Consider the following 57,956-nt stretch of genomic DNA (forward strand, 5'->3'; position numbering starts at 1 on the left):
AATATACACTTTTTGTTAAGTTGAATTAAAGTGTATCCATTTCTTATTCACATAAGAGGCAGCCATGTTGTAGCCTAAGCATGATAATGCAGCCTTACTAAAAAGAATTGCCAGGAACTAGTGGTAGCCCTGAGCGCTTTGTGTAGATGGCATTGTGGAACGACTGCAGGGACAGTTGACTGCACATTGTTTTATTATCATTTTTTTAAAAAATCGTTATGTCTGCTAGCCTAGAAAATAATTTCAATTGCTGCAGATACATTTATTTGCTTAATTAATGGTCTGTGGGATTTAGTGGTGTTGGGCATGGACCTTGCTGCAATGAAGAATGGACTAGAGGGATGACAAAACAAATATGGATCTGGAAGCACAATGCAATACTGGAAAACAACTCAACACAAACACAAGAACACAACAAAATGACAAGAATTTGAGACAGCAGTTAGTTAACCACATTAACCAAGATGAACAACCCACAATTGTATTCCTCCATGTGTGCGCTACTTAAAAGAATTATTTAGATTTACATATTTCAATATGTTCTGGCGTTTCCTCTGGTAATCAGTAAGCCTCATTTACAATGTGTAAACACTCACACCTCGATTTATGGTGGTGCATATAGATTTCTACCAAAGCACACTGGATGGTGGCATTTGGAAAGGTGTAGAATTTTGCATGGGCCAATGGGAAGAGCGAGGGTGTTCCTTACTAAGTAGAATAGATGCACATGTATAGCCAAATTTGCAGAACAGTGTAAGAACCGGGTTATTGAAATGAGATAAAGGGGTGGATTTCGGACATTTTAGAGGGGTTCCTTGTGCGGATCGATGCACAGCCATTTTCACTCCGCAAAAGGATTTTACTTTTGCACCAGCTCAGAGCCGCCACGAAAGTCTTGTCTATAATCTTAGAATGGGCTGCGAACTGTACCTCCATTTTGCATTTCTGTGGAGGAGAGCATTTCTAGGGTCACTCCTAGTAATATAATAAAAAACAAGATGCACTGTTAGTGGAAGCATTTCCCAATAGTGGAGAATTGGCGCAGACCTTATAGCTCACTGGTGCAAAACCAAAGCAATTTGCTGCACACATTGTAAATTAGGTTTTTGGAGTGTGTATTCTCCCCATGCATACATGGGTGTTAGGAACCCCTCCAGTTGGTACAACACAACCCGGAATCTACTCTGCCAGTCAGGTGTTCACTGGAGCCCCTATTGGTGGGGACAGACTGAGCTGCAGACTGACAGAGGGTCGTGGAGTGTGTACCGGCTGGGGAGAACCCAGGTAAACGAAGTGAAGTCCAAGCCAAGGTCAAGGGCCGGCAGCAGATAGCAATTTCAATAAACAGGCCGAAGTCAAGGGTCACGGTCACGGGCACTAGGAGTTTCTACCCAGGATTCACCAGGTGTGATTATGCTTACCAGAGGGGCGGAGTTTATCACAGCGATCCTCTGGGCAGTATGGTGAATGGTTGGAACAGTACAACAACTTAGGATAAGGAATGTCAATGGAGAGTCAGCGACTTGCAGCTATGCAGCAGGAGAGTCAGCGACTTGCAGCTATGCAGCAGGAGAGTCAGCGACTTGCAGCTATGCAGCAGGAGAGTCAGCGACTTGCAGCTATGCAGCAGGAGAGTCAGCGACTTGCAACTATAATGCGGAGGTAGGTATAGTGGTCTGCGGATAGCAAGTTGTACCACTGCTGTGATGGGGAGAGTTGTCCAGGTGCAGGTAGGTAGCGGGAGCGTCAGTGGTCTGCGGATAGCAAGTTGTACAACTGCGGTGATGGGAAGACTTGTCCAGGTGCAGGTAGGTAGCGGGAGCGTCAGTGGTCTGCGGATAGCAAGTTGTACCACTGCGGTGATGGGAAGACTTGTCCAGGTGCAGGTAGGTAGCGGGAGCGTCAGTGGTCAGCGGATAGCAAGTTGTACCACTGCGGTGATGGGAAGAGTTGTCCAGGTGCAGGTAGGTAGCGGGAGCGTCAGTGGTCTGCGGATAGCAAGTTGTACCACTGCGGTGATGGGAAGACTTGTCCAGGTGCAGGTAGGTGGCGGAATAGCGGGTAGTCTGTAGCGGCAAGTATACCACTGATGAGCAAGGGAGACTTGTCCAAATGCAGGCAAGCAGCTGAATAGCAAATAGTCTGTGACGGGTACGTTACCACTGATGAGCAGAGCAGGCTTGTCCAGGTGTAGGCATGCAGCGGAGTAGAGGTAGTCTGTAGCGGGCAAGTTTACCACGGATGAGCAGAGAGGACTTGTCCACAGCAAAACCGATCACACGAGCAGAACACAGGAAACACCTAGGAGTCTCAAAGGAATGAGAACCAAGAACAGGCAACGATACTTAGGACACAGGTGCCTTAAATAGTGAGTGGTGATTGATTCACCAATAGGATTAAAAGCAAGGTTTTAAGTTCAAGAGTACTGCACATGCGCAATCCAGTCAAGATGGCGGACGGCCGAGGCTTAGGACAGGCGCCGGCAGGAATGAGAGAGAGACACGTACCAGACCAGAGGCACTAACCGTCCGGTGAGTGACAGTCACGAGCAGACAGGAGGGTCGGTTAACACGCCAGAGGTCAGGGTCACGAGATACACAGGCAAGGTCCAAATCCAGGCAAAGGGTCATACACGGGTAATCAGTAGAATGTTCAACAGGCAGGAACAAGGCACAGAGCAGGTCAGCAGACTGGCAACAGAAGCTATAACCGGCAATGAGGCAGCAGACCTCATTGCCTTAAATACAGACATAGACCAATCAGGACTTGTATACACACCTGCAGAGAAATTGCTGGTACAGAGCAGGACCAATCAGGGCTTGTCCCTGAAACACACAGTTGCAGGCTAATGTCCTGTAATTCAGCCCCCTTCATTCAATCAGCCCACAGGCTGTCTATTGCGCGCATGCGCCCGGCTTCTAGCACTGCCGGGACGCAGCGCTACTGAAGAGGCGTCCAGCCGTTGCCTTGGTGACGGCCGGGCAGGAAGAGGAAATGTCGTCCTGGTCGTCAAGGTGACGGCCGGGACGCCAGGAGGAACCAGAAGGAGCAGCCGCCGCGGCTCGTGACAATGGGGAGAATATATAAACTCCTGACAGATAAGGCCTTGGTTGGGAATTGAACTCATGACCCCCGTGCTGTGAGGCAGCAATGCTAACCACTAAGACACCATGCTGCTAGCAGCACATTTTATATTGTAAGCCCTTACAGCCTACACGATGTTATAACCACATATCATGATGCTATATAAATTACTATTTATTCCTGTCCACCCAGGATAGCTCAATACGTTATGCATTAGTTACATTCTGTACATTGCTATAACAGTGGGGATACCACTTTGTCACCATCCTCTGATTACCAAAACTAGTGATGGTGACAATAAGCAGATTTTGGGAAAGTGCCAAAAAAAGAAGGAAAGTCCTCCTGGACTCTTGTAGTAAAATCACCACTCATTCAGTTAGAGGAATTGCTGAGAGCTTTTCTGTATAAATATGAGTAAAATGTGTCTCACACATAACAGACAATCCCCCTTCCTGGGAGTGACAGACTTATTGAGAAAAATGGTTATCTCTCTGTGTTACAAGAAAGAGGAACTTTAGTTGGTATTTAGTCATTATTCAGAAACATTACTGAATTTTTAAACAATATGTTTGCTTCCTCCAACTCTTAGCAATGCTGCTCTAACGTGCAAATCTGCATTAAACCACAGCAACCTATCAGAAATTGGCTTTCATCAGTCTAGTCTAGTCTAGACAATGAAACAAATGTCTGTTTGGCTGCTATGGTTTTATTATAGATTTGCACCTTGCTAATAAATACAAATATTATTATTTATTAATTATGAGCCATCACAAAATTCTGCAGCGTTGTATAGTCCCTGTAAACTTTTGTCCCTGGAAATGCTCTGGTTTTTAGTATTTATATTATACTATAGTGACAAGCTGCGTGAGAGAGAGGGAGAATGCTGGGTTCCGGCGCCGCGCGGATTGGTAAGTTTATGTTTTCTTTGTTTTTTTTCTGGCTGGCCGCGGCAGAGGGTACAGAGTGAGAGGGAGCGTGACAGAGGCCAGAGGAGAGGGGACAGCGTGACAGAGGAGGGGACAGCGTGACAGAGGGCAGAGGAGAGGGGACAGCGTGACAGAGGCCAGAGGAGGGGGACAGAGGCCAGAGGAGGGGACAGCGTGACAGAGGCCAGAGGAGGGGACAGCGTGACAGAGGGCAGATGAGAGGGGACAGCGTGACAGAGGGCAGAGGAGGGGACAGCGTGACAGAGGGCAGATGAGAGGGGACAGCGTGACAGAGGCCAGAGGAGGGGACAGCGTGACAGAGGGCAGATGAGAGGGGACAGCGTGACAGAGGGCAGAGGAGGGGACAGCGTGACAGAGGCCAGAGGAGGGGACAGAGGGCAGAGAAAAGGACAGCATGACAGGGGGCAGAGGAGGGGCACAGAGGAGGGGGACAGCGTGACTGAAGGCAGAAGAGGGGGACAGAGGCCAAAGGAGGGGGCAGCGTGACAGAGGGCAGAGGAGGGGGACAGCGTGAGAGGGGGCAGCGTGACAGAGGACAGAGGAGGGGGATAGCGTGATAGGGGGCAGCGTGACAGAGGGCAGAGGAGGGGGACAGCGTGAGAGGGGGCAGCGTGACAGAGGGCAGAGGAGGGGGACAGCGTGAGAGGGGGCAGCGTGACAGAGGGCAGAGGAGGGGGACAGCGTGAGAGGGGGCAGCGTGACAGAGGGCAGAGGAGGGGGACAGTGTGAGGGGGCAGCATGAGAGGGTAGAGGGGGCAGCGTAAGAGGGGGCAGCGTGAGAGAGGCAGAGGGGGCAGCGTGAGAGGGGGCAGAGTGACTGGATGCAGAGGGGGCAGTGTGGATGCAGAGGGGGCATTTTTGCATACAACTAAATAAGTATTTCTGTCCTGACCTAAATACTTATTACATTTTTTTGACCCAACTACTTCTAAAACAGGACTGCTCAGTAATTATTTTGGAGGGGTGCCTTGAAAAAATTATGGAGACTCTAAGGGTGCGGCGAACTGCGAAAAGTTTGGGAACCACTGCTTTAGACTTTAAGGGGTATATTTACTAAGCTGCGGGTTTGAAAAAGTGGAGATGTTGCCTATAGCAACCAATCAGATTCTAGCTGTCATTTTGTAGAATGCACTAAATAAACGAAAGCTAGAATCTGATTGGTTGCCATAGGCAACATCTCCACTTTTTCAAACCCGCAGTTTAGTAAATCTATCCCTAAAAGTTAATATATATTGAAAATTGGTATCACATGTATCAGTAGTACAAGATACTAGTACAAACGAAAAGGCAGTTTATTTCTAACCATGATATAATTCTCTTTCATAACCTTTGTCTTGCTATACTGCACTGTGAGCTGCCTAGGGCCATCTTAACAACATTATGGGCCCCCGGGCAAAGCAGTGCACTAGGGCCTATATATTTAGATATATATATAAATGTATAGAGATACAGATATAGATATAGATATATAGAGATAGAGATAGATAGATGTACTTGCTCAGTGACCTTTGAAGGTTTTTTCTGCAGGTTTTTTCTTTTGCAGGATTATTTATTCTAATTAAGAGCCCTGCCTATGGGGCCCCCTTGCCCATGGGGCCCCCGCCCATCGTGCCCAATGGAAAAGATGGCCCTGGAGCTGCCCATGAAATGTGATGTGCTACTAGTTACATATCTTTTCAATGTATAAACAATGGGTCTTATCTGTTATGTAGCAAACCCACTCTGTGGCATAGTTCCACAATTCTAATATACAGGAAAAAGGGGAGCCAGGGCATTTAGGAGAGGAATTACCTCAGTGTTTCAGTGGCGCCTGCACCAGGAATGTGAGGCTTCCTCAGTACGCTAACGTCATGTCAATGTTTTTCTGCATCGAATATTTTTTTCCTCTTGCTAATATAAAGTTTATTTGAGGCCGTGCGAGCTGCCCCCGTGTGAGCACACTGAGCTCTATTCACTTTTCTCCAACTGACTGCCTAGGGCATAGATTCTTTTACTTTTATTCTCTGCGTTAAATTTTCTCTCCTGTTCCACAAAGTGTTGCCAAGTGTGAGCTTAGGCCCTGCTGCTTGGATGCCTCCAGCATACGGTTTGCATTTCATCTCAAGAGGCAGCAGCTGTGTTTTCAGAGCCCAGTTTCCCAGAAGTGCAGAGTATGTGTGTAGTTACAGGACGGAGGGAGACAGAACTACACACACACACACACACACACACACACACAGAAGATGGATGTACATCCTGCAAATCAGATACAACAATAATTCAGTAGTGAACAACCTTGTGACTGCAACACTGTGTCATTATTAATCCTGTCAGCATCACAACAAACTTCAAGTATTTTGCTGAGAACACAACCATTTCTACTCCGCAAAAAGGACTTGAATTTTGCACAAGCTCAGAGCTAGCCAAGATCAGGTATACTTTTAATGGGATGCATTTTGCACCTTACAGTTGCACTTTGACGTTGAAGTTCATTTCTAGTCGCACTTTGCCCACTTTACGTTCTAAAGTAATAGGAGGTTGGACTTGGACTGATGTAATGTTTGTGCGTTTGCACAGTGCACCTCTTCAGAGAAGAAAGTAGGCATGCAGCTTACAGGGCGCTGGCTGGGACCATCTAGGCGCTCTGCTACAAAACCAGAGCATATATGCATCCAGTGTTCTTCAGAAATGAAGCCCAAAAATTGTAAAAAAAACCCTTTACATTCAAATAGAAAAAAAGACTGATGTTTACAATTATACAGCAAATGTAGAACCTGAAACTTTATTAAAGTGAGATAACTGATCACATACAGATTATGTAGTAGAAGGCATTCCTACAACCTTAAAATCTTTAACCACTGCTGCTGATTATGTATATCTGCAGCAACAATTTATTGTGATTTGTTAGCAGCAGTAAAAAAAAATAATCAAATGAAAATGTGGTTTCCAGAAATAATTGAAAAGCCCTAGTAATAGTTTGTGTATGTGTGTCCTAGTGATTCTTGGAAGGAAATAGTGCTAGAGAATGGAAGAAGCCATAGCTCTGAGCTCTGCCAGGAATAGGGAGGCAGGATTTGGAACCCTGCCGTCACTAAGCTGTGTGTATGATACACAGCTTTAACATTACAGGAAGAGGCTCTTCCAGGAATAGACCAGCAGAAGGAGGCGGTAGTGGAGGGGGGTGGGAGGAGTAGCAGCTCACTGTATAAGAGATGTGTATGTGAGCTCATGGTGTTACAGACTGATTTGTAACTTGAAGTAAGTACAACAGTGGATTATAGCGTCTCCCTGAATCGGAATATTCAACATCAAGCACAGAACTTGCATTGCCTGAAACATCTAAGGACATACAAGTTGTGACTGGCGCTGTATTTGTGACCCTTAAACATAGGCTGCTGATAATTTACAAGGTAAGGAATGTGAGATTCAACAATAGCTGTTTTGGATCATCTGTGTCTCTAATGTAATTTATTTTTAAAACACTGAAAACGTGTTTAATTTATAAAGGCACTTTTGACAGTATAAAGTTTACCACCAATTAATATACTCATATACAAGAAAAAAATAAAAGCCATGTGGCAGAGCTGGGTACGAAAGGTGGGTAAAGCCACAAATGGGTAACCCTTTCTGGCATACATTGAGGTTTGAGATCCATATGCGATTTGGTCAACCTAAACAGTTAAGCTATTAAATGACATGTAACAAATACACAGTCATGTATCACATCAATTACAATTTACGTTTTAGGCCAATGGGTGGTTTAAATAGTTTTTTTGCATTACCATAAAGTAATAGTTTTTTATGTCCTGTACAAAGCCCTAATATATTGTCTTGTCTTTCTTCAGAGTACTGCAACTGAAAGCTTCCTTATATACACCAGCAGCGTACAGATTGGAACCTAACTTTCAGCAACGCTGGCTCCCACCGTCATGGTCACTCAGAGCAAATTCCCGAGCATGAGCCGGGTTCTGGACTCCAGCCTTCGGCTCAAGACCTTCTCTTCTCGCAGCGAGTACAACCTGGTGCTGAGTGCAGTGCACAAACTTCAAGAGAGTGGATTTTACTGGAGCACCGTGACAGGTACCCAGGCCAACCTGCTCCTAAGCACAGAACCAGCGGGAACCTTCCTTATCCGGGACAGCTCTGACCACAGACACTTCTTCACCCTTAGTGTCAAAACTGAATCAGGCACCAAGAACCTACGCATCCAGTGTGAACCATGTGGCTTTTCTTTGCAGACTGACCCACGCAGCTCACAGCCAGTGCCCCGGTTTGACTGCGTGCTAAAACTTCTTAGGCATTATATGCCAACTAAGGACTCTAGCAGCAACACAAAGCGATCTTATTATATCTATTCTGGGGGTGAGCGTGTCCCATTGCTGCTGTCCAAGCCTCTTTCCTCTAGTGTGTCATCTCTACAGCATCTCTGTAGGAAAGCTGTGAATGGCCAACTAGAAGGATACGGGGCCAGAGAGCAGCTACCCCTGCCCCTTAAGGACTTTCTACAACAATATGACTCTCCTGTTTAATAAAGAAGCATCAACATTGAGGAAAGTAAAAAGGCATCTTGTAGCCAAATGCATCAGTATCAAAGATGGGCTAAGAGAAGACACAGAGAAATGTACAATGCAGACCAGAAGGGGATATGAACAGTGCTCATGGAGAAAAGAGTGCTGTGCACAGATGTGTTCTGAGAGCGTGCTTTATATTCACCAAGTGCCCAGAGAGAGAGCAAGATACTCAGGCATAGACTCAAAACAGAAACTGTCAAATTAAACACAGCATTGCTGACAGACTGTCCCAAGTCTCCCAGTTTACACTGCATGCCGGGTGCAGGACAAAGGAGAGGGGGAAGTGGAGTGTCAGCTGCTGCTCAACAGGCTTCAGTTCTGGTTTCCCTCCCTGGCAAAATACCAGAACTGGACATCAGCCTCGCACTGAATGGTTTAATGGAAGAAATATTTATTACAATGTCGCCTACGTAGCCTTAATCTGCTGGATGGGCAATGGTTAAATGCACACACTGAAGGGCATTACCTGTATATGTAGAGTATACAAATAGCAGTGTGGGCATAAAACATGGGGGAGGTATGAGTACAGGACTCCAGCAGACTTAACTTTTGCACAAACTTTCATCATATGACTTGATCCATTATATTTGAAAGGGTTTGTTTAAAGCTTGAATCATTTGGTTCTAGACTAAAGATGGGCAAAATGGCAAGATGAAAGACATCAAGTTAATGTAATGTTAAATATGTATGTACCTTGGCTGATCAATACAGCCAACTGACTTTGACTGCAGAATTCTATTTTGCACACTTTGGACCAAAATAACCCCCTGTCCTAGGGCAGAATTTGTGATCCTGACCTCACTTATGTTTACATGGCGCCCCCTAAAGGTGCCAACTGCCCAGGACATTTGCACTTATTTATATTTTACACATGTTGGTAATTTATAATAAAAATGACTATTTTTTTGAAACAAAAGGACATGTCTGCTTGCTATTTCAATGTGTGTGACAGATTTCTGACTATACAGCTAATGGCCTCATCCTAGGGCAGCTGTGATGCACGAACATAAGAGGTATGTGTTATGCAGTTCTATAAGGGCAAATGCTACAGCAACACTATCCATGTTAGTACAGTTTGCTATACTATCCAGAATTCCCTAAAAGGTTACGTGAATTCTATGGAGTATTAGAGGTAACAATAACAAAGTACCTTTCTGTCACAGATTCATAGTATCTCCTCACACCGATGTAAGATAACTACCACAGTTTACTGTCCCACATAGGGTTAACTACTTGTGCTCAATCCCACATAAGGTAAACATAGGTACCACAGAATGTAAACGCCACCTTTCAGATGTGCCACAGAATGCCACAAACAGGTTCAACTGTTGTACTACCAAATCCTGTCTAGATTGTGGTTATTAGAAGTGCCAAATATTGTGATACACAAAGTTAATCCAGGTGCCAGAGCAGATTGCCATAGACAGGTTCTATTTAGAATCCACAGAATCTTGACACAAACATATTTAATAAAGGTTTCACAGAACATAGTGTCACGCAGTGTTAAATGGTTTGTCATGTATTCCTGTAACAGGGCTAGTGGAGTATTGCATAATCCTTACACCATATATGATAGGGAACTCACAGGGTTAATAGGAGTGCCGTAAACTACGGCCTCAGGGTTAATAGTGTGTCTGTATCCTTCGGGGAAGTCATCCCTTCCTCTGTCAAAGTTAGGAATGTTGCCTGTGCGTCATAATCAAGATAATTATATTCCTGTTAGCACAGCATCAAGCGCACTTCCTTGTTTCCAGGACAACATGATCATTGAAGAAACACACAGATTCCTATCAGTGTGCCAGGAAAGTTAGGAGGGGTGTTAGTGGTTGGGAACCCTGACACCTGTAAGAACACGTCCAATAAAACTAAAAGTGCTGTTCCAGACACTACTCAGACTTCTCTGGCTGGGGGAAAGGGTAATTTGAACACTGCAGCCATACACATAAGCTCATGCCGTCACACACAATCACATCATTGCCACAGTACACAATGAACATACATATATACAATCGCTCACACATACAAGTGTCATGTTCTGGATTGTCACCTGCAAGAATCAGCACACAAAGCTTTGTAAAACACTCATTCCTAATGTACTTTAATAAACTAACACTTATAGAATCACTGTACTACTATTGTCTATCTTTTTCCGTTTAATAAAAAATAAAGGTGCTCCCATATATGAGAGATGTTTCCTTAAGAGGTTATGTGTGGTAAATCCAAGCAACCATTCTACTATTTTCGATGCAGGATCTGAAAGAAATGTAATTTTACCTCAATGGCAAACACATATATGCTTGGTGTGTCTGTGACTTACACAAAGTGTGGGCTGCCATTTTGGGGACTGTGTCAACATTCAGCTTATGAATTCATTAGGAATGAGTACCTCATGCCTCTGTATATCACAGTGTGCTCCAGGGATGTCACTAAGTCGTGAATAATGCTTCGGGCACAAAATGGCTGCCTGTGTGTAAGTGACAAGTATACTTTATTTAAAGCAAATATGTAGGAACAAGTATGTACGACTTCTATTCAAGGTGCTGAGTTAGATTTCACTGGCAATCTGCAATTCTCTCTCTACATGCATGTCTAGTTCTAGCACTGACCTATGGAACATCCCAGTCGTAAAGCTGTATCTCGTTCTTGTATATTGCTCATGCTACTATTTTACTGGAATCATTTCCTCAACACTTCACGTTATAGAAACAAAGTTCCCCTCCAGACTTTAGAACTTTTTTAGTGCATCAATTTCCCAGAAGGCTCTATAGGAGCAGGAAAAGAAGTTGGGTGGGAGGTTACGGAGAGGATGATTACAACACATCTCCACTCATTACTTAGTTCACGTTTATGTTGTCATTGCCATGGTTACTGGCTATTCCTGCCCAGTTTCCAAACTCTTACAGAAACATTTCCACACTGAATTCCTAAACTCTGTGCTCACAAGAGAAATCAGCTGCAGGGTGTGTTCAGTGTGGGGAACACTGAGAGAGGGGACAGTTTTAGTAGTGGGTGAGTGCAGGAAAAGACAAGGGGGAATCCCTGTCCTATAGTCAAAGAAGCCACCCACAAAGCTAAGTAGTTGTATGCAGATTACTCTGCATATTTCACCACATTATTATATGGGGTTATACACGGGTGTCAAGCGTTTTTAGTAATTGTTTTCAGATCAGTGATGTCGGTATATCCCAATTTTATTTTTATTTTTTTTAAATCAACGTTTTTTATTGAAGAAGTTCAGTATAAATAACAAACAGGTTGAGTTGGTACAGAGACGAGAACAGAAACATCATGATGAGGATGAATAAAAACATTGAGGGGGAATCGGGGATGGCAGTCAGTGTTTGGATGTGTATGGCATGGCTAGCTTACCCTCCCAACTGGAGGCCAGGTACTCACAGTAATCAGAATCCCATGACCGGAGGCAGTAATCAACGTAGAGGGGAACATCTCCGTAAGGTTTCTGGTTTCCTCTACGCCTCGGTTGTGGTCTACACAGCACATATATGATGCATAACAAAGAGAAAAACATTTTTATTATCTGAACTCTCTGCAATCGCCATTTTCTAACTACCTTTATCAAAAGTGACACTAGGTAGGTCCCAGGGAAATGACTAGGACGTACCAGGGAGAACTTAAATATTACAGTATGTCAGTGATACATCATCATCATCATTTATTTATATAGCGCCACTGATTCCGCAGCGCTGTACAGAGAACTCATTCACTTCAGTCCCTGCCCCATTGGAGCTTACAGTCTAAATTCCCTAACACACACACACACACACACACACACAGACTAGGGTCAATTTGTCAGCAGCCAATTAACCTACCAATATGTTTGTGGAGTGTGGGAGGATTCAAAACAAAAACCTGAGAGGTGATGCAACTTTTATAAATATTAGTACAACCTAGGTATAAACAATGAACTCATTGAGGACCTTCATTCCCACCCCTTTGGCACTATATGAGATATAAATGTGAGTATAGCAATTGTGTATCTCAGCGGTGTGGGGATAATCTGTCCCGCGTCGGGGTCCCCTGCGAAGAAGAGGATTGGAGGAAGTAGCGTTTGCCCTCTACATTTTTGGTCACCCTGAGCTTGGCCGGGAAAAGTAAAGCAAAACGTCTATTATTATTAATTAGGTGTCTGTCACGAGCCGCGGCGGTACGCCGCATCCTGGCATGAACTAGCAGCCGGGCGCGTGCTTTAGTTTCTATGCTCTGTTATTATTCTTGTGGCATAGATGTAGAAGACTGTAGGGACATCCTTTAACTCCAGGGGGAGCTCTCATATGATTTAAACTGGTTCATTTATATTTTTATACATGCTTCCTGGTTATGTTATTACCTATGCCAGTTCTAGCTAGTAATTAATTAGCAGCCTCCTGAGGCTGATTGTCAGCCCTGTCCTGCTTGGCTCTTAGTACTATTTAAGGCAGTGATGTCTGAGCCTCACTGCCGGTTATAACTTTCTGTTCCAGTACTGCTGCCTGCTCCTGTTTGTGTTTGGTGTTAAAACCTTGGATTGATTACCTGTGTATGACCCTTTGCCTGTACCAGGACTCTGAACCACTGCCTGTGACCTTGACCTTTTTGCCTGTAGCTGACATCCTCTCTGGTGCTCTGTCCAGTCTGCTGATCTCTGGTCTGCCGCTACACCGTGTGCTACCTCCTGTATCTGTGCGCTGCTGTGTTAGCATAAACTCATACTACTCTGAGCATAAGACCTGGGGGCATCCGAGTACCTGTGAGCATAACCAGTCTCTACGGGAAAGGCGGCTGCTAAAGGTGAAGAACTCGTCTACCTGTTCTATGAGTTTATGCCGCATTGGTGGCCATAACAGTGTCTACATACATCTGAGAACTCTTTCCGTTTCTGGGAGATGAGCAAGGAGTAGTCCTGTAATATGAGGATATTAGGGCCCTCTACAACCAGGGACCTCTGTTTCTTGTAAGCACCCAGTATTGCTTCTTTAGCCCTGAAATCAAGAAAGCAGGCTATGACTGGCCTAGGACGAGGTTTGTCACCTTCCCTCTCCTGGCCAATTTGATGTGCCCGCTCAATCTGGGGTTTGTCCATTAATTGCTCGAGGTTTAGAGCCAGGGGGATTAAGACACTTAGGTAGGGGGTCAGCTGGGGGCCTTTGACCGTTTCTGGGATACCTATGAAACGGAGGTTGTTTCTCCGGTTCCTGTTTTCCAGATCGTCATATTTGTCAGTAATCTGTGGTACAGTTTCAGAGTGACAATCTAGGGGTAAATGTATTAACCTGCGGGTTCTTCAACACCTGCGAGTTCAGCGTCTTCAGGGACTAAATTTAAAGCGGCGCTGCATTGTAAAGGGAAGTTTCCCTTTACAATACAGCGACACTTTAAATTTCCTAATTTCCTAATAGTGCGTCCCACTTACTGTACGTGACACGGATACTCTAAGAGAGATACAGAATTTTGACTTTTGCAAGTAAGGTGTTCCTTTATTGTAAACTTTTCAAATGTCTGATTAGACTGGAAAGAGCAAGTAGGTTGGCTCGAATGGTAACCTAAAGTCTTACAATTACCGCAATAGTAGAAACCCCCATTTGATGATGTCTCCGATAGGCAGGTACTGGGGGCTTTTCTAATTGGTATATAGCTCCGAGTAATTCTGAAGCTTAAATTCGGCGCATTGCGATAAACAAGTTTGGGTCTGGAAGGTAAAATACTCTGTAGTACATAGTCTTTCAACAATATATACCAATGTCGATTTAGAATTTTCCTTAACGGAGAGGCTGATTGAGAATATTGTGTAATAAACAGCAGCTCCTGATCCCACTTGTTATCCTGTTCTTTATTGAGCTTAGATTTATATTGAAGTAAACTCGTCCAATCGACATCTCTATTTGTTTCAAAGGCTTTAACCACCAGACTGGAATCATACTGTTTCTCCAAAAACTATTCTTTCAATTGTTCACCCTGTGTATTGTACACACTAAGGTCACTACAATTTCTGCAAATCTACGAAATTGCCCTAGTGGAATATTGGTCAACCAGTTGTAATGATAATGACTAAATTAATGAATAAATTTGCATAGCTTGGGGCAAACCTAGTGCTCATTGCTGTGCCTTGGATCTGTAGATAGTACATGCCATCGCACCACAAATAATTATGTTGAAGTTTGAACCGTATACAAAATCCACTTGGGTCTGGGGGTAATATATATCCTGTTTTAAGAAAAAACCTGGAGCTCCCTAAACCCTGCTGGTGATTGATAACAGTATATAATTGTCACGGGCACTAGGAGTCTTTACCCAGGGATCACCAGGTGATAGGCTTACCAGAGCAGTATAGGTGGTAATATGGTACTCTGGTAGCAGGGTGATCACGGAACAGGAAATAGCAGATGATGAGATGCTCAGGAAAGTCTATGACTAGCAGCACTGGCAATATGGAGGTAGTAATACACGAGGAACTGTATGGACAAAGGACACGTGAAGGTAGTCAGTGGTCTGCGGTAGCAAGTTGTACCACTGCTATAGTGAGGAGGAATGTCCAACAGAAACGAGGGGGTGATGAGAGTCGGCGGTCTGCGGATAGCAAGTTGTACCGCTGTCTGAGTGAAGGAATAGAATCCAAGTGGAGGTATCCGGGGAGTCAGTGGTCTGCGTTAGCAAGTTGTACCACTGCTATGTGAGAGGATACTGGAACAGGTGAAACTGGAAACAGGGGTCAGTGGTCTGCCACTAGCAAGTTGTACCACTGAATATATATGTGTGGAGGTGCACGGGGAGAGACTGCAACACAAGATATACACGGGCACCTTGACTTTGATCCACAGTAATATGCACAATATAAATGTATAGATGACTGAACAACACTGCCAATATAGAAAGTCTCTTGAAGTAATCCAGCACGAGATAACACAGTCAATGATGGCAATAGACTCAGCGGATAGCACACTCCAGAGGAGAACCAACACAGTCCAGCAAGGTATGCAATACACAGCACAGTCAATGAGAAGTATGCATACCGTGGTTCAGGAGAAGGCAGTCAGACAGGAGTGCAGAGATACCTGAACGGCAGGAGGCCGGCAGGATGCGAAGTCCCTGGATGGGTGAAGCGGTGGTCTAGTAGGTGCAGCGCACAGGTAGGTAGACCAGCAGAGAACACAGGAAAACGTGGAGAGCGGATCAGCAGTAGATGGATGAGTAGCGCTGAGGAGTAGCAGCAGCGGGTCTCTGCGGGAACACGGAGGTAGCCAATAGCAACCAGCAGGTGCAGTAACGATGGGACACGGGAGAGCAGAGTTGAACTGGAACTGTTGATCACGGAGAGTAGCGGGTAGCAATAGTAGCAGCAGACTCAAGGAAACACGGGAGAGTTGACAAGGACTGAAGACTGAAGCGCACAGAGGCAGCGGATAGGAATCAGCCAAACAGTCACGATGAAACACAGACGGGTTGCAGGTTGAAGACTGTAGTGCACGGAGGCAGCGGATAGGAATCAGCTAGCAGTCACGATGATGAAACACAGACGAGTTGCAGGTTGAAGACTGTAGTGCACGGAGGCAGCGGATAGGAATCAGCTAGCAGTCACGATGATGAAACACAGACGAGTTGCAGGTTGAAGACTGTAGTGCACGGAGGCAGCGGATAGGAATCAGCTAGCAGTCACAATCATGAACAGGTGAGTGGATGTGAATGAAAGACTGTAGTGCACGGAGGCAGCGGATAGGCATCAGCTAACAGTCCCAATAATACATGGTAGAGTTGAAGTGGTTAGAAGACTGTAGTGCACGGAGGCAGCGGATAGGAATCAGCTCACAGTCACGATGATACAGTAGATGGTAGAAGTGGTATGGGAACCACAGTAGTAGAAGTGGTTTGGAAACCACAAAGGTAGAAGTGGTTTGGAAACCACAGGAATCAGCTGGGCTGAATAAACGAGGAAACACAGGAACACCTTCAGAGACTCATGGGGAATGAGACTCCAAGATCAGGCAACGTGGTGTTGACCACAGGTGCTTAATATAGGGAGGTTGCCTGATCTGCCAATTAAGTTAAAGGAACATACACTGAAGGTTTAGAAAGGGCTGCGCATGCGCAGTCCCTCAGGATGGAGGACGGCCACGGTTCCTAAATGTCCGGGAAGAAGCACTCACAGTCCGGTGAGTGACAGTACCCCCCCTTTTAAAGGTGGGCACAGAACGCCTGGAACCGGGCTTGTCCGGATTTTTGGAATAAAACTTCTTCAGAAGGGCAGGAGCATTAAGATCTTCAGCTTTGATCCATGAACGCTCTTCAGGACCAAAGCCCTTCCAATGAACGAGGAAACGGAGGACTCCTCGCGAAATTTTTGCATCCAATACCTCAGTAATCTCGAAATCCTCCTTCTGATGAACTTGAACTGGCTGCGGTGCTGAGGGAGGAGTCGAGAAACGGTTGATGATGAGAGGTTTGAGCAAGGACACATGGAAGGCATTGGAAATCCGAAGATTCTTAGGAAGAAGAAGTTTAACACATACTGGATTGATAACTTGAATGATCCTATATGGACCAATAAAACGAGGGGCGAATTTCATAGATGGAACCTTCAAACGAATATTTTTGGTAGATAACCAGACACGATCTCCAATTTTTAGTGGTGGAATAGCCCGCCTCTTCTTATCTGCGAAAGACTTATATTTGTTAGATGTCTTCTTTAAACAGGTTTTGACCTGAGACCAGATATTTTTGAAGGTCTGACAAGCAGTCTCCACAGCAGGAACTTGGGTGGGCGGGAGGGCAGGAAATTCCGGAAAAGACGGATGGTGACCGTAGACCACAAAGAATGGAGTTTTGGATGATGACTCATGGTACATGTTGTTATGGGCGAATTCAGCCCAAGGGAGCAATTCTACCCAGTTGTCTTGGTTGGCTGAAGAGAACATCCTAATAAAAGTCTCAAGATCTTGATTGACTCGTTCCGTTTGTCCGTTAGATTGCGGATGGTAAGACGATGAGAGTGCTAATCGTATGCCCAAGGTTTTACAAAGGGCCCGCCAGAATCTGGAAACGAATTGTACTCCTCTATCTGACACAATCTCAGACGGACATCCATGGATGCGGAAGATTTCTTTAATGAAATGTTCAGCCAGAGTAGACGAGGAAGGTAAACCGGACAGAGGGACGAAATGAGCCATCTTCGAAAATCTGTCTACCACTACCCAAATAGTATTGTGATTCTTACTTGGTGGCAAATCAGTAACGAAATCCATACTAATATGGGTCCACGGTTTGGACGGAATGGGTAGTGGTCGCAGCAACCCTGCTGGAGTTCTGCGGGAGGATTTGAACTGAGAACATAAATCACAGGAAGCAATAAACTCTTTGACGTCTCTCCTCATTGAAGGCCACCAGTAACTTCGAGAGAGAATCTCAAAGGTCTTGTGTTCACCGGCGTGTCCAGAAAAACGAGAGGCATGGAACCACGAAAGGATTTTCCTCCTCAGAGTAGGAGGCACGAGGGTCTTCCCAAATGGTAGCATTTTGGTGGATGAAGCAGCCAGAGAAATACATTTGGGGTCTAGAATAGCATGGTTGAGAACCTCTTCTACATCAGAGGACGTCACAAAAGCTCGAGATAGAGCGTCAGCTTTCTTGTTCTTAGCGGCTGGTTTGAAGGTTATAATTAATTCAAAACGGGAAAAGAAAAGAGACCATCTTGCTTGACGAGGGTTCAAGCATTGAGCAGATTGCAAATATGACAAGTTCTTATGATCCGTGAAGATCGTCACCGGATGGCGAGCTCCTTCCAACAAGTATCTCCATTCCTCTAATGCAGCTTTGATGGCCAGCAACTCCTTGTCCCCGATAGTATAATTTTCCTCTGCGGGCAGAAGACCCCGAGAGTAGAAGGCACAAGGATGTAATTTTTGTTGCTCCGAGCGTTGGGAGAGAATGGCTCCTAAGCCCACATTAGAGGCATCTACTTCTAGGAAGAAGGGGAGTGTCACATCAGGCTGTCGAAGAATGGGAGCAGATGAGAAGGACTCTTTGAGAATTTGAAAGGCTTGGAGAGCCTCAGATGACCATTGCTTAGTATTAGCCCCTTTCCGAGTTAGGGCCACAATAGGAGATGCAATGGATGAAAAGTCTTGAATGAAGCGTCTATAGTAATTGGCAAAACCTAAAAAACGCTGGATGGCACGAAGAGTAGTTGGCTGAGGCCAATGTAGTACAGCATTTACTTTGTCTGGATCCATCTTCAGGCCAACTCCGGAAACTATATACCCCAAGAATGGAATCTGGGGTAACTCGAATGAACATTTTTCCAATTTACAGAACAATGAGTTTTTCCGTAGTCTGGAGAGGACCTCTGCCACATGTTGGTGATGAGAAGGCAGGTCCTGTGAGAAGATCAATATGTCGTCCAAGTAGACAACGACACATACATATAATAAGTCCCGAAAGATCTCATTGATGAAACCCTGGAAAACAGCGGGGGCATTACACAGCCCGAAGGGCATTACTAAATATTCGTAATGCCCATCTCTGGTGTTGAACGCGGTCTTCCATTCGTCACCGGAACGGATTCTAATTAAATTGTAGGCACCACGAAGATCCAACTTAGTAAATATCCGAGCTCCCTTGATGCGATCAAATAGCTCAGTGATCAGCGGAATGGGATACCGATTCTTGATAGTAATGGCGTTGAGTCCACGAAAATCTATACAAGGGCGTAATGATCCATCCTTCTTTTTGACGAAGAAGAACCCAGCTCCAGCGGGAGAGGTGGAAGGTCGAATGAACCCACGCTGGAGATTCTCCTGTATGTACTCAGATGTGGCTTGAGTTTCAGGTAACGAGAGAGGATAGACCCGACCCCTGGGAGGAGTCTTGCCAGGTAGAAGGTCGATCGGACAATCCCAAGAACGATGAGGAGGAAGACGTTCAGACTGAGCTTTATCAAACACATCGGCAAATGAAGCATACTGAGGAGGGAGTCCCGGGGAGGAAGATGAGATGGAAGATTGCTGTACTTTAAGAGGAATAACTTGAGAAAGACAACGATGGTGACATTCAGACCCCCAAGACGTAACTTGAGGGATGCGCCAGTCAATCTGGGGAGAGTGACACTGAAGCCATGGAAGGCCTAAGACAATCGGACTTGTCGTAACTGGAAGAATTAAAAACGAAATTTCTTCATGGTGTAGTACACCAATCTGAAGGGTTACTGGAGACGTACTCTGGGTGATGAGACCATTGATGAGACGTGATCCATCTATAGCCGTCACAGTAATGGGTGTTTTTAAAGTGATCACTGGTAGGGACCATTGATTCACTAGTGATTTAGAAATGAAATTTCCTGCTGCTCCGGAATCAATCAATGCCTGTGACTCAAAGGATTTGGTAGCAAAGGAAATCGTAACATCAAAAGCGCAGACTTTAGATTTCATAGACAATGGAGAGGACTCCAGGGACCCTAACTTCACCTCTCCAGAACTAGTTAGGGCCTGGCATTTCCCGATCTCTTAGGGCAAGAGCTGAGCATATGCGTGGAATCAGCACAATAGATACAGAGTCTATTCTTTACTCTTCGTTTCCTCTCCTCTGAAGATTATTTGGAACGTCCTATCTCCATGGGAATCACAGAGGATGGAGCCGGACGAAATTGAGGGTTTGAACGAAGAGGTGCTTTGACAGCCGTTGTTTTCTCAGACTCTCTTTCACGAAATCTCATATCTACACGATGGCAAAGAGAGATCAAATCTTCTAGTGACGAAGGAAGCTCTTGGGTAGTCAGTGCATCTTTAATTTTATCGGAGAGCCCCTGCCAGAAGGCGGCAACTAATGCTTCAGTGTTCCACTGAAGTTCAGAGGCTAAGATCCTAAATTGAATGACATACTGTCCTACTGTATGGGAGCCTTGTCGCAAACGAAGAATGCTGGAAGCAGCGGAGGTCACACGACCTGGTTCATCGAACACACTTCGGAACGTGGAAATGAATTTGGCACTATCTTGTAGAATTGGATCGTTTCTTTCCCACAGAGGGGAGGCCCAAGCCAGGGCTTGTCCAGAAAACAATGAGATAAGATAGGCCACTCTGGAACGATGGGTAGAAAAATTTTGAGGTTGGAGTTCAAAATGGACTGAACATTGGTTAAGGAAACCTCTACAAGTTTTGGGGTCCCCGTCATATTTTGACGGAGTAGGCAGGTGAAGCGTAGGAGCTGTAGACACCTGGGATGGCACTGGGGAAACGGAGGAAAGCACAGGAGCTTCAATATTAGCTGTAACAGTCTGTCCAGATGTTCCTTGGGAGGTTAACGATTGGTAACATTGAAGTAACAGCTGTTGGCGAGCATCCTGTTGCTCCACACGGCTGACCAGATGCTGCAGCATCTCTTTAGCGGTAGGTTCCGTATCTGGGTCTGTCATGGCCTGATCTTACTGTCACGGGCACTAGGAGTCTTTACCCAGGGATCACCAAGTGATAGGCTTACCAGAGCAGTATAGGTGGTAATATGGTACTCTGGTAGCAGGGTGATCACGGAACAGGAAATAGCAGATGATGAGATGCTCAGGAAAGTCTATGACTAGCAGCACTGGCAATATGGAGGTAGTAATACACGAGGAACTGTATGGACAAAGGACACGTGAAGGTAGTCAGTGGTCTGCGGTAGCAAGTTGTACCACTGCTATAGTGAGGAGGAATGTCCAACAGAAACGAGGGGGTGATGAGAGTCGGCGGTCTGCGGATAGCAAGTTGTACCGCTGTCTGAGTGAAGGAATAGAATCCAAGTGGAGGTATCCGGGGAGTCAGTGGTCTGCGTTAGCAAGTTGTACCACTGCTATGTGAGAGGATACTGGAACAGGTGAAACTGGAAACAGGGGTCAGTGGTCTGCCACTAGCAAGTTGTACCACTGAATATATATGTGTGGAGGTGCACGGGGAGAGACTGCAACACAAGATATACACGGGCACCTTGACTTTGATCCACAGTAATATGCACAATATAAATGTATAGATGACTGAACAACACTGCCAATATAGAAAGTCTCTTGAAGTAATCCAGCACGAGATAACACAGTCAATGATGGCAATAGACTCAGCGGATAGCACACTCCAGAGGAGAACCAACACAGTCCAGCAAGGTATGCAATACACAGCACAGTCAATGAGAAGTATGCATACCGTGGTTCAGGAGAAGGCAGTCAGACAGGAGTGCAGAGATACCTGAACGGCAGGAGGCCGGCAGGATGCGAAGTCCCTGGATGGGTGAAGCGGTGGTCTAGTAGGTGCAGCGCACAGGTAGGTAGACCAGCAGAGAACACAGGAAAACGTGGAGAGCGGATCAGCAGTAGATGGATGAGTAGCGCTGAGGAGTAGCAGCAGCGGGTCTCTGCGGGAACACGGAGGTAGCCAATAGCAACCAGCAGGTGCAGTAACGATGGGACACGGGAGAGCAGAGTTGAACTGGAACTGTTGATCACGGAGAGTAGCGGGTAGCAATAGTAGCAGCAGACTCAAGGAAACACGGGAGAGTTGACAAGGACTGAAGACTGAAGCGCACAGAGGCAGCGGATAGGAATCAGCCAAACAGTCACGATGAAACACAGACGGGTTGCAGGTTGAAGACTGTAGTGCACGGAGGCAGCGGATAGGAATCAGCTAGCAGTCACGATGATGAAACACAGACGAGTTGCAGGTTGAAGACTGTAGTGCACGGAGGCAGCGGATAGGAATCAGCTAGCAGTCACGATGATGAAACACAGACGAGTTGCAGGTTGAAGACTGTAGTGCACGGAGGCAGCGGATAGGAATCAGCTAGCAGTCACAATCATGAACAGGTGAGTGGATGTGAATGAAAGACTGTAGTGCACGGAGGCAGCGGATAGGCATCAGCTAACAGTCCCAATAATACATGGTAGAGTTGAAGTGGTTAGAAGACTGTAGTGCACGGAGGCAGCGGATAGGAATCAGCTCACAGTCACGATGATACAGTAGATGGTAGAAGTGGTATGGGAACCACAGTAGTAGAAGTGGTTTGGAAACCACAAAGGTAGAAGTGGTTTGGAAACCACAGGAATCAGCTGGGCTGAATAAACGAGGAAACACAGGAACACCTTCAGAGACTCATGGGGAATGAGACTCCAAGATCAGGCAACGTGGTGTTGACCACAGGTGCTTAATATAGGGAGGTTGCCTGATCTGCCAATTAAGTTAAAGGAACATACACTGAAGGTTTAGAAAGGGCTGCGCATGCGCAGTCCCTCAGGATGGAGGACGGCCACGGTTCCTAAATGTCCGGGAAGAAGCACTCACAGTCCGGTGAGTGACAATAATGAAGCTACATCACAGGTGACCAACTAGTAGTCATCCTGCCATTGCAGATCTCCCAATATGTTGATCACCTGAGTGGTATCCTGGATGTATGATTTTTGGATCTTAACATACTCCTGAAGAAAAAAATCAACATAATGTGATAAGTTCGCTGTCAAAGATTCAATCCCAGACACAATAGATCTCCCTGGTGGTTTGGTGACATCCTTATTGTCACAAAACAACGTAGAAATACCGCTAAGGAGCCATGAATAGGTGAAAAAAAACAAACGATGTTTATTGCTGGCAAATATAAACAGGTGATGAAATACCAGATATTCAGCAGTTGCAGGTAAATCTAAGGTGAGGGAAGATTCCAGGCAGCATATACAGGGAAATGCACAGGTAAGTCCCAGGTTCACTTATGAAACAGATCAGCAGAATGAATGATGAGATCCTAATGCAGTATAAACACAGGAACAATGCAGGAGGAAGAATCACAGGGTGAAACCCCAGGATATGACATCAATGACCAGCAATGTGTGCTGGGAGAGACAGGTATATATAGGGGAAATGAGAACACCCAGGTGCATGAAAAAATTGGTGAACAGGAATTTAGACTGTAAGCTCCAATGGGGCAGGGACTGATGTGAGTGAGTTCTCTATACAGCGCTGCGGAATCAGTGGTGCTATATAAATAAATGGTGATGATGATGAGATTAGCATTGATCGTGCAGGTGAAGATGCGCAAGTTATTTTATCCCATTTCCTAACATTACAGAAGTATGAGGAGGGGCAGATTTTTGGGATTTGTGCAACATGGCTGCTCTGTAGGAATTGCAAATTCTCATGAGTTATAAACAGAGAGTCAAATAGAGACAGGCATAGGGCTGGGGGAGAGCAAGATCCACATCTGGGACAGACCTAAAGGTAGGTTAGTGCAATCACACACAGTGTGGCCAATGACCCTAACCGCGTTCGTAAAGGAAAGCAGTTTGCATAGGCGACAGTATTAATATACAAGGAGGTTGCCAAGGAGTGATTCTACTAAAAGTTTTATCGGTAGCTCTAAGTTAGGATTGAATCTGCAGCACTCTCTCTTCAGAAACAGTTATAAACTTTAAAGCTGTATTCTCGCAGGGGGCCACACGAGGGCAGTAAAGTGACAGAGTACAATAACGCTAGATGTTGTTACCTTGGACAGGATAAATGTACCAGGTTTCAAATCAGAAATATAATATAATATTATGGCAATTTAGATGCAGAAGGGAAATTTACATTTGAGGAAGTGTTATCTGTGGTAGGGAGCAAGGTATAGTCACTTACTATGTGGGATTAGATATCCACAAAACAGTCACACTTTTGGAGGACTTCAATTATGTGTGGAGTGTCTCTGGAACAGTCACAAAGGCACTCTGCATTACCGCAACATCGCGGATTTCTCTTTGCACCCCCATAGGGGTATGAGGAGAAATACGTAATGTTGCAGTACCGTAGTACCAGAAAAAATGTGCAGCTGCGATGTTCAGATCAACATCGCAGCTAATTGAATCCACCCTCTTGTCTCTTAGTGAGCTTTTCCCCCAAATCCAAGTTGGAGACATGTCCGCTATATGGTGGGAAGCCAGAAGCAGAGTCCAGAAACAATATCTGGGGATAATAACCCAAACACCAAGTGCAAATGATGAGCTGGGCAATATATACAATGACCAGGGAGGACTAAGCCAAGAGTGACCTGAGGCGCTCATTCTTCAGGTGGTGAAGGGAGACCACCTGTCGCAGCTGCTTAGTGGATGATGGAGGAGCCAAGAACTCCCCAATCAATACAGTGAGCATGTCCCTGGGGGTGAGAGTCCGAATGATTGCCACAGTGAACAGACAGGGTGTAAAGTTGGGTTGCCAGATATGCAGGAATGGTGGAGGAAACAGGTGTAATTGTCACGGAGTCTGAGTTTGGAGTAGACCTCGAAGCCCCGCTCTAGATAAACTTACCCCCAGAGAGGTGCAATTTCTAACGGAAGAGAGGTATTCACCAGGGATCCCCGCAAGGTAATATGGACTGGTGCTCTTTAGCCGCAGGTTGCAGTCCTTTAGGGGGGATTAGAGCAGGGTGAGATGGAACCATGGAGTGGAGCAGGACTGCTGGATGATAAATGCAGAGGTTCAGGTAAATGACAGTGAACCGAAACGCTGAGGTCTATAGAAAGCGAATAGCTGAGAACGGGACTGATTATGAGGAACGAGGTTCCTGCAACATACTGCAGGCCTTGATCGTGGAACAGGTAACACAGGATACCAACTGAGAGGTGGTGAACTGCAGAGAACTGATGCACTGAGATCCCTGGAAAGCTAATAGCTTGAGGGCGGGACCGATGATGAGGCACGAGGTTCTTGCAATAATACCACAGGTCTTAATCGTGAAATAGGTAACACAAGATACTAATATGCAGACAGGAGCCAGAGAGAACAGGTAAGGAGACCTGAAGATCTGGCACCTTAGTAGAGAAGTCCCACGGCAAATGAAGGGGGGCCCAGGTGATAACACGGGCAGCAGGCTGAGAAGGGAGCCTTGACCTGTCAAGCCTCCAATGACTCACTGCACTCTCAGACAGTGTCTCCCTTGATGTGGAAGGGAGGCATAGATGCGGTGAGGAGTCAAAAGCAGGGACTCTTTTTGCGGGTCTATCCTGTACGGTTGAGTGACAAGCATTTAGAGGGGACTGTGAGGCTCACAGTATGGCAGCAAGATCACTGTCTACCGGGTGCAGGAGGCAATCTTGCCGAGTCGTGGTGGGTCTCCTGGACAAGTAGAAAGGGACCCTCTGTAGTGGGCCAAAGGCCTGATTGCAGACCTTAAGTTCACACTCTGTATAAGTGGTCAAGATGGCGAACCTTGATAATAGGCAGAGATGCCGCTAGGCCCTGGTTTGCGGTGGAGAGTTCTCAGATTGCCATGATAGATGGTAAAAAGGTATAGGCAGTTGCAGGGGATCAAGACACAAAGGTGAGTGCCCAGGAAAGCGGGGTATAATCTCAGATGTGGGTAAATTGGCACCAGTTGCAACGGAGCTATATGGAAGTGTGTCCACATGGATGACATGCCACACTATCTCAATATGCTTTTTTTATTTCTCTCCAAGGGATTTAAAAGCTGTAAGAAAGGTGAGGATGCCCCAAGGATTTAGGTAAGCAATAAGTAATAACAAGGGTGTGTGGGGTGTTTTTATACGTAATAAAGAATTTTATTATTATTATTTGACTGGATGCCAGGGTATGCTGGTGCTTGTAGTTCTACATGCACCAGCAAACCCAAGCAGTTTACAGCTACCTAGTGCCAGTAGTGCACCAGCAAAAACATACATTTCAATGTGGGAAGAGCCTTAGTGTATTCAGTATAGGGCTGTTTTCTTCTGGGGAGTTGCAATTTTTCTTGGGGGCAAATTCCACTAGGTAATTCAGCCCCATGCTGAACAGGCTAGGGTTGGTGGACATTATGATAGTGGGGCATGATGTTTAGTTATTTATTTTTAGATACATTAAAACACCAATGATGATGATGACTAGCATACCAATGCTTAATAGTGTACCATCATGCTATACTCATACGCATGCATTTAATCCTATGTGCTGATTCGCAAAGATCTCAAGGATCCGTGCAGCCCTGCACATGAGAGCGTTACGAGCAGCGGCTCCCCGCCACCCGCTCCTACCTGCGTCCCGGCTGTCATGACTACAGCCAAGCTGTCACTTCCGGGTTCTTTGTGTCGGCTATTGTGCTAGACGCTGTTCTGATCAGCGCTGTGTCCCGACATTGCTGGCCAGCGCGCAGTAACTTGTGGGCTAAATTTAATTAAGTATTATGCAACTGCTGGGGCTCATTGGGATCCACATCTTCCCCCTTCCCTGATTGGTCACTTTGAGAATTAAAGGCAGGGAGGGCTTAGACTCCCTGCTGGTTATAGCATTTATTCCCAGTGGATAGCTGACCTACTGTGTGCTGTTTGCTGACTTCTGATAGATTTCATGTTTTGACCTTGGCTTTGTTTTGGACCCGCTTGATCTCTGATTGCCCTGACCTCTGCTTGTTATTTGGATACTCCTGCTCACTTGCATCCCTGACCCTTTTGCCTGTTTCTGACTATTCTTCCTGCCACGGACCCCTGACTTCAGCTAGTTTCTAAACATCCGCTACTGCCTTTTACCCACCTGCCACAGTATTGTATATGAGCTTTCACTGCGCTGAGTTTAACACTTGGGGACATCCAAGTACCGCGAGCGTGTCCAGCTCTACAGGAAAGGTGGCTGCTAAAGGCGAAGTCCTCTGTCACCTGTTCTGAAAGCTCATGTCAATAGCCATGAGGCATAACAGAGAAAATATTTTATTTTTGGGTACGCTCTTTTCCCTCATAAATTACATTATTTTTGCAGTCAACTCTGCATCAGCCTCTCAGTCTATAGTTATAAAAAAATAGTACTGTTTTAAGGTTTCACTAGAGTCAGAGTCTATTTTATTAATTGTTGAAAACTAATCTCAGACACATATACAGATGATGAAATAGGTGAGGCAAGAAAAACCTTTATTATTATTTTGTTATGACATTTATTTAGGCTGAATCGATTATTGATGAGATAGGTGGGTATTTGTTAATTATATGGGTGCCACTTCACTCAACCCACCTGTAATTTCAGTTAATAGTGTGTTCCCTCTATCTCTGTGCCAAAGAAGAAAAGCCACTTTACTCCCTAATGCCCTGGAGCCATGAGGTCCCTTTGGAAGGACTCCCTTTGCCGAAGCACCTGAGCCACAAAGCCAATTAGCAGCGGCAAGGGTCTTCACACCCACCTTCACTGCAAGACTAAGGTGGTCTCTTTTTTCCTGAGGTTTGCCCAAGCATTACTTTGGAGCCGGGTGCTCCAGCTTCTCTTTTAGAGTGAACTTCTGGTGACTTAGGTAGAAGGTGGTCGGCCCATGGTCCAACCCTATGGTTACCCCCATCAGCCATGGACACAGATAAGAAAACATAAAACATGAAAAAAAGTGTAAAATTTGTAGCATACAGCCCAAGCTTTTTAGAGGATATAAAAAAAATCTCTCCTGTCCAGAACAGAAGGCCACGATTAATAAAAAAAAAATTGTTGCCAAAGACCATGTGCAATTGCACATGCTCTATTAGCGTATGGTGTTTATATTCTCATATAGATCTGCGCCAGGAGATCCGGAATACAAAAAAATCTCCAATAATGTATATTGTTTATCTTTAAGTCTCAAGGAAACATTTAATATTAAAGTGTGCTCCCTTATATGCAAACTTCAAAGAAATGTTTCACATATATCCAATATATTGTAAGCATGTGGAAAAAAACCTTGTTATCTCTCTGTCTGTCTAAGGGACTACAGGGAAAGCAGTGTATATCAGGACACTCTAGGTCGTACATTCAAATGAAAATTTTACAAACCTATTAGTATGATTTAAAATTATTACTGATTCTCCTGGTCTTTGGAAGGTTGTGAAATAAAGGGTAAAAACAACGTGTATTCTGTGTGGTGATTAACATAACGTGTAATTTGTGATTTTGAATTGCAGTTTTTAATGCAATTGCTTTGCTGTCTCACTATTTTCAAACAATAAACACTTTCATTGGTGTATAATTCCTTAACTCTACTTGTGGCAAAATTAATATAATATATAACTGATCCTAATACAAAATAATATCAGCAATCATCTAGCAAACCAAATTTCTCTCCGCTTCAGATCTTATATTAGATTTATATTTATTTATTTTAACCATATATAAATGACTTGCATAGGTGTCTATGTATATCTCTGACATCCATACAATATATTGGTAATCCCAAATAGAGAACTAAAATGTGTTCACTAAGTTATATGGATCCTAAGTAATAGGATTCTTAGCTTAACAGTTAGCATGCAACATTTATGTCCTAATGTTATTTCTAGAGGGGTACAAGTAATATGCTGGCTGTCTATTAAAGGCTCCAAGTAGTGGCCATCTAGCAATTCATTCTGGTACCTTTGGGTATTGACATCCTTAATATGTAACTAGATTACACAGATGTCTGTACTTTTCAGACAATTCATTATTCAGCAATATGAATATCACCCAAATAGGCCATAATATGATCACTATATTGTGTAGATCATTAGTAGTAGGATTTGTAGCTCAATATTAAGCAACAAGATCCTACTGCTGTTTCTTGTGGGGTCCAAGTGATTTATTATCTGCCTAATTGGTAGTTCTAAATTAATCTTTTAGAACAATTTGTTATCTCTTGTGGATCAATCAATATTCATTTAAACATCTTCAGTAACAGTTGACATTTTTCATTGGCTCACTGCATCTGTTTTGTATAGAGATAATAACTTTTCCAGGTCAATCACTGAGCAGTTATAATAAACACCTGTTTGTATTGTTGTTTTTTATGCTGACAATGTTGTGTCTTTTGTGTAGCTAACTATTGTGTTTTTATTGAGTTTCGTAAATTTTAAATTGTCAGATGTGCAATAAATATTTATAACAAATATCAATCCGTTTTAGCACTGCGTTGGTTTATATTTTGGTCAGTTTCAGTGCTGTAATTTTTCTTACCTCTTCTATGTGTCCATATGCACAAGTGGGGTTACCACACCCCTTTTACAGCTGCTCTACTGACTCAAAGGTTTTGGTTTATATATTACTTTATGCCATTTTGTGTCTAAATATATGCACCATTATAGACAATTAGTACGGTGTGCCAATTAGATCTGTTTGAGTGATTTGCTAGCTGCCTATATGGTATTACTGGCTAGTGGCTCTGGCTCTCTGTCTGTCTTTATTACACAGTATTGTTTTATTACTGTGTTTGTTCCCAATTGTAAAGTGCTCCGGAATTTGCTGGTGCTATATGAATAAATGATAATAATGATTATGATGATGTATTCTTGGCTGTTCCTATATTTCTAATTTGTATTCCCTCACACACACCAAGTCTTCCTCAGTTTGTTTTATAGCATTCAGGAATTCTAATATATTGCGGATATACTTTATTCTAATAAAAACAAAATTGACATAGTGTAAAACCACTTAGAAGTTACAATCACAATGCAGATTGCACTCACTGGTATAGCAGACGTTAAACTCTATATTGAACGCTGTAAAATCCCCTCAGCTGCAGTCCAAGTTCAGAGTCCTCTGTTCCCAGCGAGTAATAATAATCCACCTTGCAATTAAAACAACGTACAAATAAAAACACCACTGTGACATGTTTCTGGGGGTCCATATGAGTATATCAGTCTCTACTGGAGTGACTTCAGGGACTCTCCTTCTCATTTGACAGCAAATATAGGATTTTGGAATCTGAATTGTGGTGGCGCCGGTTAAAATCCAATACTTGTGCATGGTGGCTTAGTGGTTAGCACTTCTGCCTCACAGCATCAAGGTCATGAGTACGATTCCCGTCCACAGCCTTATCTGTGTGGAGTTTGTATGCTCTTCTCGTTTTTGCGTGGGTTTCCTCTGGGCACTCAATTTAGACTGTAAGCTCTATTGGGGCAGGGACTGATGTGAGTTCTCTGTACAGCGCTGTGGAATTAGTGGCGCTATATAAATAAATGATGATGACAGTGTTTCCCACTTCACTGGGTATGTTAGGGAACCCCCCACTGAAGCAGCACAGAAGTACTTGACACCACAAGCTTTAGCCAACAGGCTTCTTGGTGAGAGGACCCAGTGACAGTGCATCACCTTCCAGGGGTACTTTTAAACCCACTACGGTGTACATGCACATCTACACTTGAGTGTAGAGGGCCAATACATTATATCAATTAATTAATTCAACCCAGGTTAAGTCAGCCAGAAAGTCAGTGGTAACTTTGGAAGCAGACAAAGTCTGCCCACTCTTCATCCTCCTCTCTGTCCCTGTTTTTCTTATGCTGAAATGTTTTTTTGTATGCCATGTGATGTGTTCTGTTAATTGCATTGTGACGATTATGTAGTATATCTAATGGCTGATTGTTATTTTCTGTTGAATTCATGTATGACCATGTATATTGTATGTAACCTTGTGAAGTAATCTCAACATGTGCTTTGCTAGATGACACAAGTCTGAATTGCAAATGTCAATAATCTGTTGAAATTAGCCAGACCAGGGAGAGAGAGGCATCTCTGAAGAGTTTGAAGCCCCAAAGTTGTAAACAATCTAGCCAAGCAGAATGAGCAGTGGTGAGAACTCAAGGTCCTGTGAACATTCCCGATCTCAGGACATCCCTAGGTCACTTTGAAAGCCCTGCGATATTTGGGAAATCAATCTGTCCTTATTGACAGCTAAACTCCAAAGGTAGGGGATGAGAGCTATGTGGAAAAAGATTTAAAATCTTCTGACTTACACAATAATGTGTGCATTTTCATGAGGGGGGGGGGGGTCTATAAAAACTGAAATGTCCCATATTTCTCATTTGTATTCCCTCACACACCAAAGGCTAGATTTACTAAGCTGCGGGTTTGAAAAAGTGGAGATGTTGCCTATAGCAACCAATCAGATTCTAGCTTTCATTTATTTAGTACCTTCTACAAAATGACAGCTAGAATCTGATTGGTTGCTATAGGCAACATCCCCACTTTTTCAAACCCGCAGCTTAGTAAATCTAGCCCCAAGTCTCAACTAGTAAGTAGTGACACTGGTTTTATTTCCTATTTTATTTTCTGAAACTTACTTGTGAAATGTATTATTTATCGGATTAAAATACATTAAATCTAGCATTTTCTCTGTGATTCTTTGTGAATTTACGAAGCCCAGGAAGGCTCATGCTACATGTGTATGTGATTTAAGTGTGAAACATTAATACGTGGTTTTGCTGAACGTAAGGATTCCATAATAAATCCTTTGTGGTGGCAGAAAAGGTGTATTCATTGGTAAGTGACTAAGGTGACGCCAGTCACGAAGAGCTGTTCAGATTGCTGTATCTGGGACAGGCTGGGTGTTCGTGACATGCATCCATGCTTATCTGTACCCACTGCTCCTATTTGTACGTAATCCAGTAATTTTGCTGTACTGTGTAAGCCGTGTGGTGCCTTATAAATAAAACATAATAATAATAACAATATTGGCAAGACATTAGTGCACAATAACTCCATCATGTTCATTGAGCATACTTACCATCTCAATATTTCCATTTGAAATGCTCTTCTGTAATAAAATGTATAAATCCCATATAATAAGAATAACAGAGTAATAACTACATCTAAAATACAATAAGAGGAATGGTGTTCTGCATTTGGTCCTTATTAAAAAACAAGGAACATTTCCAGAGATAAATCTTTAAAACTTAGGACCATTCCTAGAGGTTAGGGACCGCTGGTATTCGATCCGATCACTGAATGGAAAAATCAGAGATTTTAAATTTATAAAAATTAAAGAAAAACCTTAACTTGCTTTTACTTTTATAACAGTTATTAGAGGACATCCCCTGAATGTCCCTTGTATTCTGATACTGTATCTTTATGAGAATGCCAATTTTCAATATTTCTCACCTGTAATCATCAACTGAACTACCAGTTACATCAGGCTACCCAATATACTGTTTGTAAGAAGCGGCATCATAGCAAAACTATAAATGACCCAAATTATGCATAACATCATCCTCAGCTTTTAATATAGCACCACTAATTCTGCAGCGCTGTACAGAGAACTCACTCACATCAGTCCCTGCCCCATTGGAGCTTAGAGTCTAAATTCCCTAACACACACAGACCAAGAGAGACTAAGGTCAATTTAATAACAGCCATTAACCCACTAGGTAGTGTGGGAGAAAACCAGAGCACCTGGTGGAAACCCACGGAAACACAAGAACATGCAAACTCCACATGGATAAGGCGTTGGGCAGAGGTGCTAACCATTAAGCCACCATGCTGCCCTAGGCATATACTCTATACTATAGTATAAAGTGCAAATCAATTTCAACAAGTATAATATATGCATTTTCAATTCAAGTATATATTTAAAAAAAATATATATATTCTGTGCATTTATAGCAAATTAAAAGTACAACTTACTTTAGGTATAATATTATGGAGGAAAAATGAAGCCTCAGTTATTGTGTTATTTTGCAGTAGCCTAGGTGCCTACTACAGTGCAGCTGTAACACAGCCTACATGTAAACCTGAGAAATACTACTAGATATGAGTGAGGACCATTTACACTTCTTTTAGTACAATTAATAATTTAGACTTTTGGTCACAGTTGTTGCTTCATACCTCTCTTCAACTACTTGCAGAGATGGTGTCCTGATGTATCATGGGAAATGTAGTCCTGAAAGCCTCAGTAGGGACATAATCCCGTTGCATGCTGGGAAAATATTTGTACGTTCCTCATTTAAGCCCACAATGCCCTACGGTCTATAAGTCCAGATTCCACTTATCTTTCTGTGTGCACAAATGATGGCAGCGGTGGTAAGTGATGTCTGGGCGACCTGAGTGAGCAGCTGGGTATTGTAGTGCCACAAATCCCTGTGTGCAACTGCAAAATACAATCAACAGGCACGACAATGCCTGCGATCACATCTGTGGCAGATCGGGGGGGGGGCAATCGGTAGATCACTACAATCCCCGTCAGCTCATATTTCATGACATTTTATTGCAACAATTTCTGCATTTTAAATACTTACGAAGACCAGATATTTAGCATTAATGATAAGAATTGCATCTTACATGCAGGAAAAACAGGAATATAATGTATTTAGTCGCTATTGAAAAATAGGGACAAATCTTTAAATTCTGATAAAGTGCCTGAAAATTAGGTAGAGCTGGTAACAATGGTTTTGAGATTTGAGAATCATCTCTTAATGACCATTACACTACTGAAATGAGTTTGAAGATTGTCAGTTCATCACTTTATTTTTTTTTAGCCACCACTGGAATTCTTGTTTTAGAAAAATTCTTGTCTTCACCCACAAGTACTGGGATGAGGTGTAATCATTCGTTTCATTTAGTGCAGGCCTGTCCAACCTGCGGCCCTCCAGATGTTGTGAAACTACAAGCCCAAGCATGCTTTGACGGTAGACAGCCAGTTGATAGCTGGAAGGGCATGCTGGGACTTGTAGTTTCACAACACCTGGAGGGCCACAGGTTGGACAGGCCTGCTTTAGTGGATTAGTGTGGAGCATGCAAATATCTTCTGTCATAAACCTGTTAAGTTTTAGAAAGGCGGGTAATAGTTTTATAGAGTTCTAGGAATAAATGTATGAAGCTGAGAGTTTCCGGCGGGTTTGAAAAGTGGAGATGTTGCCCATAGCAACCAATCAAATTCTAGTTAACATTTATTTAATACATTCTACAAAATGATAGCTAGAATCTGATTGGTTGCTATAGGCAACATTTCCACTTTTCAGAAAAATATTTTCAAAAGTTGGTCGCCCTCTTTGGCAAGATTTTATGTTTTGTCTTTTTAGGTGAGATTGATTGCAAGATGTTCACCTCAGTGCAGAGGACGGGCTGCTGTTTTCAATGCTCCATCCTTTTGGTCTTTGCCGGTTACAGGCGCCCGCTCTGTGTGTACTGGGGGACGAGGAGGTGCAGAGGTTCGGGTGGTGGATCTGCGCAGTGATACAGTAACTAAGCCCTGTGAAGAGATGAGAAGGGCAATGGCTGAGGCTGAGGTTGGAGATGACATGTTTGGAGAAGACCCCACTGTGAATAGTAATTTGTCACCAACATAATGGCAGTACAATAATGTTAAAGGTAATTAAAATAATATCAAAATAAAAAAGTAATACTTTTTATTGTCTATATAGAAATTCAACATCATGTTGCTGAACTGCTTGGAACACAAGATGCTCTCTTTGTGACAAGTGGGACAATGGGAAATCTGATCTCAGGCAAGTGTCCCTTTGGTTAAAGGGGCTTTTCTCAGTCCTATGATTTTAATTTACTGCTTTGCACGTGCCCTTCTTTGACTTTTTCTAAGTGAGTTGCTTCATCTTTCTATCTTTCTGTATTTTTATCTAAGGGTTATTTATGAAAGTGTAAAATTGTTGTCTTCAAGAGCAAATTAGGCTTTGGGACATCACAAACCTGTTTTTGTGTTTGCTTGTTAACTTTTGCAACATATGTATGTTCTGAAAGGAGTGGCTGAGTCGTCCTGGATGGGCACATTTTTACCTGCATGATAAATTGAGAGTCCTTTTTGCGGGATGAGATATGTAAATGATATTCACGAAGGTGTCGCAGAATGTTTTTTGTTTCCGCAAAGGACGTCTTATTACATGGCCTCGGTGTTGGTCAAAACCAAATTCTCATTCTAGGCCTTAACCCTTCAGTGGGACGTCATTTGCTCCTTCCAGGGGAACTTTATATTTATAAGTGAACTACTACCATTGTAATTTAAACATTTAAACATACAATAGTTACACATGTAAGAAATAAAGTCTTGACCCCCCCCCCCCCCCCTGCCTTATGACTTTTAATTGATAGTATACATATCACATACACTCAACTGCACATTAAACTGATATCTGAATAGACCACATATGTCTAAGCATATTTGAGTAAAAAAAAATTAACATATGTTACATTTACTGTTACAGTTTCTACTACGGCCCTGAATCACGTTGCCGTTTCCGGGCAATTATGAATGTTTATGAGGTTTAATTAGACTGAACATCCCATGTACTGGTAGGAGCATGCTCACTGAGCTCCTGACAAATATCACGTGACATCATCAAGCTGCCAGCTTTCAGCACATTGGCTCTGAATGATCACATGAGATCAGTGTTGCCCACACCAACAGCAAATTTTAAATGATGCCTGAGTCTCTTGTGACACAGAAAGGGAGGAGCGTAATTTTATAGATGATTATTCCCTGTAATGATATGTATGTTAATAAATTTACATTGCAATTAAACTTTATTTCAGGTGGTAGAATATAAGAGTCTCAACTGCGCAGACTTTTAGGATGAAAATAAAATAGTTAATAAATGGCTGGGATGCTGGACCTTGTACTGCTGTTGTTTCTGGTTCCAGGCGACTACCCCAACCCGCTACAGACTGATATTACATGGTCAGTTTTGCTGTAGGCAGAGCTGCGCTGTATTCCAGGGCAGCAACAAAAGCAACCACTCTTATTATATAAATACATGGCTGCAAAGCACAAAGGAAGCCAGAATGATATAAGTATTTAGTGAAGTGAAGGTTTCAGGAGGGTATGTACACGTCAATAAATGGAAGCTAGGTGAGGGTAAACATCAACTTTAAAATGTAGATTAGCAGCAGTAGTTAGACACCTGTATGACATGTGTCTCTTATTGTAGTCATGGGTCACTGTCGTATCAGGGGAGGCGAGGTCCTGCTTGGGGATGAATCTCACATGTACATTTATGAACAGGGAAGTATAGCACAGGTAAGATATGCTTCAAAAGAACATAATTTAAAAAAAACAAAAAACCTTTTTGGGTGTTTTTTAATAGAAAAAAAAAATATAAAACAAATGTAACTGTAAAACAAACATGTAAGTATTTAGGTCGGAAAGCGGAGTGCAGTGGGGAGAAAACAAGAAGAGGGAAGATTTGTTAAGGGGGAACAGATAATTAACATAATTCAAAAACAATACATCTATGAGCAAGGAACCTATTTGTATGAACTTTTTCCAATATAACATCACATGTTGGATTCAAGTATTCCATCAAGGAGGCTAAATGAGGTCAGCCTAGGGGTGGTGATGTTAAGTTCTCTACCCTGCTAGGGATTTGTGAATGAGCTGGATGGGTGGATGTCGTGTCCATGTTCATTGGAATCTTAAGACGTGTTATGCAAGATGTCTGTGATGCATTCCACGAAGGTTAATTTATGTTCTTCCACTAGATGCAATCTGGCACTTTATCCATATCTACACACAACCATACCACAGCTTTATGCCTGATGACTCCTATCCCAGGATTTCCCAAACCCAATCCTCAGGGCTCCCTAACAGTGCAGGTTTTCCGGATCACATGTGACATAATTACATCACCTGTGGATCTGTTACAATGTGTCAGTCAGTAATGACTACACCTGTGCTCCAGCAAGGAGATATGGAAACCTTGCTCTGTTAGGGAGGACTGGGTTTCGGAAACCCTGTCCTATCCACATGCTTTGCCACTGCCTGCTATGTACAGGCAAATAAATGTTTAACCATCGGTTTCCTAGCTGACAGAATCTCCATTTTGATTATACACTGCCCTTAGAATAGGTATTTTGTAACCATAATGAAAGGCTAATGTTGGCTTCAGTTGTCGTGTATTGCAAAGTGAACATGCTTTCTGTATGTCTTCATGAACATCTCGCCTCAGGTTGCTGGAGTGTTTCCTCGCCCCATAAAAACACTGAAAAACGGGTGTCTTGACCTGCAAGATTTGGAAAGTAAAATCCAGCATGGATACCCAGACGTACACTATGCACAAACACGACTCATATGCCTGGAAAACAGCCACAATCGTATGGGGGGACGTGTACTACCTTTATCATACATGAAGGAGGTGGGTGTTGTTTGAAGCTTACTTCACTTTAATGTACACGTTTGGATCATGTGTTCTATCTATGTACTTCTTTCCCTGCTAAACAGTCTATTGTACCTGTGCAGGTGCGGGATCTTGCAGATTCCTATGGGCTGAAGGTTCATCTGGATGGGGCACGGCTTATAAACGCTGCAGAGACGATGGGTGTGGAGCCAGCACAGATTGTTCATTACTGTGACTCCGTATCTTTGTGTCTATCAAAAGTATGTTTCAAAATACAGGGGTAAAACTAGTGAGCCTGGAAAATGTTTGTAATATGTGAAGAATAACCATAACTTGTACTTTTAAAGTAAGATAGCTTAGCTCGGGTCATTTTGGCTTTATATCCATACAAACCTTGTGTGTTCCATTTCAGGGACTCGGTGCTCCAGTGGGTTCATTAGTTGGTGGGCAAGCAGAATTTGTGGCCGAAGCTCGCAGAACAAGGAAGATGCTTGGAGGGGGAATGCGTCAGGCTGGAATACTTGCAGCAGCTGGGTTGGTAGCATTGAAACATGCACAGGAAAATGTGAAGTTGGATCATCATAATGCAAAAACTTTTGCTAAAGGTGAAAAATTTGTTTTAAAAACCTCATTTTATGTAGAGGTGCACTTGACACAACAATCTTCCCCCATCAGTATGACAGAAGCCTGACATCACTATACTGTGCTGCTCCTTCCACTACCTAATTCTCCGTCTGTACCCTAGTGCATGCCTCCACCCCCTTCCTCATATCTTGACAATGACCCTGTCACAGTAGTACATTTCCTGAATTACAGTTTGCTTTGTCCCCATACCTTAATACAGGGTACACACAGAACAGGAGATGAACAATAACAAGAAGGGGCACAGACCATACATAATCTAACACACCCAAAATGTCAAATAATTTTATTTCTGAAACTATGGAACAATACAGATTAAAACACAAACCAATAACTTAGGACAGGCTGGCAGGGCATGATGAAGACCCACAGTTTATATCAAATTGTTCCTTTGTACTGTGTAATTTAACCCATTGAATCATATTTTTCCTGCATGTAGCAGGGCCTTGGAAGGACGGAGTTCCTGTCACATTCTATGATCCATGCCTAGGAGGGAATTCAATTCCCCCCCCAAGTACAGCAGCGCTAAAACTATTATCGTTATTACGGTAGTTTTAACCCGGCTTTCTGCTCACAGCTCAGGGAGCTGCACGCAAAAAACCGCTGTTAGAACTACCATAATATCGGTAATAACCAGGGCCGGATTAACCCGAGGTCTAACTGGGCTATAGCCCAGGGGCCTCGGGCATCCAGGGGGCCCTTCAAACTCCTCAGCAGCATTATTGATCGGTCGGGGGCGGGGGCGCCCCCGGCCCGATCAATGCTGCTGAGCACTGTCAGTGCAGTCCTCCGTCCCGGCGCGCTGTAGTCTGCTTACTGAGGAGATCTCGCGAGAGTTCATGAACTCTCGCGAGATCTCCTCAGTAAGGAGCTTACAGCGCGCCGGGACGGAGGACTGCACTGACAGGTAAGTGCTTGGGGGGGTCCTCGCGGGGGGTGGGGGGCGGCGGACGGCTCACATTGGGGGCCTCGCGGGGAATGGAGGGCCCCTTAGCCCAGGGGCCTCCATTCCCTTAATCCGGCCCTGGTAATAACGCACAGGCTTCGTTACTTTTAACAGTAACGCGGCCAATTGAATTCCCCCTAGTGTTCATGCAGCGTATCAATGATAGTTTGCTGCTATGTACAGGTTTATTAGACCATTTAAGCACTATCTACTATATAAATGCCTAGTGGAGTGTGTGGAAGAAAAAAAAAAAACAAGCTGCAGCGCCACCTGCTGGGCAGAGTTATACACACCTATATATTTCTTGAAGGAGAAGTGACAGTTGGGAGTGGTTGGTGGTTGCCGGGGGTGACAGTGGGGAGTTTTTAACACCTTAAGTAGTTTGATGAAGGATGTGGCGATGAAGATGAAGGATGAGGTGATGGAGAAAAATGATGAGGTGGTGACATGTGGACAAAACCACGTTAAAAAAGGGCGCTTGCGTCGGGAAGTAACGCTCTTCCCCTGAGGAGGCCTGGGCTAGGCCCAAATGCATGACAAGAACCTTTTTAACACCTTAAGTAGCTTGATTTGACTAGAATGCATGAGTATCATTCACGGGTTAACTTGTATATATAGATATAGATATATATCTATCTCTATATATGAGTGCAGTGGAATCAGCCAATTTGTGGGCTGAGCCAACATTCATGAACATGCAGCCTATTGGTTCCCATGGATTAAGCAACATCACTCAGGCATGGCCAATGATCAGGGAACAAGTGAACAGAAAGCTTGTTGTTATTATTAGTTCCGTCCACAAAACGGCTCTGGTACCTGTAGGTGACGAATACACTTAACTAGCAGTTACACTCCTAAAAAGAACATCCACCAAAAAATAAATTCCTGAGCACGTCTCATTCAGCATATGTTTTCTGTCACTTATGGTTTAAATCAGGGATTCTGCTAGTGAAACCTCAAGTCTTTATATAGGCAAGAAAAAGATGTTTCATATAACAAAACTACTGATTTTGTATATTTTCTCTGAATCGTGGACTGTATCCTTTATATATGAATAGTTTAGCAGCTCCAGTAAATTATAAGGATGTTAGAAGTCACAAAGGCGTCTCACAACCATATAAAGGCATGAGACCACAACAGGTTTTTTTTACATAGGTCCTAGAAATACAAGGAGTATGAATATTATACCTTACCTTATGGTTGTGTCATCATTTTATATATGGTTTCATAATGAACAGGAAAGTGATGACACTGAAGTCCGTTTATTTACTAGATTTTAGAGATATTCGTATCACTTGTGTAATATGTTATATTTACGTTGTTTATGCTTTTCTGAAATGCCATTGCTGATTACTAATCTTACACACACACCACTAGTCATATTTAAGGTAAGCAGTCTGACAGTCACTTCATCTAGTAACAAAAGACATAAGCCGGTCCTGTTATTCCATGGTGAATACCCCTCCCCTCGTATATGTTCTCTCCATATGTTTGACAATCTCGTGCATTCCTCTGTTCCTTCAGCTGTACAGGAGCTGGGCTCCCCACTCTGCTCTACAGACCCGACCATTGTGGATAGTAACATAGTTTTTCTCACACTCGCTGATAAACTTTCAGGGGAGGAGCTGTGCACTCAGCTGAGTGAAGTGACCGCTGCAGATCTGCAAAGAGGACAAGAGGTGGCTGTGAAAGCTCTAGCATTCTCATCGTGCCTTGTACGTCTTGTCTGGCATCGCGATATCTCGGAACAAGACACCCTATGGGCGATAGAGAAACTCAAAGAAGTGCTTCAAAAATGGGTCACAAAATCCAAAGCAAGCCTCCCCGAGGCAAACTGGAAGCAGCCCACAGATTGAAATCATTGTGATGTCGTCACACTTAAACCATGGTTTTTATGGTTAACGGACATTAAAACACTGTAGATCATGGCATTTATTAAAGTCACACTGTACTAAAGCAATGTGCTTCTGTAAACAGTTTAAAAAAAGACTGTGTGTACTCCAGTGAACACCACTGGTTTCATTACAGGTTGTACTTAAGTTCCATCAAAAACTAGTTTTAGGTTCCAGTAAAATTAATGTCAGATTACATTTAAAAGAATGTTTTTCAAGATTGTAGAAACTGAACTATGTCCAGTTAAAAATTAGAAATATTGTCATAAGTAGAGGAAAGTATAGGGAGATGTCAGATTTTACACAATGACATTAATGTACAAACAATGTTTTGCCAGATTATCCTCCTTATTTAAAGATATTAACTTTTGGACAACACCCTACTTCAGTCCCATCAGCCCTACTACAGGTAACCTGTACTGAACTGCTCTAGACACGTCCATCATGAGGATCTGACAGCCAAATACTTAGTAATTAGAGATGCTCACTGACCCCTGTGAAGTGGTTTTGGATCTGGATTAGCTTCATGTTTTGGCAAAACTGCCCTTTTGTGTTTTGGATCTGTATTTTTTTTTTTTTTTTACAGACATTGCAAAAATATGCTAAAATCACATAATTCTGCACTTTTTTGTTCCTACATTATTATTAACCTCAATAACACTAATTTCAAGTCATTTGCAGTCAATTTTGACCACCTCACAGGTCACAATATTATTTTCATACACTTTCAAACAAAGATTGTAGCAGTTCTTGCCAGTGATAAGAAAAAGGCCATTGGCATGACAATCCACCTCTTATGCGTGGAATTATTTTTATACAAATCCTGACAAAAGTTGTCTAGCCATATGTAGCGTTTGTAAAGCCAGACTCAGTAGAGGTAGGGACCTTAACCATCTAGGATTACAACATCCATATTACAACATTTGAAGCGAGTTCATGGAAAGCTGTTGGGGAAAATCAGATACTTATGTTAAAAAAGTAGCAACAAGCAGTCCAGCATCAGCTAGCTCCCTTCTCTCATCTACACCCCAACACCATCATCAATATCCTCAAGTAATGGGCGTTAGTCCTGCATCCAAGTTGCTAAGGCTAGATGACTCCACTAACCATGATTCCTCCAAAGAATTATTGCTGCTGGGGTGGATCTTCAACCCAGACCAGATGAAGACTACTAGTAGTTTACAACAATTGACTGTTAAACAATCCTTTGCTAGAGGTAGAAAGCGGTCACCCAGTTGCAAAGCGGATCACAGATGCCATGAGGACTATGCTAGTATTAGATCTGCATCCAATATCCACTATTAATGCAGCTGGTGTTAGACAATTACTTGCGGTCTTGTGTCCCCGTTACCAAATTTTATCACAACATTTTACTAGAAAAGCTATTATTCACCTCTACCAGAAGGTTTATAAAAATGTAATTATTGGGTTACAAAATGCAATCTACCCACTGTACACTTAACCACAGATATGGGGACAAGCGGAACTGGGCATGCTAAAGATTATATGACTGACAGCCCACTGGGGCAGTGATTCGCCTTCACCAGCATGTACCCAAGTACATCACATTTTTCTTAGGCAGGCTACTCTGTATCATCTGCTTCACTAAGAAGCATATTGTTGTTATTTTCTATATTATTATTCGTGTCAATAGTGTTATCAAGGACAGGGTCACCTAAAAAGAGATGGGTTTTCAAAGAGCATCTAAAGATTTGAAGGCTGTGGGAAAGTTGGATTGAGTGTGGTAGGAAATTCCATAAGTGGGGAGAAGTCTCGAAGGCAGGAGTGAGAGGTGGTCTCAAAGTGGTCAGACATGAGACAAGGCGCAGTTTAGAGGTAATACCACTGACAACCTGTTTTAAAAACTAAGGGATGTCATTGCAACAGTGCTTATCCTGCTTCGACTCTCCTGAGGACATGCGATTTCTGATGCTGCCACCAATATTGTTAGAGCATTACAGCAGAGGGGATTCCATCACATTTCCTGTTTTTGCTCACACAATCGGCTTGGTGGTAAAGAACTTTTTAAAAAATTACAATGACATGCAGGAGATGCTGTCTGTGTCCCGGATAATTTTCATGATTGTGCAACGGCATGTAGGAGAATGCAGCAGCTGCAAGACGACTAGAATTTGAGAGGGATTGTACTTTTGGCCAGCAAAGTAGTCACCTGTGAAGAGTGCAGACACTGTGAGCTTGAGGCAAGTGATTGCTTTAATTATACTTTTTGAGAAGCAGCTAGAGAAATTGAAGGAAATTAAACTAAGCAAATCCGCTAACTATATTGTAATTGTAGATTAAGTACTTAATTCGCTTCACCAGGATCAAAGAGCCATCAACATCTTGTAATGACCTCTCTTCCTTCAGTTTCTCTGGCAACTGCTTCTAGGAAAAAACCTAGCTTTCCCAAGACACCCAGTGGAGATGCAGATGAGTCAGCACAACATTTTGACATTTGCTCTGCTGTAAAAGAATTGCCCAAAAATCTCAACAGCTCTGCCATAAAATGAACCACAAATTCCATGAGGAAGGCCATTATCAGCAATTACATCAAAGTACACAGACTTCTGTGATGGTGGATTCCACCGGGCATGAATTAGTATTGTTTGAGTAAGATGTACACAATTATGAGGATGAATATGAGTGTAGATTGCAGGTACTGAAATTTAGCTACCTGATGCTGGTATGCCTGGTAAGATTTTGGGTAGAATGGTATCTTGGCAATTTTATGTTTTTCTACAGTTCACTTTTTTTAGAGGGTTTTTTTTTCCCTTTAAAAAAGGTACAAGCTTTTTATTTAAGCTTTTGTTTCCCTGACTTAAAACCACTATGCACTTGAACATAGACTTTAGCACATGAGGTAGAGGGCTTAGTATAATCATGACAGACTAGAGAGTGACATCAAGGCCACCTCTCCTGTTTCTGTATAAGCTATGGTACAGTAAAATGTAACTGCAGATTTAGACCAAGACTGCCAGCCCTATAATTTCTATTTCAGCAATGACTCTTAGCAATGCAGCACTCCTTGTCCGTTACCTATATAACACAATAGAATTTTACTGCAGAATTACACCAACCCTGACAGCACTAGTATTTGTATTTTTCTGTAATGAGAATTCGCAATGGAGTTCTCCTGGATGTCACAGTACTTTTTTGTACACTGCTACCCCCTCTTTCATTTCTATCTACTTAGCTGACCAACTGCTCTACACAGTGTGCTACCCCTACTATTTCTCTTTCAAATGGCGCTAGATCGCCATGGAGGGCAGTATTTATATATTTCACAACTCGCAAGATCTGACTACATAACGATTTGCCTCGTTTTCAATTCCGAAAAAGCGCAAGTGTACCAAGCAGACTCTGCTCGGTAATCAGATCCCCCCCAAGTTCAGGTAAGTTCGGTTCTCGAGGAACCGAGCCTGAGCATCTCTATTAGTAATACTGCAACTGATCAGCTTCATGGCACTCCAATCACCTACCCTATATCCTAGTGCTCTCCTCCTGTTAACACATCTGTAGGTCCTGAGGTTGGAGGGGGATCATCTCACAAGGACCAAGTAAGGTAGAGTGCTGTGTAATGAGGTGTGTTGTTCCAAATAACCCAAGATATTTATGTTTTAGGGAGATCGTATAGTAACATCTAGGAACAGCGCCTGGACGTGTCCAGTCGCACTGGGTGGAAATATACAAAGCCACACGCACAATTATCATGGACAATTTAAATAAAAAAATGCTTTCATAAAATGGACTTTAAAAAATTTCTCAAGCAGTTTTACTTACTGCAACAAGTACACAAGAAAATATTAACAATATATACACTATAAACAGAGTGAAGACCTGTCACTATGAACAGAAATATAACAAAAGTCACTCTGCTTCATCTTTATCCAGCTTCTCCAAGGAACTTCTCACAGTCTTCGCTGTGGACTGGAAGTTTTCAATGTGCTGGTTCATCAGTTTTTGCTGGAATATAAACAAATTATTAGTGCAGGGTTCCCTCTAGCGGTGCGCGTGAGAAGTTTTTCTGCTCCTGTACAAGGATTTTGTATAGCATTTTTACAACCCAAACAAACCCTCATGATAGACTCCAGCAATGGCACAATATTGAACGGGAAATACATGTGAATTAGTAGCTTAGTATTCTGAATCTCGAAGCAAAGCCGGTAGGAGCAAAATATGGGGGGGGGGGGGGGGGAAGCCAAAATTCTTATACAAAAACTAGGCAAATGATAGTATAGGACAGTGTTTCCAAACCCTAGTCCCAAGTACCCTTAACAGTGCATGTTTTCCATATCTCTTTGCTGCAGCATAGGTGTAATCATTACAGACATTTTGAAAGATCCACAGGTGGTACATCACTGGTCACCTGGAAAACCTGCACTGTCAAGTACCCCTAACAGTGCAGGTTTACCAGCAGTGTTAGGCAAGTACCCCTAACAGTGCTGGAAAACCTGCACTGTTAGGGGTACTTGAGGAGTAGGGTTGGGAAACACTAGTATACAGGATGACAAATCTTTCAACAGTAAATGATTTGAGTAGTTTATTTTGTTGCAATACACAGTAAAACATGGTGTAAGACATCCAAATTTTTAAGATCCAGTGTTCTTCCCAACATCTTGGAGCCCAACAGAATCCTATTAGAATAAACTATTGTTTCTCCTATTAGAATAGACAGTATGCAAGCACTACAATCCAGCAGTGTGTGTTAGACCACTGACCACAAGTCTCACCAGTTCTGGCAGTTGTAGGCAATAACCTCCAAAAAAAAGTATTACAATTGCCCCCACCCTGGCTGGCAAAAATTTCTGGGGAGTACACTGAAATCTGTATTGGAACTACTTACCCACATTACAATGCAGCTTTCCTGATATAATACCTGTGCTATTATATTGCTGTAAATGACAGAAGCATAAGTGCACTAGTAGAACATGGTATTAAAGAAGTACAAATGATGTTCTGTTCACCTGTCAGGTGGTTTCCCTCTCAAAGCAGAAGGGCAATGAGTGGCGTACACTGCTCAATCTTGGATTGAGTCACTTGCCGACTACAAACCTAGTAGAAGGTTTTCTTTTTTGTTTTGTAAACGCCCTGCAACAAATTGCTTGTGTGCATTGGTCTTCATCATAATGGTAATAGTATTGTAAATTAATTTCTCAGAGTACAGAGCCATGCGGATTTGGTTAGAGAAACAAGTTTATCGTGGAAGGATTTTACTCACCATTTTTATTTTCCATCTCTCCTTATCCAGCTTCAGGAATTCACTGACTGTCAGCTCTTCTGCCTTTTTCTTCAGACTTAAAAACAAGCAGCTAGAGGCATGCTTCTTGTGCTCCTCCCTGTGGGATTATAATGGGAATATTTTAATTGCATTTGAAGTTAAGAAGTCTGCTGTAGAGTTCCACTGCCATTTTTCTATTGATTCATCTGAATGACTAACTGAACTTTAATAAGATGGCTCCAACCTTTAAATTAGTTTCTGGGTAAAGCTAGCTGTTTTTACAGTCTAAGGATAGAATGTACATTTCTTCCTCTACAACAGTAACGAGCAACCGGATGCACTTAAAAGGACAGCAAGTATATCACCCACCTATGTTACATACCTAGAGCCAACTAGCGCTCTATCCTTTTACCATATTTTCAAGCACAGAAAAAACGGTTCATGCACAATATACACAATTAAGGGAGACAAAGCACACATAAGAGACTAAGAATAATGGTTATACGAGTTAACACTTACATGGGGTCATCATCTGGTTCCCATCCTTCCAGCTCCTTTAGGCAGAAAAAACACTGTGCAATGTCTGGACTGTTCCCACTAGGGCAGTGGACAAAGCCAGCAGCAGCCATCTGTCATCAAGAAAAGAAAGCGGCAAAGCGAGTCATTTATTGGTACAAATGCCAATGTAGGGTAATATACAACATTGACATTTTTTATTGCTTTCCATTGTCCAGGACACAACTGCACTCACCTCAGTTATAGATACCAGATAAATGCTCCAAGGAATAACAATTTATTGCCCTAACAAAGTTAATATTATATTGCAGAATTAGTGGCACTATATAAATAGCCGATGATCTTACCTCTGACAACATGGTGGCTCAAATGATAATGCAAGTGTACAGTAAATATAGGGATTTAATCATCTGCAGTTAGAAATATAGGATAAAATGCCCTACATCGAAATTCTGAATATTTTCCCTTGACAATCATATCTTTGTGGGTTACAGATTAATTTGTACCTATAAAACAATCCTAGAAACATTAAAATGGCTGTGATCAGCGAAAGTTTGTATAGTTATGTTAAGCTACACAATTGAACAACTAAGAGTCAAACTCGTGAGTCAGCGGGTCAAAAAAACATGACTAGTAAAAATGTCACTGACATGTTCAACACATATTAGGGCCGTGCAACCATGTGATGTGATTATTTTCAACAGGCGATGAAAAGTGCACACATGTAAATAGTCACATAGATGGCTGCTGTTCTCTTCTAACTAATCATCCTACATAATGGTGGGTAAAATTCACCTGTGTAGCCCTATTCTAAAGATGGGCACAAATGCCAATGCTTCTAGTTAACCCAAGTACTAAATCACTTTGGGGCGTTTTCAATGAGCCTGGCCGTCCACGATTACGTGGCCACTGCGCTTTACTCAAATACAGTTCCACAAACCCTATAGGGTGCGTAGGAAAATCAGCCTTATTGCGGTATCACGTATTACTGTAGACGGCCGTTTCAGCGCGTAATCGCAGATAGCCAAGTTAATTGAACATGCCCCATTGCGTGGTGTGAGGATAACTACATGCATACGTCATATCGGTCATCTTCCAACCACACATGCCTGATAATGATTCTATCATTTTCAGTCTGATTATTACCAGGCACCATGTTAATGTTTAAGCCAAATGCATAGTTGTAATCTGGCTAACCAATTATATATCAGTGTTAGGGCATCTTAAACTGCGATTAATTAAATTACCTCACCAATTAGAAACAAATTATTTTGTACATTAGGGGCAGGAATTCAATTCTAAGCGGTAAAAAAAAATTTTTTAACACATCGGTAAGTGATTTTAACACTCATTCTGAAGTGCATTAACCTTACCCATTATTTAAATTATTTTTAACGCACCGTTGTTTGCGAAAACGGTCCTATTGCGGACAAGTTGATGATCCATTGAAAGTATAGAGAGAGAGGGAGGAGCGTTAAAAGCTATTCAATTCTTTTTTAACATGGCACAGTAAACTGTCTATTCTGCAGTTTTATCTCGCATCTCATGGCTGTGCAAAAAAATTGAACATAAGAAAACTATTGAAATCATGTTATAATGTAAATAAAAATGAAAAAATCTGTTTCTCAGTAATGTATAACATGGAAAAGATTATTTTTTTTTCAAAAAGAATGTTAAAAAAAATATAAACATAATAATCACTAATATATGTATATACATACTAATAGGTATGTTCTGTTATGGTATAGCTAAAAGTATAGTAACAAAAAAAAAAAAAAGTGCTGTATGTAGATATTATAAAATAGAAGGTTGTGTAATGCAATACAAATGTATGCCATTTTCTTTATTCTAGATGGCCACGTTAAACCCTCCCCTCCCCTAAAAATTAGCTTACACCTGTGAATAACACGCGGTGGTGACGTTGCCAATTGACTACTACAATTTTTAAATGTTGCATTAAGTAAAAACAGCCGTAATTACATGTCAAAACTGTTTGGATCATTCTCATTTTTATTTTATTTTTTAAACGCATTAAAAAAAATTACCGCTGAGAAATTGAACCTGCCCCTCAGAGATTTGTTACTCTGCTACGCAGCAATAATCCCAAGAATTTTTTACAAACAATCCATAAACACAGCAAGTGGAATCCTGTCCTCTATAGCAGAATTATACCGCTTTCATACTGCTGCCCAGGTATGTGAACCCGGCATATTGCCAGGGGGACAGAAACTCCCCCCGAGTCAAAATCCCAGGTAGACCACATTCATACTGAACACAGGTCTGCCTGGGGTCTCCACTGCAACATCACAAGAGGAGCTCTGATTGGCTCATCTTGTGATGTTTTTTTTTTTCCCTTCACTTTAACATTGTATCTGGGAGACTCAGGTTGAAAAACCTAGGTCGCACCATTCATAGTGCAGGCTTCCTGGGGCAGATCCGAGTATTACCCCACCAAAAGACCCAGGTCACCCAGGAATTAAATCTGGGACCATTCACACTGCACCTCGACCCAGGTCATCTGGGCTTGTTTTGGCAAAAACCCAGGTTTTTGGTCCATTATAAATGGGGTATTATAGATGCACCAGCTGTCTAACACCCAGTGATTACTTGTCAGTGTTAGACATGGGGCACAGATGTTTACTACAGACACTACCCTGCTCAGATGGAAAGTGTGCGATAGATTATATATCCATATACACACAGAAAGGGCATATAGTATTTATAATACTTCGGAGACAGGGAAGAGGGACAAGTTGGGTGTGTATATAATACATTTTAATTATATTGTACTTTTATCCCAAAGTTCTTTATATTTGCCCAAAAAAAAAAAGTTATGCAATGAAATGCTTGTATAAGCAAGTCTGTCTCTCTAATAAACATATATATATATATATATATATAGGAATGGGAGAACGGTGAGTAAATATATCTGTTAGTATTAGGTGGAGAGAAAACAAACAACACACACTATAGGTGTGTGTATATATAGAGGAGGGACCAATACAGAAGGTACTTGGCCGTCACTGTCCCCGGCCCCTCTGCTCTCATCTCACCCTCTCAGGTGTACAGGCGCAGCCCTCCATGAACGGCCAGTTGCTGAAGGTCCGGATGCGAGTGTCCAGTAGGTAGAGCCGCCATTCGTCCGGTAATTCGGACTCTCCGGGTCCAGGGGCCGGCAAGACGATTCCGTTCATCATGGCGCCGAATTCAAACCTAGCAGGAACCTGACGTCACACCACAAAGCACCACGGGAGAACGCCAACCTCCTCTACTATATCACCCGGCATGCACTGCCGTACGGAACAGGCGGTTACTCCGCCTTCCGCTGAGGTCTAGGACTATATCACCCAGCATGCATTGCCGTACGGAACTACAGTTGCCCGTAAGCCCTGCACCTAAAACAAACTTTATTAGCATTTAGGCAACCTGTGGCATGCTGGGACTTCTAGTTCCATTCTTATTTCACTCTTGCAAGTTATTAAGGGTTTGCATGGGGGAGTGTCGCTGTTTCTTTTGCAGACACTTGATGTTTTGACGTTGTGTCGGACTGTCGGGTAAAATTACAGCTGAGTGCTCAACTAATCAAAATAAATCCTAGCTGCAGCCGACCGTCCACAATCATACATCATCAACGTCATTACCTAATACATCGGAATGCTCATCAACGTCATTACCTCATACATCGGAATGCAGGTGGCGGGGTTCCTTGTTTTCCCGGTTTAATAGGAGAAAAATCACCTTCTGGGTCTCCCTTATGGTCTGTCTGATAATGAGCTCTGTATGGGAAAATACCCAACTGTCTACAAAATAGCCCCCGCCTGAATGTTATGGTGACGTTACCGTATAGCTGCCTTATTTGATATAGTCATTTCCTAGAGCCAGGCAAGTTTGTTTTTTTTAAATAATATTTTAAACCGGAAGCATCGTTTTGGACACCCTACCACTATCTAAACTGTAGCCTCCAATATAGCCAATGGTGGGGGATTCAACCTTTGTAACCTGAAGGCGGGAGACCTAACCCCCGGTGTGTGCCGCTAGTCCAAGAGGACTCGGTTGCTCTGGTTGCCATCTGGTCAGTAAAATGGAGTTTGGCGCCAATGTTATTAATAGGGCAGATGTATAATAGTGATAGAAATGCTGATATTTACAGTCTACAGGACTTCCAAGAGAGTAAGTAATTCATCTATATGAACACATATCTGCTTGCAAGGTAGGGGGATATATCATACTTACCTACTTTCTTCAGCTCCCTTCCGGGAGCCAGCCAGTGGAGGGGGGCGTGAGGGGGCGGGGCGGCCAAAATCGCGTCATTTCGGCCCCGCCCCCTGTGACGTCATGACGCAAATTGCGTCATTTGACAGCGGGGGGCGGGGCTAAACGCCGCGATTCATCGGGAATCGCGGCGTTTGGGATCTAATTCTGCCCACTTCACTAGGAAGTGGGCACTTCCTAGTGAAGTGGGCAGAATTCGGGAGATTGCCACACTCGCCCGGGAGTCCGGGAGACTCTCGCAAAATGCGGGAGTCTCCCGGACATTCCGGGAGAGTTGGCAAGTATGGGATATATACTGTGGTGATGTAAATGGAATCTTCTAGCCCAACTACCTGTACACTGAGTGGGCAGGGGCACAATGATGAAAGTCTCATTAAAGTTTGGCCCTGCACATTGTATGAAGCAGATGGTGACATCAAGCCGCACCCACCTTTTCTTCAAATACAGCCTCTCTGATTCTTATCAGACTGTGCCCCTTATCACAGTGTCCCCCTCATTACACTATACCCCTTACCACACTGTCCCCCTTCATCACACTGTTCCCCCTATATCACATTGCAGCCCCCTTCAGCACACTGTCCCCCTTACCACACTGTCCCCCTCACCACACCATTTTATTCTACTTACCTCCCTATGGTTTTCTGTCAGCTGCTCCTCTGAGTGCAGCTCCTCACTGACAGCGTCGTGACGCCCCCCCCCCCCCTTACCTGGATACACTCTGTTTTGGCTAGAAGTTTGAAAGTAAACTCAGGTATTTAATAGATGTTGATGCAGCTGATTAGCAAGCTGCAGCAGAAGCTCAGTATTAGCTCCTCAACAACCATCTAGTGCAGGCCTGTCCAACCTGCGGCCCTCCAGATGTTGTGAAACTACAAGTCCCAGCATGCCCTTCCAGCTATCAACTGGTTGTCTACCGGCAAAGCATGCTGGGGCTTGTAGTTTCACAACACCTGGAGGGCCGCAGGTTGGACAGGCCTGATCTAGTGGGTTTTCTTTCAAACTTTTCCCAGTTGCCAGCCAGGGAAATGTGGCCATTATAGACTCTGGCCTGGGTGGGTACATTAACATGAGACCATTGTGGGAGGGGTTTATTGGGGAAATAAAAACCTTATGTGCAGACTCAGAATATAACTCTTTTAAACAATTTATTAGATAGTGGCTTATTCGCATAATGTACCCATAAAGTGCAGCTTAAAAATCTCCCTATCTATTCTTGTTTTAGTGAAGCTGTCACTACAGCACTTCACATTTGCCAGAGTGCCCCATCCTGTTCCGACAACTCCCAACAAACATAAAACTGACTGTAGCTGGATGGTCTGTGTCAGCACAAGTCTGAATCATGCTCTAAATGCACAGCATTGACTGTAAGATGTGTCTTGTAAATATCTCAACTCAGAAGACTTGTCTCCTGAAAGATTTGCTTTCTCTAAGTAGTGCAGCCTATAAATCTTCCTATGGTTTTGTACTAACAGGCAGTCATCTATTGATCACTATGAGTAATGCACAGTGCGTGGACCAAAACTATAGTTGCATTTAGGTTTATACATTGTGCAATGAGTATAGACAAAGGGCCTCATTTAGAGGTGGACATAAATCCATTTGTGGGGTGTAAAATTATGTATTTTCTTACTGCGCATTTGTACCAAGATGTTTCCACATTTAGATTTGAGCTGAGAAAAGAAAGCAAAGAGAGATACTAACTGGGGAAGGCACACCTCATATATACAGTAGAATAGTAAATTTTGTATGAGTAATACCATTTCAAAACCCTCTTCTAATGTATCATATTGCTCTTGGACATGAAATAAACGCACATTAAAAACAAAATTTTATTGATATAAATTAAAAATATTTGTATTAAAAAGCAAAATATTAAAAATTGGTGTGAGTGAGAAACTCAGAAATATATATATATATTTAAGGCATTCCTATTTATAAGGCTCTTACTCAGGAGTGATATAATATCGACAGATATTACAGGTACGGTATGTTGCAAAACACATGCAACTACTACTGGTATAAAATGTTATCATTATATTGGATTAATTCAGAAACTAATTCACAAAGGTCTTAAAACCACTTTGTAAACTTAATCTCTCAGCTAAGATATTGTGAACTAACACTGCTCTCATAAATATTCATTTATACAGATGGTAACATGTTGCAAATCAAGTGCAATATATCAGACTGATGGTAATTCCAATAGAGGATGTCAGAAAAAGAGAAAACCAATATGCAGCTGAGGTCAGCACTAAGATGATTTAAAAGCCTATATTAATGTAGACAGATCGACAATAATACTGATAATGCTGAAAGAGGATCATCATCATCATTTATTTATATAGCGCCAGCAAATTCTGTAGTGCTTTACAATTGGGAACAAACATTAATAAAACAATACTGGGTAATACATACAGACAAAGAGGTGAGAGAACCCTGCTCACAAGCTTACAATCTATGGGACAATGGTAGTTTGAAACACAAGGACATGTGCTACATCATATTGCATACTGGAACAGCTAGAACGCAAAGGTAAAAGTACTGAGTGGGCTGTGTGTGTACCAATGTTGGTCAGAGGGTTGTTGTCTTGTGTTAGCTGTGTAGAGGGTGGTAATAGGGGAGATTAAGATGATGGTTGAGGAATATCATAAGCTTGTCTGAAGAGGTGGGTTTTCAGAGAACGCTTGAAGGTTTGAAGACTAGAAGAAAGTCTTAATGTGTGAGAGAGGGAATTCCACAAAGTGGGTGCAGCCCGAAAAAAGTCCTGTAACCGAGAATGGGAGGATGTGATGAGAGTGGAAGAGAGACGCAGATCTTGTGCAGAACGGAGGTGTCGAGTAGGGAGATATTTTGAGACAAGTGAGGAAATGTATGTCGGTGCAATTTTGTTGACGGCCTTGTATGTTAGTAGAAGAATTTTATATTGGATTCGTTGAAATACAGGCAGCCAATGTAGAGCTTTGGCGCGAAACGCACCCATCCGGCTTGGAGATCGAGAAAAGACGCAGGGACGCGGCTTGTAAAGACCCCCTTCTGCGGATCCTCCTTGTCGGTCCCAAGATACCTCGGGAGGTGAAGAGGCGATACACAGGGACCCCCCCCCCCACCCCCCCCCCCCCCCACACACACACACACACACACCAACGGTTCCTCAGCACACGCCCCTCCTATATATTTGTCACCATTGTGTGCCCAGTCTGTCCACTGATATAGAGACACAATATTAGTTCCAGGCACCAGTGTTTACTCTAAGCTGAGCAATCTGGAAAGGGAAGAGTTAAAAGGTCACTCTAAAGAGGGCTCCATCCGAAGGTTTACATTCACAATCTGTAGGATGTTTCCTAGTAAGATACAGGTTTAACTCTATCATTTCCAGATTGCTCAGCTTAGAGGGAACACTGCCAGGCATTGGGAGTAATCTGTAGTTAATTTAGGGCTCAGTATTTGGAAACATCACCACTACACAGCGTACAAAGGCTGGTCCCGGGGAGTCTGTTCAGGCCCTTTATGGAGTTCTGTTCAGGCATCAAGTCACACTACGTCTCGTGTCCTCCTCAGACCCAGGGCACAGGACACACTGCCGACAATTATAGAGGGCTATCCATCTTGATGTGACTGATATATCCCACCCGGCACTACCATTTAACTGTTTAATAGCCATGGACCACCACAAGCAGTGCCTTTCTTTTGTTGTAGCCTTGAGTGAAGGTCTCTGGAACAAAGAACTATAACAGACAAAGCAATTCATAGTCACCTTACCAAAAGTGCTTAACCCGGGAACATCTGTGGTGTACTTTGTCAGTTTATAAACTGATTTTTAATCAGTGTTTCCTCACAGTTTTTAATTATCTGGGCATCTTCTCTTCTCCTGGTCTGTAATTTGTGTGCATTCTTACGCCATGTTGTGGTTAAATATAACTACAAGCAAGGTACTGATAATCTGTACTTGATATCACCCAGTGGCCACTTTCATTTTTGCAAGTTGGACTTGCCTAGGACTTGTGATTTCACTCTGCTGCCACCTAGTGGTCACTTGCTGACTTTCCACAACCAAAGAGGTAGCATTACAAAACGGGAGAGGAGGCAGAAAAGAAAGAATGTCATCACTGATAAGATGCTAGCTACACCAATGTAATCGTAGCCACTCCATGACTGTTATGGCTGCCAAAGGTCACAGATGGGCGGAAGTGACCAGTGACAACTCATGTATCATATGTACTGCAACTGACAAGTGACTGATTTTTTGCTAAGTGTATGATTCGAGAGCCCAGATGGGCAGAGACAAGAAAGGAAACACCAAGAGTCCAGAAAGTCAACAGTCACTCCTCAACGTTTGGACCTGCGTACATTCCTGAAATCAACTGTATCAGATACGAGCGACATGGCCTAATCTCACAACTCTTCTCAACCATCCACACCTGAGCATCTCCCAGCGAAGACACAGATCGCAGAACCATCACTAACCAGATCTAGCGCTGGTCATGCAACTGCTTCGTACTTTACCAACAAAAAAAGAAGTACCCTCCAAAAAAGACTTCGAAACACTAGAGGCAAAGCTACAGGAGTTGGTTCGACAAGAAGTTGCCACACTTCAGGCAGATCTCGCACATCTAGGTCATAGGCTGGCAGCCTTGGAGGAGCACAAGGAAGCGGAGGATAAACGCTATGGCGCATTGCAAACCATGGTAACCGCACAAGAAAAAGCCATACGGTGATTTCATTACAAGCTAGATGACATGGACATTCGAGGCCGCAGGAATAATCTGAGAATAAGGGGTCTGCCGAGGATATACCCACCCAAGGCTTGGTTGATGCTCTTACATAAATTTTCAACGAAGTCTTGCAACAATCACCAAACAATGTAATTACTTTCGACAGAGCCCATAGTGCTTTGTAGCCACGAGGAGCCCCTTCGGAATGCCACAGGAATGTCATCTGCCGCCTACATTACTTCACGCAGAAACACGAAATCCTGCGGAAATTACGACAACTGGACGGTCTTGAGTTCAATGGCCAAGCTATTCAGGTGTTTCAAGATCTTTCATGGACTACGCTCCAACAAAGGCGAATGCTCAGGCCTCTTAAGGAGGAATTACGGAAGAAAAACATCAAATACCGCTGAGGCTTCCCATTTCAATTGCAGGTTGCTCACAAAGGAAAGTCAGCAATCCTAAGGGAACCGTCAGAACTTTCTGCCTTTTGTTCGGCTCTAGATATTCAACATATCCCTCTTCAACTGGATTCTCCACCCTGCTGTTGACGCTTCATCTGGGGTGGCCAGATATTTGGGGAAAACACAATGCAAGGTAAGGCGCCTCATACACAAACACCAGCTGGTCGATACATGGAGGCTTAGACACCCCGTGTAACTGGATTACACCTTCTCACACCCCTATAACACTTATTTACGACTGGACTACTTTTTCTTACACCAAAACTCACTATACCCTGATAAAAGAAGTTGACATAGGTCAGACCACGTGGTCCGATCATGCCCCGGTTTACATGTCACTCTCACTAACCCAGCCGGTCCGCAGACTATACATAGAGACTAAGGGCCTGATTCATTAAGGATCTTAACTTGAGAAACTTTTTATTTCAGTCTCCTGGACAAAACCATGTTACAATGCAAGGGGTGCAAATTAGTATTCTGTTTTGCACATAAGTTAAATACTGACTGTTTTTTCATGTAGCACACAAATATCAACTTTAAATTTCAGTGTACAACTAAGCTATCAAGTATTTGTGAGCTACATGAAAAAACAGTCAGTATTTAACTTATGTGCAAAACAGAATACTAATTTGCACCCCTTGCATTGTAACATGGTTTTGTCCAGGAGACTGAAATAAGAAACTTCTTAACTTAAGATCCTTAATGAATCAGGCCCAGTGAGAGGAAATAATGTGAGAAAGTATAAAAGTGATAATAATATAAAGTTTATTTTTCAATTATTTTTTTTAATAATCCATCATTGAAATGCTAGTTGTAAATTGGAGATGGAAACTTTTCTAATTTGGCATCAATTTTACAGAAATGCTGAGACATGGATACTCTCATTCAGGCCAGTTGGAAACATGGCATTTAAAAGGAAAATATATTTGCTCTCTTTTTTTTTTCAGCATTTCCTGAGTGAGATTTCCTCCTCGGTTTCCTAGATTAATTCTCATGATCCCAAAAACCTTTACCCCTTTGGGATCTGCATCATGTCATTAAAAAATGTCTGGCCACGGAAGTTCGATTTTTAAAATTCTCTTTATCTACCATGGCTCGCCTAATATTACCAATGTGTTTCAAATGTGTTTTTAATGTGTGTTTATTTTGTTTATTTCATGTCCAAGAGCAATAGAAGAGGGTTTTGAAATGGTATTAATCTTACAAAATTACTATACTATCGCATATATGAGGTGTCTTCCCCAGTTAGTATCTCTCTTTCCTTTCTTTTCTCAGCACATTATGAATTTATACTACAGGAAGTAGCACCCTCAGTACCTTTCATTATAATGGTTTATTGTCTAGGATATGTAAGGCGCCATTATTTTATATTTGGGTTAAATTGTGAGAATTACCCATTATATACATTGATTTGGAATTCTCTAGTGGGGAAGATAATCTACTTCCTATCACATTTAGATTTGAGCATATCTTAGATTTGCAATCCCATTTGGCTGGAAAAGAGGAAGGACGGGTGCAAGATGAGTACAGTAAGGGATAATACACGTAAATTTAGCAAACACCATCTTATTAGTCTAGAATGTATTTCTAGATACAGATGCACTTTTTAGGAGCTGTGTCTTTTGCATACTTCATTCATTAGCATCGCAGCTGTATTATCTCAAGTTGCGGCCCAAATATTTGGATTTTTTATTTGTCATTTCCATTTGGACTACTACAGTAAAGAAGATTCACATTGGATTTATAAAGTGGTAAATGACGGTGTGGAGGTGTTTTTATTACATGTTCTATGAAAACTGCGACATTCACCTTTATTAATAATACTGTTGACATTATTCTGTCTTGTGCATATGACACTTCGTTACGTTTTATTGTGTATGAATAGCCTAAGGCAAGTTTTGCATTTATCCCTAACACTGTCAAGCCGCGTTTCTACTCTATCATGAAG

The 57,956-nt window shown here is 42.8% G+C and overlaps 3 protein-coding genes across 4 annotated transcripts; 2 read left to right on the forward strand and 1 right to left on the reverse strand.

Annotated features, from left to right (window-relative positions):
• Positions 1 to 7,233: 7,233 nt before the first annotated feature.
• Positions 7,234 to 9,497, forward strand: SOCS3 (suppressor of cytokine signaling 3). The gene is made up of 2 exons (XM_075215209.1): positions 7,234 to 7,420; positions 7,856 to 9,497. Exon 2 carries the CDS (start codon positions 7,940 to 7,942, stop codon positions 8,537 to 8,539), a length of 600 nt encoding a protein of 199 aa, XP_075071310.1. The 5' UTR covers positions 7,234 to 7,420; positions 7,856 to 7,939; the 3' UTR covers positions 8,540 to 9,497.
• Positions 9,498 to 33,209: 23,712 nt separating this feature from the next.
• Positions 33,210 to 40,893, forward strand: LOC142161255 (uncharacterized). Of its 2 annotated transcripts, none has more exons than XM_075216719.1 (8): positions 33,210 to 33,309; positions 34,308 to 34,554; positions 34,650 to 34,733; positions 36,165 to 36,253; positions 37,182 to 37,367; positions 37,472 to 37,609; positions 37,762 to 37,954; positions 40,462 to 40,893. In XM_075216719.1, the coding sequence occupies exons 1-8, from the start codon at positions 33,295 to 33,297 to the stop codon at positions 40,791 to 40,793; spliced, it is 1,284 nt and encodes a 427-aa protein (XP_075072820.1). In that variant the 5' UTR covers positions 33,210 to 33,294; the 3' UTR covers positions 40,794 to 40,893. The 2 variants fall into 2 exon arrangements, with proteins under 2 accessions (XP_075072820.1, XP_075072821.1); XM_075216720.1 differs by having other exon boundaries at positions 40,555 to 40,893.
• Positions 40,894 to 44,546: 3,653 nt separating this feature from the next.
• BIRC5 (baculoviral IAP repeat containing 5) lies at positions 44,547 to 50,849 on the reverse strand. The gene is made up of 5 exons (XM_075216721.1): positions 50,797 to 50,849; positions 49,617 to 49,776; positions 46,567 to 46,676; positions 46,048 to 46,165; positions 44,547 to 44,792 (listed from the first exon to the last, which is right to left on the reverse strand). Exons 2-5 carry the CDS (start codon positions 49,758 to 49,760, stop codon positions 44,697 to 44,699), a joined length of 468 nt encoding a protein of 155 aa, XP_075072822.1. The 5' UTR covers positions 49,761 to 49,776; positions 50,797 to 50,849; the 3' UTR covers positions 44,547 to 44,696.
• Positions 50,850 to 57,956: the final 7,107 nt, after the last annotated feature.

This window comes from Mixophyes fleayi, chromosome 6, assembly GCF_038048845.1.
Source record: "Mixophyes fleayi isolate aMixFle1 chromosome 6, aMixFle1.hap1, whole genome shotgun sequence".
NCBI classification, from domain to species: Eukaryota; Metazoa; Chordata; class Amphibia; order Anura; family Limnodynastidae; genus Mixophyes; species Mixophyes fleayi.

What these genes read in the sequence shown, in the direction of transcription:
- SOCS3 (XM_075215209.1), top strand. Translation starts at nt 7,940, where the DNA reads ATGGTCACTCAGAGCAAATTCCCGAGCATGAGCCGGGTTCTGGACTCC.
- BIRC5 (XM_075216721.1), bottom strand. Translation starts at nt 49,760, where the DNA reads ATGATGAACGGAATCGTCTTGCCGGCCCCTGGACCCGGAGAGTCCGAA. An exon ending in GCGCCTGTACACCTGAGAGG is followed by an intron (nt 46,677 to 49,616) that starts GTGAGATGAGAG and finishes TCTTGATGACAG; the next exon opens with ATGGCTGCTGCTGGCTTTGT. An exon ending in AGAGATGGAAAATAAAAATG is followed by an intron (nt 44,793 to 46,047) that starts GTGAGTAAAATC and finishes TTTATATTCCAG; the next exon opens with CAAAAACTGATGAACCAGCA.
- LOC142161255 (XM_075216719.1), top strand. An exon ending in AGAAGACCCCACTGTGAATA is followed by an intron (nt 34,555 to 34,649) that starts GTAATTTGTCAC and finishes TTGTCTATATAG; the next exon opens with AAATTCAACATCATGTTGCT. An exon ending in TGCAAAAACTTTTGCTAAAG is followed by an intron (nt 37,955 to 40,461) that starts GTGAAAAATTTG and finishes CTGTTCCTTCAG; the next exon opens with CTGTACAGGAGCTGGGCTCC.